Source organism: Marmota flaviventris, chromosome 1 (assembly GCF_047511675.1).
Source record: "Marmota flaviventris isolate mMarFla1 chromosome 1, mMarFla1.hap1, whole genome shotgun sequence".
NCBI lineage: Eukaryota > Metazoa > Chordata > Mammalia > Rodentia > Sciuridae > Marmota > Marmota flaviventris.
Window position 1 is genome coordinate 50644036 of NC_092498.1, and position 72089 is coordinate 50716124.

Sequence of the window (72089 nt, forward strand, 5' to 3'; positions counted from 1 at the left end):
CATCAACTTAGCGAGGCCCTAAGCAACTATTGTAAAGATTTCTTCAAGGTGAATATGAACCTTCAATCATTTAACATTATATCAAATCCTTTAGAGACTCACAGTGGATCAACAATTGCCATATTCTATCCAAATAAATTGGGATATTATCCTTTAAAAAAATTAAAAATAAAAGGTACTGGGGATATGGCTTAGTAGTAAAGACCCTCTGGGTTCAATCTCTAGTAACTAACTAATTAAATAAAATAAAAAGTCAACATACAGAGAGCCTTGAATTTCTTTACAAACTTGGGGTGCTAGGTTTTGTGATTTTGGCTGGTGTCTTTTCCTACATTTAATACATTAAATAATGACAGTAGGAACTACATACACGGGAAGTAATATTTGACTCTTTCGCTAGAGACACTGATTTTAATTATTTCAGAAAAAAATCTGGGTTCCTGTATTTAAAAACTGTATAGTACATTATAAAATAACTTGGAAACATAACCTCAACCATATGCTTTTCAGGTGAGATCCTACTGACAGGAATGTGTCAACTCTGAGATAGTCCTTGTATTCTGGGAAGGTTCTTTGGCAGTTTTTGTCCCAACTGACTTGTTAGAGGGGACTACAGAGCCAAGTTTCATTTGGAATTTAACTGCTGAAAATAGTCCAGTTTCTTCATGGAAAAACAATGGAGTTAAAGAACTGACAGGTTTTTAGACTTATTTGTGTGTTCCAGAGAAGATGCTCGCACCAAAATCCATAATCAACAACAAATAATTAGCATCACTGTTTTCTGTTTTGCCTACGCTGGTTCTAAGGATAATTGCTCTCTGTTTTAAAAACAATTAAAAAAAACCCTTTGAGGCCAGTTCATTTCAAATTGCATAAAAGATATTCTTTACTTACTGCTTAGAACAGTTTGTTATTTCTTTCTCTTTCATTTAAAATCTGCTAAAATGCAATAGTTGTTAATTTTCAACTGGGCATGTCTCTGGAGTTACTTTTCCAGTAATTCATAAGAAAGTTATGTCAAACCATCCAACTTCCTTAGTTGAGGGTTTGTAGGAAGTTTTTATTCACTGGATCTTTCCCCTTCACATTTCAAGGAAAAAAAAATGTTTCCTTTTTCTTCCGTTATTCAGATGAAAGTATAAATGCAGCCTACATATCACTGAACCTCATCTTTTAAAATATTCAATTTATTGTGTACCATTTGACTCCATCCTGTATAATTTTCTTCTTCTCATTTTTAAGGGACTGCTGTAATGCTGAGAAGTACGAGCCATGTGTAACCTGGGGGTGACCCGCTCAGGGGTGCTGCTGCTTTTCATCACAGTCACTCAATCAGCCCTCAAACCAGCAATGCCTCCCGTGATCAAAGACCAGCCTTTCAACATTTTCTGGGCAGCTTCGACAGTTTATTGTAAGGATTTCTTCAAGGTGAATATGAACCTTCAATCATTTAACATTATATCAAATCCTTTAGAGACTCACAGTGGATCAACAATTGCCATATTCTATCCAAATGAATTGGGATATTATCCTTTTTTCTCCCAAGATGGAAAATCCTTTAATGGAGGAATACCGCAGAATATGAGCCTTTCTAAACACGTTAAGAAAACGGCTGAAGATATTGCCAAAGCTGTCTCTTGGTGGCAGTCGGAAGGACTTGTTATTATTGACTGGGAAGGTTGGAAGCCCCAGTGGGAGAGGAACTGGGGCAGCAGAATAATATATAAAAAGCACTCCTTAGCCTTCACGAGACAGCATCACCCTGAGTGGCCAGAAGCCAAAGTGAAAACAGTCGCCCAACAGGAATTCGAAAAGGCTGGAAGGAGTTTTATGAATGTCACTCTCACATTGGCTTTAGAAATGAGACCAAAACATTTATGGGGCTTTTATCTCTATCCAGATTGCTACAATTATGATTACAGGATAAACCCAGAGTTCTATACAGGTAATTGCCCAAATGATGAGATTTTCCGCAATGACCAGCTCCTTTGGCTGTGGAACAAAAGCACGGCACTTTTTCCTTCAATATATTTGGATAAAATACTAAAGTCAAGTTTAAATGCATTGAAATTTGTTCATTATCGAATTAGAGAAGCTATGAGAATTGCTGAAATGGCTAGACAAGATTATGCTTTGCCAGTTTTTATTTTTTCCAGACCATTTTATTTGAAAAGTATTGAAGTTCTGTCAGAGGTAAGAAAAGGTACATTTATACATTTATTCACATTTAAAAAAATATAAATTTAGTAGAATGTTTTAAAGTCTAGAAAGAAACATTGTGGGATATTTTCCCCTTGATAATGGAATGCAGTTCTATTATTAGAGGCATGTATTTCTTCAAATGTCAACCCACTGAAACAGAATGATGGCAACTAAAAGCGTGCTTAGAGATTTTGGATAATGATTCTTATCAGCTTAGGATTCACAATGGTTTCTTGCAGAACAATTTTAAATTTAAAGTTAAATAATGTAACAGATTAATATTAACCAGGGATACATTTCAAAATCAGCTTCTTAATATGAGAGCATACACAGCAGTTCTCCAAGTCAGATTCATACTAAATGGAGCTCTGGGTAAATTCTGAACCAGTTATATTTTTCATTGTATTACATTTTTCTGTTTTAATTTATTAGGTTAACTGAAAACTTAGCAAGGATCATGTTGATTATTTCTTTAAGAGTCTACAATGTGAGCTAGTAGTATCATGGGATTAAAAGTGATTTATACAAATAGATATTGTCTTTAGGCTTAAGCCAAAGCAGGATGCAGAGATGAGGGGATGAACTTGTTTGGAAGATAATGAGTTTGTGGACACTGCAAGTGTTCATCACTTTAGGACATTAATGTAAGGATGCAGTCATTAGATAGGTGGCTACGTAACAAAAACTATTAAATATCCATTCATACCTGAGAACCAACCATTCTATAATTTTAGTACTCTATATAGAACTGTTGAAAATAACACACAGCTCACTTTCTTAGACCATTTATGTTTGAAACAGTAGTAATTCTTCCTAAAAATATCAAACTTAAACTATTGACTGAAATATTATTGACTAGGTGTTTTATCATTGTAGGATTTCTAAGTGTTATGCAAATGGAGAGTTGATTTAATAAATTTAGGAGAGAAAGAATTCTAGCATCACGGTGGCATTGTATCTAATCTACTTCCTACTTACACACAGAATCCTTTTTTTTTTTGGCCTGGCTTCTGCCTTTGCACTTTTTGGTGGGGTGGTTGCTGTATCAGAAGGAGAACTGCTGTTTGGGGACAATATTAATGCCTAGAAATTTCTTGAGTATGTTGAATTTACTTTGCCTCTGTCTAAGTTCAGATCACTAGTTCCCATTTCACCTTCTGGTACAGCATAGAATAAATTAAATCTTTCTTTCAAAGGCCACTCTAAATATTTTAAGACACTTATTAGGCTTACCAAAGTGTTTTCACTAAGGTATTACTCAAGTGACAGATTTCTCAAATCATGCCACTTTTACAAATCCTTTTGGGAAAAAAAAGAGTAGGTTTGTATTTATTCATTTAAAATAATTTATTGAGTGTCTATAATCTGTTGGGAATAATGTTACAAACAAGAACAGTAGAATATAACAGTAATCCATGAAGTCTAATTTGCATTTGGATTCTGCTTATCTACAAGGATTCATATGCTTTCACTTCTCCCCAAACACGTGTGGTTGACCACAAGGAGTTCCTGGCAGTTCTCTTTGTAGACAATGCTCTTCTTTGCATATGAGCCTCTGTATCTTCCTTCTGGGCACAAGACTCTTTCTCTCTTTTTTGCCTTGTGAATTCATTCTCATTCTCAAAGACCTACCTGAAATTTCACCTGTTCAAGGAAGCCCTCTCAGACTCTTCTATGCAGAATCAAGAATTTATTCTCATTTATATATGCTTTCTGGGTGCTATTAATATAGCTATTAATTTATTACATTTGCAACTTCTTGTGTACATGTCTGTCTCAAACATCACTCTAAAGAATTTACTCAAGTATGGGAACTGAAATCTGGTTTACTGCCTAGAATATTGCCTGGAACATCATAACTATTTGTGGAATAAACTAAGAATACAAGGCAGAATCCTTCTTTCTAGTTCTGCTGTAGTCTTTTTAGAAACAGAGATGACATTATTAATGTGTTCTTTACCACAGTTGATGGGTTTAGCCTTATATTATTAAATTATCAATGACTAAATGTGATTTGGCAGAAAATGCTTCTGATACTTCTCTTTTCTAGGAGGACTTAGTGCACACCATTGGTGAAAGTGCTGCATTGGGGGCAGCAGGAATAATATTGTGGGGAGGAAATGAATATTCTGGTTCAAAGGTAAGCAATTATTTCTGTCAGCCTCTTGAATACACTCTAGAGAGTGGCTTGAAAATATTTCACATCAGGTCCATTGGTGACTGACTGTCTGCTCACCTGACTTAAATGAAGTTCAAAGAGTATAGGGATTGACATTGTTTGAGCACCTACTTTATACCAACCACCATAGTTAGCATAGGTGTAGAAAGAGCACCCTCCTCATCAGGCTGCCCAAAGTGAGAGACTGATTATTTCATTCTGCAGGTCTAATTTGGGGCACATTAATTAACCTCTTGGAGTCTCAGCTTCTGCATATAAAAATAGAACTAGAATTAAGCTGAATATGCAGGAATTTTAGTAAACGAAGTGGCATTATATATTATAATACACTATATATTATATATGATGCCATTATATATGACATGACAAAGAAAATATTTGTACATAGGACAAAGAAAATGATCTAATATTTAAAAAATAATTATTTCATCTACACTGAAGGTGGATGCTCCATAAATTATTCTTTATTTTTCTGATTACTGTGACAGAAATATGCATGGGAAGTAAACTATTTTTATGTAAAGGTTTATGAAAAATTTTCTTTTCCCATTTCACAGTAAAAACACTTAACATGAGATCTATCTTAAAAAATTTTAGCAAAGTTCTAACACAATACTGTTAACTATAGATATTGTGTCATACAGTACATCTCTAGCACTTGTAACTAAGATGAATGAATCTTTGAATAACAACTCTCCATTTTCTGTCCTCTAACCCTTGACCCCTACTATTGTATTCTCTTCTTCCATAAGTTTGACTTTTTAGAACACTTGTATAAATCATGCAGTATTTGTCCTCCTCTGATTGCCTTATTTAAGTTAGCATAATGTTTTCTGGATTCACTCTTGTGTTGTCACAAATGGCAAGATTTCCTTCTTATTTATTTATTTTTTTTGGTACCAGGGATTGAACCTAGAGGCATTTAACCACTGAGCCACATCCCCAGGCCTTTTAAATATTTTATTTAGAGACAGGGTCTCACTAAATTGCTTAGGGCCTCACTAAGTTGTTGAGGCTGGCTTTGAACTTTGAACTTTTGATAGTCCTCCTGAGATTCTGGGATTACAGGCCTGTGCCACCACACCTGGCAAGATTTCCTTCTTTTTAAGGGTAAATAACATCCCATTGTACATATGTATCACAGTATCTTTCTCCATTCATCTGTTGATACTTGGATTGTTTTCATACTTGTTCATCATGAGTTCTGCAGTGAATATGGTTGTGTAGATCTCTTCAAAATCATGACTTCAAGTGTTTTGGATCTGTACCCATAACTATGTGCAGATATATATCCACATGAATGTATGTATGTATGTATGTATGTATGAATCATATGGTGATTCTATTTTTAATCTTTTGAGGAACGCCATAACTCTTCCCATGGCTCCTATACCATTTTACATTCATACCAACAGGGTGAAAGTGTTCGAATTTCTCTACAACCTCAATAACTTTTGTTGTTGTTGTTGTTATTATTATTACTAAATTTTAGCTACTCAAACAGGTATGAGCTGTTATCTCATTGTAATTTTGATTTACATTTTCCTGATAATTAACAATGCCAAGCATGTTTTTATGTCTGTTGGATATTTGTATGTCTTTTATTTGGGGAAATGTTTGTTAAAGTCCTTTGCCTATTTTTAAAAATTGGGTTATTTGAATATGTGTATGTTTTTGTTTTTCTTTTGCTATTGAGTCATGGTAGGAGTTCCTTCCATGTTTTGAAAATTAGCCTCTCATCAGAGATAAGAGTTGGCTTATATTTTCTATCATTGCATGGGCTCTTTTCATTCTGCTAAGTGCTTTGCTCTCCCTATGCTGTGCAGAAGCATTTTAGTTCAATGCTGTCCCACTTGTACATTGCTGCTTTTGTTGCCTGTGCTTGTGCTGTTCTACCCAAGAAATAATTGCCAAAATCTATACCAAAGAGTTTTTACCCTATATTTGCTTTTGGGAGTTTTAAATGTCCAATTTTTAATCCATTTTGAACTGATTTGTTTGTATGGTGTAATGCAGAAGTCCAGCTTCATTTAGACCAGTTTTCCCAACTCTATTTGTTGACAGGGTTGTCTATTCCCTATAGTGTTTTTTTGGCACCCTTTTCAAAGATCAGTTGGCCATGTATATGTGGGCTTATTTCTGGACACTATTCTGTTCCTTTGATCTATATATTCTTTTAAAATTCCAGTACCATAGTGTTTTAGTTACAGTGGCTTTTTAACATACTTTGCATGGGAAGTGTGTGGCTTCCAGCTTTGTTCTTTCTGAAGAACACTTTGGCTTTTCTGGGTCTTTTGTGGTTCTATAAGGATTTTAGAAAAAAAATTTCGAATTCTATAAAAAAATACCATTGATATTTTTATGGGAATAGCATTGAATCTGTAAGTCACTTTGAGTAGTATGTGAATTTTAATGATATTATGTCTTCCAATCCATGAACATGGGATGTCTATTTATTTTTGTGTCCTTTAATTTCTTTAATTAATGTATTTGTGTTTTTTCAGTGTAAAAATCTTTAACTTCCCTGGTTTATTCCTATTTTATTATTTTTTTAAAATATTTATTTTTTAGTTGTAGTTGGACACAATACCTTTATTTGTTTTTATGTGGTGCTGAGGATTGAACCCAGGGCCTCGCGCTTGCTAGGCAAGCACGCTACCACTGAGCCACAATGCCAGCCCCCCTATTTTATTCTTTTTGAAGCTATTTCATTTTTAATTGGTTCTTCTTAGTTATACATGTCAGTAGATTCCATTCTGATGAAGTTATACAAGCATGGAATATGTCTTATTCTAATTATAATCCCAATCTTATGAGTGTGCATGATGATGGGATTCACTTAGGTATTTTCATATGTGTATATAGGAAATTATATTAGATTTATTCTACTGTCTTTCCTATTCCTATTTCCTCTAAAATGGATTGATTTCTAAATTTCCTCTTTAGACGATTCACTATGAGTATATAGAAATTGAACTGATTTTTGTATGTTGATTTTGTATGCTGCAACTTTACTGACTTTGTTTATTTCTATCATTACATTTATGTGTGTGTGTGTGTGTGTGTGTGTGTGTGTGTGTGGTCTTTTGGGTTTTATACATATAGGATCTTATTATCTACAAACAGGATAATTTTACTTATTATCTTCCAATTTGGACTCATTTTATTTTATTTTTCTTGCCTAATTATTCTATGACTTCTAGTACTATATTGTCAGAGTAAACATCATTGTCCTTTTCCTTATCTTAGAAGAAAAGTCTCCAACCTCCCACAGTTGACTATAATGTTAGTTAAGTTCATTTTTTCCCTATAGTTTTCTATTGTTTTTCCCCCTAGTTTATTGAGAGTTTGTAAATCATAAAAGAGAGTTGAATTAATGGAAACAAATGAATAAGTCGGGTATATTTATTTGGATAAAGATTTAAATTAGAAGTTAAGAACAGATACCCTGAAGTTCAGCAGTGTTTGACATAATGGTGAAATGCCATTTGTCGAGTCCTAGGAAACTGGTGACCAGCTACTGGTAATGAGATGGAGACAGGAAATCCACTCATCTGATGAAACAAGTAGCAACTACAATGGAGCTTCCAAGAATAGAAAGGTGACTGAGGATGTAGAGAACTGGAGTAACAGGAAGCATGGAGGAAAGCATAGGTAGGAAGAGCACCTCTTAGTGCCCTATCAGCTAGCACTTAACAGGGCTGCACAGCTGAATGGTCTAAGTGAAAGGCAGTGCCACAGAGCCTTGTTTCTGAATTAATGACTGAATTGCCTGTTGGCAAAAACATTTATGGTTAGGCTTATAATGCAGAAAATTGCTGTGGCTGTATTAGTAAATCTTAAGACATAGTGTTCTAATTGCTATTTTATAATTTGTTTGGAAATATATTTAAAATTTTTTTCTTTGACCAAGTTATTACTTGGGAGAGCATTTTTAATCTGTGCAAAACTAGGAAATTTTGGCTTACCTCATTTATTATTAACTTATATATACTGTGTTTTGAATGGATTGGGAGTGACTAGTTAGGAAGCTATTGCAATAGGTGAGATTTGGTAGTGACCTGAACCAGGTTGGTAGCAATAGTTGAATTCTGGATATGTTTTGAAGGTATACTGAAAAGGATTTGCTGATGGACTAAATGTGAATAGAAAAGCAGTTAAGAATGACTCCAAGGTTTTGTTCCTGAGGCATTGAAAAGAGGAAGTTGGCACGTGCAAAGATGAATAAGGCTGCCAGAGTTGTAGGGTGGAAAGTGGGTCAGTGGATTAGATTGAAGTACATTAAGTTTGAAATGCTTGTCAGACATCCAGATAGAGATATAAAATAATTAGGTGAGTAAGCAATCAGTTCAGGGATAAGGTCAGGGAGATTATACGTTTGGGAATTATACTTAAAGCAATGAGTTGGGATGAGTTTATCCAGAGAAAGTGTATAGCTATAGAAGACAAAATGTCCAAGACTTGAGCCTAAGACACTTCACAATCAAAACATAGAAAAGATGAGCAGAAGCTGCTAAAGAAAGCTAAGAAGAAGCTTTAGTGGGTTGGCTAAAGAAAAACAGGGCAATGTAATATTCTGGAAGTTAAGTGAACAAGGTGTTTCCTGGTGTGGGATTGAGAAAGACCAGGTGACACCCAAGTTATATTTGATTGTACTTGCTTGGGTTTATGCTCTCTTAATTATAGCTCCCCAAAATCCTTTCCATCTTTCCCCTCCCCTTCTTTCTTTACTCTTTCCCTATTTCGCCTCCTCCTCCTTCTTTAGTCCAATTGTTTTCTTGTTTTATTTTATTCCATCATTCTTAGAAACCTCTTCAGATGGCTCAGACAGGGAGCCTTGTCCTAATTAAAAATAACATTTTTTCCTAAATGAAGTATGAGACTGGCTCAGATCAATTGTGTTTGAAACAAATAATATTACTCACATGATTTTCAGAACCTGCTATTTTCCCAAATGTTACCTTGTTTAACTACCTGTCATTAAGAGCTTTATTCTGTTTTATAATTCTTCATTTGAATCTTCCGTTTACCTCAGGGAATTGTCTCCAGATGATCTTCATGTTCATCTCCCCCTAGAAATGATACAAAACTTGTTTGGATAAGACTCTTCCCAATCAAAGGCATGGCTCATCGTTTCTGTGAACATATTAAGCTTATCCTTACTTAAATGATTAATCAATGAAAATACTCTTCTTCTTTCACTTTACCAACTGCAAAACTTCAGGCATTAATTCCACCTGGATTATAGAACCACATTGTGAGAGTGCTTTAAGCAGATTTCTATTTTTTCCTGTAGGAGACCTGCTTATCTGTGCAACAATCTATTCAAGGGCCACTGGGACACTATGCTGTTAATGTAACATCTGCAGCCAAGCTCTGCAGTCAAAGTCTATGCAACAGTCATGGAAGATGTGTTCGAAAAACACCTGAATCCTCCTCTTATCTGCATATGCCTGAAAGCAGCAGAAAGAAATATGTTCCACAAAAGAGCTTCAGATTTGTCATTTCTGAAAAGAGCAAACTGCAGACAATAATGGACATGAAGAATAGATTTGTGTGTCACTGCTATTATAGCTGGGGTGGAGAGTCTTGCCATCTTCCCTCCTCAGATTTCTTGAGTTGGAAGAACAAGGCTCCTGATGCTAACTTTAACTTCCCAGTTTTTCTTGGCATGAATTTATCTGTGCTTCTGATGAAATTTCTTTCCTCCCTACTACAATGTCAAACTCTTTTCTTTCAATAGTAAAGAGTAGAAAATGTTGACTGACTTTCTTCAACATCAGACCTCTTCTACAATATTTATTGGATTTAAAATAAAAAAATATATATAAAAGGAATCATTGACTGCATTTATTGATATAGCAAGGACTTCCTGGATGCTTTCTTGATTCATGATAGTGACAGGGCTAAGGAAATGACTATGCCTGTTCTTTGGGGAGCTTAAATTATTGTGAGAAAATGAATAATAATAAGTAAACAATGAATACACTAACACACATAGTTCTGGTGGTAATAAGTGCTGTGGAGAAAGTAAAGGAAGGTCAAGGAATCAGGAAAATGAGAAAGCACTGGGAATTTATACACAGTAGTCAAAAAAAGACTCTCTAAGATGATGCTCAGAAGGTTGGAGGAGCAGGTCAAGAGTATATTTGGGGAACGCTTTCTTAGAATAGTGAACAGCAAATCAAAAGAAAACAGCGGCTTGCACTCCAGCAATTAGGAATTCTTAAGTAATAGAAGTGACCCCAGGATACCAATTATAAGTGTGAGGGACTCTATGAGTGAATGCTGTAGGATCTAACTTTATCTAAAGTGTCTTAGATATTCATCAGGCAATCATCAATATCAGAAGATAAGGCCTATCAGACTCCCATATAGTGGAATTGATGTGGAAAATTCTTTTGTTTGATACTTTGTCTATTAAAGTCTATTGTTCATTACCAATTTATCAATTCTCAATGGATGGTAATTTAATTCACTTGAAAAATTTACCTGGTCTCTTGATTTGATGAAATTGTTATCTAAATAATTTTCTCTCACCAAGAGTCCAAAGAGATTATAATAGTCCAAATGTTATTTCCCTCCTCAGGTTAGGAAAGCTATTTTCCTGTCTGGCATTTTCTAAATATCACACTTGCAAAACTGACATAGAGTTTTGTCAGGCAAATCACATTTGAATTCCTATTTTATTAGTTCATCCACTCATTAGTTATTCTTTCATTCATTGTGGGGAGAAGTAAAAGTTAAAAGAGGCAGTGAAATATACTAAGCCAAATTTGGAACTATTTGATAAGTTCCCATATCTTGTTGATATCCTATTGCAACAAGGCTGCAATTCTAAGAATTAGATTCCTATACTCAAGCATGACATATTTAAGTTGGTACTAAGCCATTATAAGTGAAAAAGAATTGGCTTTTCTATCCTTCCAATGACAATTCTTTGACAACTGTTAGATAAGGGTTTGGATAGTAAACATTCCAATGAAGCAGGATAAGGCAAATATTATTAAATATTATCACTATTTTGAAGATGAAACAAATACTATTTTCCAATCACATGGAACATGTGACATAGTCAATTCTGTCCAACCATCAGTGAATACATCAAAGGTAGAATACACATCAGTCCATTGTTTTATATTACAGTGCAGCCACAATAATCAGGGTATTAGAAGGTTCGAGGTAGGGAATGAAAAGGGGAAATAATAAATACATAAAAGAAAATAGGAAATATCCCAGTTCTACCACCTATATATAATCATTTAACTTTTTTCTAAGAAAATATTATTAGATATTATTTTACTCAGATTAATAGGCAGCAAAAGAAAACTAAAATGGAAGGAACTGCCACATTTTTAATAATGGATTCTTCAAATTTTGTTGTGTATAAAACAATCTGCTCAAGTTAAAAATAGGTTAGGATAATGAAAAACATTCAGTTTTGTCATGATTTATTTTGACTTGCATAAGTTTAGTAAATGAAGCATCTCTTCTAAGATGTTAAGTAAAATCTGTTAGAAACTTGAAGAGGGCTTGTCTCAGTTCTGAATTACCTAAAGACAATTTGCCTGTATCCAGGGCAGCATTGTTTTTTTACCTTTCTATTAATTGTTAAAACATCATAGTACCTTTTGTTCAAACACAAAACTTTTTGATCAGATACCCAGTTTTCCCAATTGTGAAAATGTAATTGCTTCACATGAGTCATTGCTTTAATCAAAAGGAATGTATATCTTCATCTCACAAGCAGAATGTGATAATCATACACTTTGGTCCTTTTTACAATTTGTGTCATGTTGATTTTTATATTGAAGACATTCTTTACAAAGCTTTTTGGTGTTGTAATTTAAATTCTCATCCTTAACTGAGGATAATTTTCTTTCAGTATTTTTCAGAGGATTTTATTTCTTCAATTTTTCTATTCATTTATGAAATTACTTGGTCCTTCTACATGAGTACTCTGTGTTCCTTTCCTCTCAACTATTCTGCCTTTGTCTGTTTCTGTTTTTTTATTATGAATTTGTTAATTTTATTTTTAGAATACTATATTTTGATACTCATTATTAATTATAAGGAACTCTTTTTCCAAGGACTACTGTAATTACTCTTTTCTCACAGTAACCTTGTTTTGGCTTGTAGATTCAACAGCTTATTAAATTTCTTTGAAAATACAAATTAGATTTTTTTAAAAAAATATTTTTGCTATTATACATTTTAGCCTGTTTCATTTTCTTTGGAATAGCTGTTCTTTTGTTAATTTATTTTCTTTCACATTGTTGGTCAGTGTTAAATGTCTGGAAATCTTTCATCATCATTTTATTGAAAGACTAGAGAGACTGACAAAATCTACCATGGGGATTCCTCCCTTCCCACATGTGTTTGAGAATAGTTTCTTATCAGATTTCTTGTGTGGCATGGAGGATGCCCTCTGAGAAAGGGGTTTGGGCACATTGATGAGTAAGATCCCATCTGGGGCATGTGAGTGGAAAATAGGCAGGTTGCTAGGAACCCCCATAATTATCAAAGCAAAGAGAAAATTATCATGGGAGAGGAGTATAATTCCCTTATGAGTTGAACTGCCTTTTTCACTTTTATCTCATATGATCAGCAGAGAGACTCAGCTATATCCATTTTAGCTCTGCTTTTGGATTTGGTCCAATATACAAACTGAACTCTGTATAGGAAGGGACATTTAAAATATCCTGTGGTCAAATGTCTTTGCTACTTGCCATTGTGTGTACTCCTGGGAGGTTGCATGCTCTGACTTGTTCTGCCATATTAGAAACAATATTTTGAACCGACCAGGGGATCAGGCCCAGCGGCCTGCCGGCGTGGTACACACGTCACCCCAATTGGAGTAGGGGTAGAGCAGAGCCTTCACACGTGCCCGGAACAGGCCCAGCGGCCCGCCGGCGCGGTAGTCACGTCACCCCAATTGGAGTAGGGGCAGAGCAGAGCCACCACCCACGCCCGCAAGGTAGGCAGACCTGCGACCGACCGGCGGAACAGGCCCAGCGGCCTGCTGGCATGGTAGACGCGTCACCCCAATTGGAGTAGGGGCAGAGCAGAGCCGCCTCCCGAGCCCGGAATAAGCCCAGCGACCCGCCGGCGTGGTAGAACGTCACCCCAATTGGAGTAAGGGCAGAGCAGAGCCGCCACCCGCGCCTGCAAGGTAGGCAGACCTGCGACCGACCGGCAGGACAGGCGCAGCGGCCTGTCAGCGTGGTAGACAGACCACTCCAATTGGAGGAGGAGCACAGCCGCCGCCCGACCCTGTAAGGGAGACTTTTCAACTATACAAGAGCAATATAAATACATAAGGGGAAAATTTCAAAAGCACAACAGTTTCACCAAGCAGAAAGAAACGCAAGCAGTATGAAAAGACAAGGAAAGAAAGGACCACAAGCAATGCAGGTCAACTCAACTTTAGAAGAGGTAATAGCTGCAGCAGATGGAATGTCAGATAAAGAATTCAGGATATACATGCTTCAGATGATCTGGAGTATCAAGGAAGACATTAGACAGCAAAATCAGACAATGAAAGATCACTTCGACAATGAATTACACAAACAAATCCAGTAAGCAAAAGATCAACTATACAGGGAGATAGAGGTTATAAAAAACAAACAAACAGAAATCCTAGAAATGCAGGAAGCAATAAACCAACTTAAAAACTCAATTGAGAATACTACCAGCAGAGTAGAACACTTAGAAGATAGAACATCAGACAATGAAGACAAAGTATTTCAACTTGAAAAGAACATAGACAGCTCAGCAAGACTGTTAAGAAACCATGAGCAGAACATCCAAGATATATGGGATAACATAAAGAGACCAAACTTAAGAGTCATTGGGATACAGGAAGGTATAGAGGTCCAAACCAAAGGAATGAGCAATCTATTCAATGAAATAATCCGAGAAAACTTCCCAGACTTGAAGAATGAGACAGAATCCCAAATCCTAGAAGCCTACAGGACGCCGAATGTGCAAAATCATAAGAGATCCACACCTAGACACATTATAATGAAGATGCCCAACATACAGAATAAGGAGAGAATTTTAAAAGCTACAAGAGAAAGGAAGCAGATTACATTTAGTGGTAAACCAATCAGGATAACAGCTGATCTTTCAACACAGACTCTGAAAGCTAGAAGATCCTGGAATAACATATTTCAAACACTGAAAGAAAATGGGTTCCAATCAAGAATTGTGTATCCAGCGAAATTAAGCTTCAGGATGGAAGATGAAATTAAAACCTTCCACGATAAACAAAAGTTAAAAGAATTTGCAGCTAGAAAACCATCTCTTCAAAACATCCTCGGCAAAACATTACAGGAAGAGGAAATGGAAAATAACAATGAAAACCTACAGTGGGAGGTAGGACAGTAAAGGGGGAGGGAATAATCAAAGAGGAAAACAAACCATGTTTAGTAACATAAATAAACAAATATGGCTGGAAGAACAACCCATATCTCAATAATAACCCTAAATGTTAATGGCTTAAACTCACCCATTAAGAGACACAGGCTAGTAGAATGGATCACAAAACAAGACCCAACAATATACTGCCTACAGGAGACGCATTTGATAGGAAAAGACATCCATAGGCTGAAGGTGAAAGGTTGGGAAAAATCATATCACTCATATGGACTTCGGAAACAAGCAGGAGTGTCCATACTCATATCAAATAAAATAGATTTCAAGCCCAAGTTAATCAAAAGGGATAAAGAGGGACACTACATACTGCTCTAGGGAACCATACACCAACAAGACATAACAATCATAAATATGTATGCCCCAAACAATGGTGCAGCTATGTTCATCAAACAAACTCTTCTCGAGTTCAAGAGTCTAATAGACCACCATACAATAATCATGGGAGACTTCAACACACCTCTGTCACCACTGCACAGATCTTCCAAACAAAAGTTGAATAAGGAAACTATAGAACTCAATAACACAATTAATAACCTAGACTTAATTGACATATATAGAATATACCACCCAACATCAAGCAGTTACACTTTTTTCTCAGCAGCACATGGATCCTTCTAAAAAATAGATCATATATTATGTCACAGGGAAACTCTTAGACAATATAAAGGAGTAGAGATAATACCATGTATCTTATCTGATCATAATGGAATGAAACTGAAAATCAATGATAAAAGAAGGAAGGAAAAATCAAGCATCACTTGGAGAATGAACGATAGGTTACTGAATGATCAATGGGTTATAGAAGACATCAAGGAGGAAATTAAAAAATTCTTAGAGATAAATGAAAACACAGACACAACATATCGGAATCTATGGGACACATTGAAAGCAGTTCTAAGAGGAAAATTCATTGCTTGGAGTTCATTCCTTAAAAAAAGAAAAAACCAACAAATAAATGATCTCATACTTCATCTCAAAATCCTAGAAAAAGAAGAGCAAAATAACAGCAAAAGAAGTAGAAGGCATGAAATAATTAAAATCAGAGCTGAAATTAATGAAATCGAAACAAAAGAAACAATTGAAAAAATTGACAAAACTAAAAGTTGGTTCTTTGAAAAAATAAATAAAATCGACAGACCCTTAGCCATGCTAATGAAGAGAAGAAGAGAGAGAACTCAAATTACTAGCATATGGGATGAAAAAGGCAATATCACAACAGACACTTCAGAAATACAGAAGACAATCAGAAATTATTTTGAATCCTTATACTCCAAAAAAATAGAAGAGAGTGAAGGCATCGATAAATTTCTTAAGTCATATGATCTGCCCAGATTGAGTCAGGAGGATATAGACAACCTAAACAGACCAATATCAATTGAGGAAATAGAAGAAACCATCAAAAGACTACCAACTAAGAAAAGCCAGGACCAGATGGGTATACAGCAGAGTTTTACAAAACCTTTAAAGAGGAACTAATACCAATACTTTTCAAGCTATTTCAGGAAATAGAAAAAGAGGGAGAACTTCCAATTTCATTCTATGAGGCCAACATCACCCTGATTCCTAAACCAGACAAAGACACTTCAAAGAAAGAAAACTACAGACCAATATCTCTAATGAACCTAGATGCAAAAATCCTCAATAAAATTCTGGCGAATCGGATACAAAAACATATCAAAAAATTGTGCACCATGATCAAGTAGGATTCATCCCCGGGATGCAAGGCTGGTTCAATATACGGAAATCAATAAATGTTATTCACCACATCAATAGACTTAAAAATAAGAACCATATGATCATCTCAATAGATGCGGAAAAAGCATTCGACATAGTACAGCATCCCTTTATGTTCAAAACTCTAGAAAAACTAGGGATAACAGGAACATATCTCAATATTTTAAAAGCAATCTATGCTAAGCCTCAGGCTAGCATCATTCTGAATGGAGAAAAATTGAAGGCATTCCCTCTAAAATCTGGAACAAGACAGGGATGCCCTCTCTCACCACTTCTGTTCAACACAGTTCTTGAAACACTGGCCAGAGCAATTAGACAGACGAAAGAAATTAAAGGCATAAAAATAGGAAAAGAAGAACTTAAGTTATCACTATTTGCAGTTGACATCATGATTCTATACCTAGCAGACCCAAAAGGGTCTACAAAGGAACTATTAGAGCTAATAAATGAATTCAGCAAAGTGGCAGGTTATAAAATCAACACGCATAAATCAAAGGCATTCCTGTATATCAGCGACAAATCCTCTGAAATGGAAATGAGGACAACCACTCCATTTACAATATCCTCAAAAAAAATAAAATACTTGGGAATCAACCTAACAAAAGAGGTGAAAGACTTATACAATGAAAACTACAGAACCCTAAAGAGAGAAATAGAAGAAGATCTTAGAAGATGGAAAAATATACCCTGTTCATGGATAGGCAGAACTAACATCAGCAAAATGGTGATATTACCCAAAGTTCTCTATAGGTTTAATGCAATGCCAATCAAAATCCCAACGGCATTTCTTGTAGAAATAGAGAAAGCAATCATGAAATTCATATGGAAAAATAAAAGACCCAGAATAGTAAAAACAATGCTAAGCAGGAAGTGTGAATCAGGCGGTATAGCGATACCAGACTTCAAACTATACTACAGAGCAATAGTAACAAAAACAGCATGGTACTGGTACCAAAACAGGCGGGTGGACCAATGGTACAGAATAGAGGACACAGAAACCAATCCACAAAACTACAACTACCTTATATTTGATAAAGGGGCTAAAAGCATGCAATGGAGGAAGGATAGCATCTTCAACAAATGGTGCTGGGAAAACTGGAAATCCATATGCAACAAAATGAAACTGAATCCCTTTCTCTTGCCATGCACAAAAGTGAATTCAAAATGGATCAAGGAGCTTGATATCAAATCAGAGACACGGCGTCTGATACAAGAAAAAGTTGGCTATGATCTACATACTGTGGGGTCAGGCTCCAAGTTCCTCAATAGGACACCCATAGCACAAGAGTTAATAACTAGAATCAACAAATGGGAGTTACTCAAACTAAAAAGTTTTTTTCTCAGCATAAGAAACAATAAGAGAGGTAAGTAGGGAGCCTACATCCTGGGAACAAATCTTTACTCCTCACACTTCAGATAGAGCCCTAATATCCAGAGTATACAAAGAACTCAAAAATTAGACAATAAGAGAACAAATAACCCAATCAACAAATGGGCCAAGGACCTGAACAGACACTTCTCAGAGGAGGACATACAATCAATCAACAAGTACATGAAAAAATGCTCACCTTCTCTAGCAGTCAGAGAAATGCAAATCAAAACCACCCTAAGATACCATCTCACTCCAGTAAGATTGGCAGCCATTATGAAGTCAAACAACAACAAGTGCTGGCGAGGATGTGGGGAAAAGTGCTGGTAGCAGGCCCGCCCTGGCCCCTGGGGACTCAACCCCCAGTTCTATGCCAATAAATCGGGCATAGTTCGCACTAAAATCAAGGAGCTTCAAGAAGACCTAGAGAAAAGGAGAAAAGAATTATTCAAGAACCCTCTTTGGACTGGGATGAATGGGTTCCTGCCCTACCTTCTTCCCTTCCTGGGGCCCTTACTGGGTCTTCTTTTGATTGCAACCTTGGGACCTTGTGTTGCAAATAGGATAACTCAATTTATTAAAGACCAGATTAACATTTTAACCTCCAAGCCAATACAGGTTCACTACCAACGCCTGGAGATGGACGACTCCGCCCACGAGGTGTACTCACGACCCATCTGGAGATGAGATGTAACTGGACAGGAGCCAATACCCGAGCCCTCCTATGTATGCCTGCTTTTGCCCAGGTCCCTAGTTACCCTGCCGACTTGGTGCCGTCATCCCAGACCCTTACGTTCAGAAAGCTCCCTGGTCATAGCTATCCCACTGGCAAAGATGATGACTGGAATCTGCAGTTGTGTCCTGCTGGCCATGACATCCTAACTGAAAAGTGTCCGTTTATGTAGGACAAGAGCTGATCTTGTAGTACCCAGTGACGGGCAACTTCCACGCTTGCACTGCAACCTAAGCCAGGGGAATGGGGCCTCCCCAGAGACGGGTAAGCAGTGCAGGGGCGGTGGACGACCTAAGACAGGGGCTACTTGATTCCCATTGACATGCAAAAAACAAAAAAGGGGGACTTGCTGGTAGCAGGCCCGCCCTGGCCCCTGGGGACTCAACACCCAGTTCTTTGTTCTGCATGTCAATGTGGCCAGCTCACAAGGCCGTGACGTGGACTTGCGGTTTCCCCGTTTATCTGCCTCGAGCATATGTGTCTCTTGGGAACATCTTGACCTGTTCGAGCCTCCTGATAGGGGACGGTGACGTGACGGTAACCCAGGGACGCAGTTATTACTCTTCCCTCCTCACTTTTGAGTGTCTTCCCACAGCTGTTAAAAGATATATAAGGGGAACAAATTGGGCAATAAAGCACAATCACGCTTCCTCCTGGATGAAGAACCTTGGTGTCCTGTGTATTTTTAACCCCGCCGTCCCTCGCTGGACTCCGCTCTGTTAGCCGGACGCGGCAGAAAAGGGTACACTTGTACATTGCTGGTGGGACTGCAAATTGGTGCACCCAATTTGGAAAGAAGTATGGAGATTTCTTGGAAAGCTGGGAATGGAACCACCATTTGACCCAGCTATTCCTCTTCTCGGTCTATTCCCTAAAGACCTAAAAAGAGCATGCTACAGGGACACTGCTACATCGATGTTCATAGCAGCACAATTCACAATAGCAAGACTGTGGAACCAACCTAGATGCCCTTCAATAGACGAATGGATAAAAAAAATGTGGCATTTATACACAATGGAGTATTACTCTGCATTAAAAAATGACAAAATCATAGAATTTGCAGGGAAATGGATGGCATTAGAACAGATTATGCTAAGTGAAGCTAGCCAATCCCTAAAAAACAAATGCCAAATGTCTTCTTTGATATAAGGAGAGTAACTAAGAACAGAGTAGGGACGAAGAGCATGAGAAGAAGATCAACATTAAACAGGGATGAGAGGTGGGAGGGAAAGGGAGAGAGAAGGGAAATTGCATGGAAATGGAAGGAGACCCTCAGCGTTATACAAAATTACATACAAGAGGAAGTGAGGGGAAAGGGAAAAATAATACAAGGGGGAGAAATGAATGACAGTAGACGGGGTAGAGAGAGAAGAGGGGAGGGGAGGGGAGGGGGGATAGTAGAGGATAGGAAAGGCAGCAGAATACAATAGACACCAGTATGGCAATATGTAAATCAATGGATGTGTAACTGATGTGATTCTGCAATCTGTATACGGGGTAAAAATGGGAGTTCATAACCCACTTGAATCAAAGTGTGAAATATGATATATCAAGAACTATGTAATGTTTTGAACAACCAACAATAAAAATTAAAAAAAGAAACAATATTTTAATTGATTGCTCCAATAAATTGTCTCTCCATCCACTTTCATTATTGGTGTCTAAAGATTTCTCTTTCAGTGGAACATCTCATACCTCTAAAATAACTTTCTACTATGGTCTTTCTCCCCCTCAATTAAAAAAAATTAGCTTTTCCAATTTCATCTGTTTTATTGTTTGAATCACGTCACCCCCTTCTTGTTTTCAGCTTTTTATTGTATTTTGTCTAATGACATGTGCTGAAAACGACTCAGTAAAGAAACACATGTGGTTGGCTCACCATCTTGAGCCATTAGTTCTAGTAAATTCACATTGTATTTTCTCAGGATGACAACGCCCCACTAAGTCAATATTCTGTTCCCATTAAGACTAGTACATTAGGATCTATTCTTAATACATATTGTAATACATAAAGCACTTGACTCCTTTTTTTCTCTTAAATCTGCAAATCTTAAATATATGGTTCTCTTTGCTTTCCTATCATCCAACTAAAGTTTCAATCAGTGTTTAGTTTTTCTTCTTATGCCAGTGAATTTAAATTGGGTATTTTCAGAAAGCAATGGTCACTTATACCAAGACACTTCTAAGAGAGTCTGACTTCAGTTATAAAGAGATTTAATGCAGGCCTACAGTTTAACTTGGAGGACTGAGTCACCCCTGTAATGACATGTTTCTCTGAACCGGCTGGGCATCCTTTGCCACTCAACCTCTACTGTGCCCCAGGTGACTAGAGGAACAGCAGCAAACAAAAGCAAAGGTAAAAACATACTTTTTTTTTTCTGTTCAAAAACCTTTAAAGATTGTTTCAGAAATATTTTGTCCTAAAGCAGTTAGAAAAAAAATCATTTTCTTGGGCTGTTTCTATTTCTCTTTAAGTCTAACTTTCTTTACTATGTAAATGTATCATCTTTCAAAATGAGAGTTTGATTTTATGAACCCAGAACCCTAAAACACACACACATTTGTTTAAATTAAATTTTAGTTAATTTAAAAATCTATTATAAATTTATATTTATAAATGTTCTCACTTTAATGATCATTCTAGGCTTGTTTTCCCTCCTACATGTACAGTCTACCTGAAATATATATTTCTGTAGTATGTTGGGTTATTCTAGCCTAATACTTAACTGGTGATAGTGTCACAATGTATTAAGCAAAGCAGCTTAATAAACTAACTGCAAATAAGTCACAGGGACACAGGGCTTTATGATACAGCCAAACCTTAATGTTTTTATTATGACTGTTATCTGTGAAGAATTCCTTAAGCTAACATTATAGACACAATTGTGTTCTATTAGACTAGAATGCATTTATCTGATAAAGATTGTATGTTTTTGTACAATTTTTAATGAAGTACGTTTTTCCCAATTCATTCCATAATTCTTATACTCACCTTGATGGTGAGTACTAGAGGACTCTTATTTAAAACAAATATTGCAGTTTTAAGGAAATATGCAATATTCAAAAGGGTTTAAAAATGGATATATTTTGGTCAGAAAAATGTTTTAAATTTTCTTTCCAAATATTAATAAGGTGACTCAATATTTAGAGATGATAGTCAATATGCACTTTTGAGAAGAAAAATCACTTTGTAATTGGTAGGAGGATAAATACATATACTTACATATAAATAGATAGGTTTTTCCTGAAAAGAAAAACTGAACAGTTTTTTTCTCATACTGAAACAGTATGAGAAAGATAAATCTTAAATTCATTTAATCCACTGGAGAGAGAAAAATCTTAATAAGAAACTAATGATGGGGGAAAAGCTGTTTATTTCAATGACTACATATATCAAAAATAACAATTTGAAAAAATATTAACTGAACAAGATAGTTTAACAATAAAACTTGTTATCTCTAACTCCTTCATTCATTCCCACATCGTTAGTAACTATTCTGCAGACTTTCCTTTCCCTAGACACCTCACATTAAAACAAAACAAAGCAGAAACCTCCTAAGACAAAACCTTTGTGTCTGTATAGGCTTATACTGACTCGAATTACTTTATGATCATTTTATTCTTGATTTCTGCCTTACATAAAACCTTCCTTTCTATATCTCTCCTGGGTTTTCTCTTTCTGAGAAGCCTGCAACTAACTCTCTTACATATATCAATCAGGTAGCAGAGTGACATTGGGTTGATCTCTTTGTCTCAAGGCTTTGGAATTCTTCCATTAGATGTGACAGGTGTTAGAGTCATTGTTACTTAAGAAAGTTGTTGATGAATATGGTGCTCCTAAAAATCTTAGCCACATGATTTATTTCAGTCTTACTTGTAAATTAGAATTCAGCTGGAGGATGGCAAGAGGATTTCTCATTGATATATATTCATATAATTTTTTAAATTTGTTCTTTCTAGATATACATGGCAGTAGAATGTATTTTGACATATAATACATACCCTGAATAAGTATAACTTGTTCCAGTTAGAATCCCATTACTGTGGTTGTATATTATATGGAGTTACATTGGTCGTGTATTCATATAGAAGAATAGGAAAGATATTTCCAATTAATTCTATTGTCTTTTCTATTTCCATCTCCCTTCTCTTCCCTTTATTCCCCTTGGTCTAGATCAATAAACTTCTAATCTTCCCCTCCCTTGTTGTGGGTTAGCATCTGCAACTCAGAGAGAACATTCTACCTTTGGTTTTTGGGACTGGCTTATTTTACATAGCATGATAGTCTCCAGTTCCATCTATTTACCTGCAAATGCCATAATTTCATTTTTCTTTGTGGCTGAGTAATATTCCATTGTGTACATATACCACATTTTCTTTATCTAGTCATCTGTTGTAGGGCACTTAGATTAGTTCCAAGGCTTGGCTATTGTGAGTTGAGCTGCTATAAATATTGAAGTGGCTTTGTCACTGTAATATGCTAATTTTAAGTCCTTTGGGTATAAACGGAGGAGTGGGATAACTGGCCCTATGGTGGTTCCATTCCAAGTTTTTTAAGGAATCTCCATACAGCTTTTCATAGTGGTCACACCACTTTGTAGTCCCACCAGCAATACATAAGTGAACCTTTTCCTTCACATCCTTGCCAACAGTTATTTTTACTTATATTCTTGATAATTGCCATTCTTACTGGGGTGAGATGGAATCTCTGTAGTTTTTTGTGTTTGCATTTCTCTAATTGCTAAATATGTTGAATAATTTTTTCATATTTTTTTTGACCATTCATATTTCTTTTTCTGTGAAGTGCCTGTTCAGTCCTTAGTCCAATTTATTTATTTATTTGTTGTTGTTTGTTTCTGTGTTAAGTTTTTTGAGTTCTTAGTATATCTTGGATATTAATGCTCTATTTGAGATGCTGGTGGTAAAGATTTTCTCCCATTCGGTAGGCTTTCTGTTCACATTCTTGATTGTTTCCTTTGCAATTAAGAAGCTTTTTGGTTGATACTGTCCCATTTGTTGACTCTTGATTTTACTTCTTGAACTTTAGGAGTCTTATTGAGGAAGTCGGTTCCTAAGCCGACATGGTAGAGATTTGGGCCTACTTTTTCTTCTAGTAGGCACAGAGTTTCTCCTACTCAGATTCTTAATGGCAAGTAGTCATGAGAAAAGAGTTAAGAAGTTGAGACATGGAGAAAGTTAAGAAAACTTAAAAAATAAGTTATAAAAATTATGTGTAGGGATTCAGGGATCATTCTTTCTGTCCTTTTTTTTTTTTTTTAAATCAATACCTAGCATTTTCTTAAACAATAAACTGAGTCTGTATTTTCTTAGGAAATCCTTTAACATATCCAGTAAAGTTATATTTATACTTATATCATTATTTATGGTTACTCTGTTGAAGTCTTAGTCTCCTTAGTTTACCACATTCTTTGAATTTTTCTACATTTATTTGAATTGCAGATGCTGTGAATTTCTTACAGAAATCACCTCTAGTTTGTCTTTTTCAGAGAATAAAACCTCTTACTTAAGCACTAAGCACAGGTCTAATGTTCATCATAGATCCAAATGAATGAATCCCATGTTTCCTCTTACCACATATATTTGAAAAACAATAATAAAAACGCATCCCATTCTTCAGCAAGCAGTATTTCTTTAACATGATTTATTGGGTGTTCATGAACTGGCTATTATTCTAAGCTGAAACTGCTTCCTCCTTTGACAGAGCCATCTCAAAGAGCAAACTTATTCCATCTGTAATCCAACCCAGAATTTGAGTTTTGAACATCTTTTGAATTTCTTAACTGTATTAGGAGGCTCTATCAATATTATAGTTAGAAATTAAAATCTATTTATAAGTGTTTTCAAGTGTTTCATAGAGATTTTGTAATTAGACTGCATACAATTAGCAGTCATGGACAAATAAAAGTATTTTAAAAAATTAGATATCATTTTTATGAAAAAAGTATTTTTGCTTTACATTTTTGGTTAATACATGTTTCTATAACTAAAGCAGAAGTCCAACTCTATTTACTAATATCTAAGGGCAGACCTCAAATGCTGTGAGTGGGCAACCAAAGTGGAGACCAATTTCTCTAAAAATGCATACAAATCAATGGTTGGTTAACTACTATTTATGACATTTCAACAAAGTTTATTTTTTTATAGAAACAAAGCAAAATTCACTTGATTATAATATAAACTACTTGTTCCCGAAACTTGGTGATAACCAGGCTGACCAGCACCTTCAATGGCAACATTAAGAACTTCACATTCCACACAGAGGGCACACCTGAAGTGAAAGCCCAGGGCCATAGGTAGAGCTATGAAGTATCTGTGCAGTAATCATACAAGATCTAACCTAAAAAGTGAATAAATATACATTATTTCATCATCTCTTTTCTAATGTGCTGAAATCTTTTTCAGATTGCTGAATTTGAAAGGGTTCAGCAGCTTATAGACAAGTTTACTGAAGGCTGACAGGGATATCTCAAGAAGGAAACATTAATTACAATGTCAAAGGGCATTGCAGACTCAGGCCTAAATTAAATACAAGAGGTCACAGAATGGTGGTAAAATGTCCATAGAGCAATCTAATTCAGGGGATTGCCATCTATTCTGTGTGAGAATGTCAACCAAAGATTGCGGAGTTTCAGGAGCACAGAGGGAAGAGTGGTAGAAAGACCATCCCATATCCACAAGTTTAGAAGTTAATACTTAAGTTCCAGTTCATAAGTATCATTTTTAAAAGTTGAGATTTCATTTGATAAGCAGGGAATAGATGTCAGTATATGTTCAGATATATAGAAGGCTATCAATTTTTATAATTGTAACTCACCCTTCTCTGCAAAACCCAGTATTGTGATATGCTGAAAAGGTGAATTAAAACAATAGAAAAACTTGAATGGATAGATAATGAAACTTCTTCTAGTGTGTTGATAGTGGCATCTGGATCCAGAGTAAAAAATTTTAATCTCTATTCTCTGCTGGCTTTCTGTATACTGCAGAGATTTTTCTCATTTTGTTTGGTAAATATACCAGCATAGTTGGACAGAATTCAAAACCTGCAATCAGAGTTGAGACAGGATTTATAAGAGGAAAGTGTGAAAAAGAATAAAAATTTTAAAATAATGTCATGCACATGGAAAAATAAAAAATGAGATCAGAAGTTAAACTTCATCAAAAAATATAATTAGATGATATAATGGAATTGAGGTACTTTAGGAAATCTAAGAAAAATGATCTGAAATTGAAAAGAAGTTAATATTGCTTCTCAAGACATTTAAATTTTTTTTAAATAAATCACAAAAGTTTTATACAATCCAAGAAATGAGAAGAAAATGGGAAAGCTATTTTTCCATATTTAATTTATCCAAATACTTTTGTTTGTAAGTCAGAATTTTGCCATGTTTACAGCATATTTTTCTATTGCAATGAATAATATACTGGTGTTGTGTACCACATTTTCACATGCCCATCATAAATATTTCTAGTGAATATCCACAAATCCATTAACTACTGCTACTTTCCTGTACCACAGATGTCATCAAAAGCCAGTGGTGTCCTTCTACTTGAACAAATTTTTAGAACTATTATGCTATCTTTTTTCCATATTTTTACTGGTGCATTATACTTATACATAATAATGGGATTAATTGTTAAATACTCATGCATGCATAGGTTATAACAACATAATTTGATCAACATTGTTTTTAGTATTTCCACTTTCCTTTCCCTCCACTCCCTTTCTCCCTCTACTTTCCTCTACTATACAGGTCTCCTTTTTATTTTCATGAGATCCCTCCTCCATATTTTGTTCCCCCTTTTTCCTCTCTAGCTTCCACATAGGGAAGAAAACATATGACCCTTGAGTTTGGCTTATTTCACTGAACATAATGCTCCTACTTCCTTATAGTTTCCTGCAAATGACATAATTTCATTATTCTTTATGTCTGAATTAAACTTCATTGTGCAAGTATGCCACATTTTTCTTATACAATCAGATGTTGATGGACACCTAGGCTGGTTCCATCATTTGGCTATTGTGAATTGTGTTGCTACATACATGGGTCTGCAAGAATCACTATAATATGCTGACTTTAACTCTTTAGGATAGATATCTAGGAGTGATAATAACTGGGTCATATGGTGGTTCCATTCCTAGTATTTTGAAGAAACTGCATACTAATTTCCATGGTGGCTGTATGAATTTATAGTCCCACCAACTGTGTAAACATGTTCTTTTTTTCTAAATTCTTTCCAACATTTATTATTGCTCATATTCTTGATGGTTGTCATTTTAGCTGAATAGATGAAATCTCAATGCAGTTTTCATTTGCATTTCCCTAATTGCTAAAGATATTGAACATTTTTTCATGTTTATTGGCATTTTGTATTTATTCTCTTGAGAAGTGTCTGTTTAGTTTATTTGGATTATATGTGGGTTTTTTTTTTTTTGGTGGTAAGTTTTTTGAGTTTGTTTTATATTCTAGATATTAATCCTCTGTCAGAAGAGTAGCTGCAAAGATTTTCTTCCATTCTGTAGGTTTTTTTCTTCACATTTCCTTTGGGGTGCAGAAGCTTTTTAGTTGATGCCATCCAAATTATTAATCTTTGGTGTTATTTTCTGAGCTTTAGGTGTCCTATTCGGGAAGTTGTTGTCTGTACCTGTATGCTGGAGTGTTGACCCTATATTTTCTTCTAGCAGTTGCCAAGTTTATGGCCTAACACTTAGGTCTTTGATCCATTTTGAGTTGATTTTTGTGCAGGTTGAGAGATAGGGATCTAGTTTCATTTTCGGCACATGGATAACCAGTTTTCCCAGCACTATTTATTTAAAAAGCTGTTTATTCTCCCATGTGTGTTTTTGGCACCTTTGTCAAGAATCAGATAGCTGTAAACGTGTGGACTTGTCTCTATATCTTCTATTGTATTGATGTATGTGCCTGTTTTTACATGCAGGTTTTTTTTTGTTGTTGTTGTTTAGTATGAGAATTGAATTCAGCAGCATTGGACCATTGAGCCACATCTCTAGCCATATTTTGTATTTTATTTAGAGATAGGGTCTCGATGAGTTGCTTAGAGCTTTGATAAGTTGCTGAGGCTGGCTTTGAACTCTCAATCCTTCTGCCTCAGCCTCCTGAGCTGCTGGGATTACAGATGTGCACCACCATATCTGGCAACATGCAGTTTTTGTTTCTACAATTCTGTTATATAGTTAGAAATTGGGTATTATGGTGTCTCTGGCACTTTGGGTTTTTTTTTTTGCTTAGAATTGCTTTTGGTATTATGAATCTTTTATTATTTTGTATGAATTTTAAGACACTTTTTATTTCTAGTTCTGTGAAAAATGTCATTGGTATTTTGATGGGGATTACATTGAATCTGTATATTGTTTTTGGTAATATGGTAATTTGAACAATAATAATTCTGCCTTTCCTGCCTTTCCATGAACATGATTGGTCTCTCTATCTTGTAGCATCTTCTTCAATTTCTTTCTTAAGTATTCTATAACTTTCATCTTGTTGGTTAGATATATTCCTAGATTTTCCTTTCCTTTTCTTTTCTTTTAAACACTCACTTTTTAAATTTTTTTTAGTTGTAGATGAACACAATATCTTTATTTTTATTCATTTATTATTTTTTATGTGGTGCTGAGGATCGAACCCAGGGTTTCATGCATGGAAGGCAAGCACTCTACCACTGAGCTACAACCCCAGCCCTCTTTTCTTTTCTTTCTTTCTTTTTTTTTCTTTCTTTCTTTTTTTTTTTTTTTTTTTTGAAGCTATTGTGAACAGGATTGTTTCCTGTTTTTTTTTTTTTCCCAGCAAATTCATTATTGGTGTATATAAAAGTTATGGTATCATTATGCTATTTTTAACTGTACAAAATTGCTTCCTTTCCTGTTTTCTTAAAAATAAGCTTAAGTTTTAAAAATATACAAAAGTGACTATTTAAATGACATTTGTGTAAATAGTAAATTTACACTTAAATTTAATACGAAAGGCCAAATCCAGAAGATTTTACATTTTAAAGAAATAAAATCTGAAAGAGAATATAATTGTCTTTGTATAAAATTATATACTTAGTCATTGTCAAAAAGTATTTTTTTTACTTTAGGACTTGAAATTTCTTGCAGCCAAGATCAACAGCTTTCTTGGAAAAGCACACATAGTCTTAGGACCACATTTTGAATAAAATGTTCCCTCTGTCAACCTGTTTTTAACTAAGCTCCTTAAAATAACATTAAGTTGATTTGAATCTTCAGCTTTCTAATTAAAGCTTTTGAACTCAAAAACAATCTAGTGGTCTGTGAAATGTTACTCAAGTACATTCTTTGATAATGACATGAAATAGAGGTATAATAAAATTCAGTGCCTAATAGGAATTATTGGCCTTCAAGAGATACCATCACAAAGTAGATTATATCAGAAACTGATAGGTACTGTTTTTTTAGAGGAAAAAATATGGAAAAATTTAATTAAGATATCTCTACCATTGACATATTTAGTTTCTTCTGGAATATTTAGAGTCGGCTGGTAGAATACTGACATTGTAAAAGGAAAGAAAATCCATCAGAGGATAAAAATGGATATCTATTTTGGCTGTTGTTTTAATGAGTTTTTATTAGAAAACAGGTTAACAATTAGTTCTGCAGGATTGAGGATACTGCTTTTACCTCAGTGACTCTGGTCTGCCTTCCATTCTGATAAATATTTATGAGCATATTTTGTATTATTGACAGTAAAATATCATTTGGGTCAGTACTTTCTCGGAAGGGTTGGAAATAAAAGATTGCATTTATTGAATTCCTTAGGGACCATGACTTTCAGTATACCTCTTTAAACCCTTATGGATTTAGGTGCCTTCAACTTGACATCTTACAGTTTTTAAAAACAGAATCCCAATATGATGAAAAAGAAATGGAGGAATAGTAAATTTGGAAAATCAATTCTTTCTGATAATATGTTGGCATTAGGGATGTGGGGCTGTGTGCTTTTCAAAGCTTTTCCAGAGTTTTGCTTTAAAGATCGATGCCTATGCTTCAAGAATGCAAAACATTACACAGTGTGCATGAAAAGAGAGTTTTAGGGTTGTGGTCAAAACTGAAACATAATTAGCAGGAGATGTACTGATTTATGATATAATTTTTCCGTGTAGTGATTTTTAAAAACATATGAAGATGCCCTAAATAACTCATTTGAGCTGTTCTTGTTCTGTCCTAGGTTATTCCTTAACAGTCTTCCTGTGGCTTCTCTCTTGTGCCTTTTCCTTTCAGCCTGGCCTAACATAGCCACCCCAGGAATCCAGTTAAGCCTAAGAGAGATCGCCTCACTCCTTTCAGACTCCTCCAAAATTTTCCCATCTCACTTAAAGCCAGAGTTCCTCCAAGTCCCAACAGGATTTTTTTTTTCGTTTTTTCTTACCTCTCTGGCTTCCTTTAGTAACCAATCTCTTTTAAGCTCCCTAAACCATGATAGGGATGTTCCTTCCTCAGGGCCTCATGTTTCCTCAGATATCCTCCAGGCTCACACCTCTTAAACCTTTGTTTTCCTCATCCCATGTACTGTATATTTTATTTATTTATCTTGTTTATTATCCCTCTTCCCCACGAGAATTTAAGCTCTGTGAGGCTCTTGTCTGTTTTGTTCACTATTGTATTTCCAGTGCTTAGAATGTGATCCCGGTCCACTGAACCAGGCTCATTTTAACTCATTAAAAATTCTCTCACTAGATGCAGTAGCACATGCCAGCAAGTCCAGCTACTCAGGAGGCTGAGGCAGGAAGACTGCAAGTTCGAGGACAGCCTTGGCAATTTAGCAAGACTCTGTCTCAAAATAAAAATTTTTAAATGGATTGTGGATTTAGCTCAGTGATATATTGTTTGCTCAGCATGTCTAAGGCCCTGAATTTAATCCCCAGTACTGGAAAAAAAAATCCGAACTCATGTATGAATGAATAGGAAGAGCCTCTGCCTCCACTCAGGTTTGTCAGTGCCCCAGAGAGCAGCAGGAGTACTCCTGCACTAAATGAGTGGGCTCATCACTTGTTGCATCAAGGGAGAATGCACTGGTACCTCTAGGAACCTTGGGATTTGCAGTGAGAGGGTGTTGGAAAGAACCTATTGTAGGATTTAGGTTTTGGTTGGGTGATAAGAGGGAGGGTGTGAGGAGAACAGAATGCTGTCAGAAGGCAGAAGCATTTGGATGTTTGAGTAAAGAACAGCCATCATTCATTTGTCATTCATTCTAGGTTTAGAATTAAAAGGTGGCCTTTTTTGTTGTTTTATTTTATTGTGGTGTGACAATGAATCTGCCTCAGTTTGTCTTCTGTGAGGTTGTCTATGTCTGATAGGGAGCCACTAAGCAAGTGTAGGAAAGGGGTGAGAGAAGAAATAGGAATAAGTATGAGAGGAAGGCTTCTTTGTAGACTCTTAAATTTGGACATGGAAGGCTTGTCTCCTGCCAGGGGTCCCCTTGCCCACCCTCTTCTCTTTCCTTAACTGTCAGTAATGAGGTGAGGTCCCATCTTCCTGTTCCCGTGTCCCATTTCCCCCTCAGTGGGGCAAGATCTGAGCTGGGAAGCAGAGGATGGTGTGCCAGCAGCTATGTGTCCCCATCTCGGCTGGCTCTTCTCTCAGGGGAGGGTCTGGAGAAAGCTCCTTCCCTTCCCTTCACCCTGTGGCTTTCATCCAGGTTGGTTTCACTGGCAATCATTTATCCAGGGGACTTCAAAGGGTCCCCACAGAAGATTCCCTATGGAAGGAAGGGAACTAGTTCTTCATGTATGTTCCCTAACAAAACTTCCTCCTAAGAAGAGAAATGCGAGTGATGAAATTTAGGGGACAAGTGAGGATTAGACATCCCACTCATCCCTGCTCTCAGTGTCTTGCCAGCCCCTCCTTGGTTCTACCAATTAGAGATTTGCTTAAAGGAGCAAACCTTCCTGGGATGATTTGAGGAGGCCGTGAGAAAGCAAAGGTAGTGTGGGCAATGAGGCAGGCTACACCATGCTATAGGCTATACCATGCTACAGGCTATACCATGCTACACCAACCAGACCAGATACACTCGGGCCATCACTGGGGCTGTGATGGCATGGTGGGGTGTGGGGAAGGGTCTTGAGGAATTCTGAAGCAAAGGGTGTGGCGTGGGGAGGTTCCCTGGTAAAGGAAGGGGAGGTAGAGAAGCAGAGAGTTTGACTGCTGGTGGAGAAAGGGGGATGAAGCAAGTGTCTAGGAGGTACCAACAGGAGGGACCATGTCCCAGCAAGCTATGCTTCGTTTGGATGGTAACAGGGTGCACCAGAAATCTGAGACATCATAAACAGAAGAGCTTACTTATTTAAATTTGCCTGTATTCATTTTATCAGGAGCTATGCCTGCCATTGTTCATGTAGTTTGCACCCCTGTTGAAAAGGATTAAGAAGAAGAAGAATATTCCAGGATATACAAAGAGACTCTTGTAATTTTGTAATAAGAGCTTATAGATGTTCTGTGGCAAAGATGAGGGGGAAAAATAATCAGTGGCAAGCTTTGTTTTGACTAAATATGAAAGCAGAAGGCAGTAAAAAAACAAAAGCAGTTTGGGGAGAATAGAATATATATGTCTACAACATCTTTGTTGTATGCATATATAGTCTTCTCAAACAGACCCAAATATGAAGTTTAAAGAAAAGTACCTCACCCATTAATGAACCTATATGCGGATCCATATTTTTTTTTTTACCCTAAAGTAGAATAAAAAAAAAATCAAAGAGAGTAGACAGCTTTGAATTCCACAGTGATTTTTAGAGTCATAAAATTATATTCCTTTCAAAACAGGTTTCCTTCAAACCATAATTTGGACCTTCAAAATAGTATATTTCACATTAGTAAATTGGGTAATCTTACTGATCTTTGCATTATAGAGGAATAAAGACATCTATTCAATGAATAAAAATTTCTGTTTCTAAAGTCTTTAAAATGGCATTTTGTATATGTCAGTTCACTTATAACTTCTTAAATGTCTTATAATAGTTTCATAAATTACAATTTTGGTTCACTTCATCAGTGTCCTAGGCCTGAGAAATACTGTGAAGTTTGGCTGCTGACCCCTTGTGGTTAGAAATGATAGTTACATACAACACAGGCACAGGGTTTTTGTTGGAGGAAACAGAAACCAAAGCTTCCAGGGTTCAAGCAGAGTTCCTGGTTGTAAGCAATCAAAACAAAGCCCAGCTGCTTTAACAGTAAATTGCTGTCCCGTGAGGACAATGATGTCACTTAACAGTAACCATGGACATCAGGTTCTGAGTGTCCCTGAGGCTAGCTGATTCTGGACACTGGAATTTCTTTCACCACTAAGCAACAACACCTCTTTGAATCCCAACATTCCAATCTAAAATCTAGAATAGGATACATCTAATTGGCCAGGCTGATGTCCACCTCATCCCTTCAGCTGAAAGGAAGGCTAGCAAAACATTTGGACATCTTGACTTACTTAGTGAAATCCGGCCTCTGCCACCCACTGACACAGGCTCAATGCAGAATTCATTACAGAGGAAGAGACTCCATGTCCTTAGCATTTAGTCAAAGGACACGTGGTGTCTACTATCAATATCTCTGTGCTAGGCATAACCACAATGCATTCTCATCCTTTTTTTTTTTGTAGAAGAATGTAAAGTTTTTGTTGTTCAACACTTTGATGAGTTCTTTAAAAAAATAATCCTTATGTAGTTGTTTTATAAACAGATAACTAAGAAGGAAACTTGAGAAGACAGTTGCTCTTCTTCCCCTCTCTTACCATCCAAGGTGCTGACTCTCATGTCCATTCACATTGAGTTTAACGTCTCTGGAGCATTTCTTGTCTTTCTTCCTATCTGCTCCCCTATCCCCAGGGTGAAGCACTTGCTTAACAAATTAACATTAATATGTACTACTTGTTCCATTGTTACAATTTTACATTGTCTTATCTTTCATGCGATGTGATTATTAGTCAAGCATTTTCAACTTCCCAGGCTTCAATTCCTCATTTGTAACATGCAAATGCAATTATAAACCTTACATAGTTGTTACAAGACTTAATGAGATACTATTTGTGTATCACTTAAGCCCAGTGCCTGAGATTCCGTGGGCTTTCCAAAATGATGTAAAATATTATTTTACATTTTTTTTTGGAAGGCAAGAGATACATCTCATTTATTTATTTTTTTTACAGTGTCTGCTGCTCCATGAATGTTAAATTGCATTGTTTGTTGCTGAACAGAAGCCTGGTCACTATATTAGCTTCTATATTTGAATTTATTTATGGGTATCTTCAAGATTTTTATTCTGGGAAATGAATATTTTGTTATATTGTATACATGTATGAATACGTAACAAAGAATCCCAACATTATATATAATGTATTAATACAAATATATAAAAGGCCTTAAATAAAAATGTACTTTAAAAAATATAAAAATATAATAATAATGTGAGTTCACTATTTGAGTCTTTTTTATCAAAATAATCACTACAGAAAATTAAATCTCTCCACAGGCCTTCTGGAGTACATTAAAGCAGAAGATAGCGTAAGTTTTTATCTTAACATGAAACTATTATTTGAAGGACAATTAAGGCTTTGTGTTGTTCAGCCAATACATCTTACAACATGGGTACTCATATTTTTTATTCTGAAGTCTATCTCTTCTCTAAAACCCGCCCGACTCCCAATTTATCAAAGGAAACCTTTTATAGCTGCTTGGAATGCTCCAACAGATCAGTGTTTGATAAAGTATAATTTAAGACTGAATTTGAAAATGTTTCAGGTGATCGGAAGCCCACTGGCCAAGGCCAGGGGGCAAAATGTCACCATATTTTATGTCAACAGATTGGGATATTATCCATGGTATACATCACAGGGAGTCCCCATTAACGGGGGTCTCCCCCAGAACATAAGCTTGCAAGTGCATCTGGAAAAAGCTGACCAAGACATTAATTATTACATCCCCGCTGAAGACTTCAGTGGACTTGCTGTTATAGACTGGGAATATTGGCGACCCCAGTGGGACCGAAACTGGAACACAAAAGATGTCTACAGACAGAAGTCAAGAAAGCTTGTTTCTGATACACAAGGGAATGTATCAGCTACTGATATTGAATATTTAGCCAAAGTGACCTTTGAAGAGAGTGCAAAAGCTTTCATGAAGGAAACCATCAAATTGGGAATTAAGAGTCGACCCAAGGGCCTTTGGGGTTATTATTTATATCCTGATTGCCACAATTATAATGTTTATGCCCCAAACTACACCGGGTCATGCCCAGAAGAGGAAGTCCTGAGGAACAATGAACTCTCCTGGCTTTGGAATAGCAGTGCTGCTTTATATCCTTCTATTGGTGTCAGGAAATCCTTTGGAGACAGTGGAAATATTTTGCGCTTCTCACAATTTCGAGTGCATGAATCCATGAGGGTCTCCACCATGACATCCCATGATTATGCTCTGCCTGTATTTGTCTACACAAGACTGGGGTACAGAGATGAACCTTTGTTTTTTCTTTCTAAGGTAAGAAATTCCTTGCCCAATGGTAGGATATTTTCTCCTCATCTCTAAAGGAAACATTTCTTTGATAATTATGAGAACACCTCACTAATGGGCTGTAAGAGCATCATTCTTCCTGGTCTATTGACTCACTTGGACTTTTCATTTATGCAAGCTGAATTTTGATGATCTTATCTATTATTATTCTTTTAGTGTATTTAGTATGGCAGGAAGCTGCTATGCTTCCTGAGAGCTGGTTTTGATTGTACTCCCTTGTGACTAGCCCTTATGGAAAATTGCTGAGATGGTTGGTGGAGAATAGTTCTGAAAATTGGAGAGGGTGTTTTAAAGTGGAGGAATTTGCTCATGCACATACAAGTGGAATGAAAGACATTCCTGCTTCTGTCCTCATCTTTGCAAATATCAAGAGAAGAAAAAAGCAGTTTCTTTTAAAGGCATAATACCAGCTTTAATAAAAGGTATAAGGGAGGGACAACAACGTCAATGTATTTAATGCTTCTAAACTGTACATTTTAAGTGACTAACAGTAAATTTCATGTTATGAATTTCTATCACAATTTAATTGCTTTTTTAATTTTAAAAAGGTATGAAGGAATTGAAGATCTGCTAAATGTAGGGGAGTCTACAGATTTAGCCATCTGGGTTACTGTTGCCTTTAAAACCACAACTAATAGAAAGTTGGTAGAGTGCATGGGTTTCTAAATTCAATATTTAAATCACTAGTAGATAGTTTTATAACCTCGGTTAAAAGTTCAGGACTGCCAATTTGTGATGCAGTGATGTTTTGATATATCTTACCAGAGGCACTTCTTTTTTTCTCCAGTATTAAAAATTCCAGCTTACTGGCCTGTGTTAAAATATAAACATCTCCTCGGTGTTAGGCATCCTAAGGAGGAGGCAGAGGAAACACCCTGTGTGGGCTTGACCCTGACCTGTGGTTATCTGTGGAGTATATATGAGTAAACTATATTCATCAGAAGGAGAAATGGTGCATATGTGTGAAATATGAAAAAAATGCTATGCCGCTGGCACTACTCATGAAATAAGGAAAGAAAATGTTTCCATTGTGAACTAAAATTCATGCTACCCATAAAAATCATCCATACATAATTGAATAAGGAATAATAAGAGGCCAGGGTGGTGGTGTACACCTGTAGTCCCAGAAGCTCAGGAAGCTGAGGCAGGAGGATTGAGAGTTCAAAGCCAGCCTCAGCAACTTATCGAGGGCCTAAGCAACTCAGTGAGACCCTGTCTCTAAATAAAATATAAAAAAGGGCTGGGGATGTGGCTCAGTGGTAAAGCTGTAAATCGCCCCTGGGATCAATTCCTGGTATCAAAAAAATAAAAATAAAAAAAAAATAGAAAGAATGATAAGAGTTCAGTCCTGTTTGAAAGGTTTAAAAAAGTTATCTCAATTTTTAGAAAGTAATCTTGATTCTAGCATTGAAAGCTCAATAGAACCTTCTGTGAAGCTTTTCAATGTTTAGTTCCAGCAAGTTCCTTTCTTTAGTGATAATAAATTTACTTTTGGAAGAAACAATAAACATTAAAGTACAAAGTGTTCCTTTCAAAAACATAGTTTAGACTACTTGTACATTCTGCACATTCTGCCAGCCTTAGGTAAACTTCTTTCTTTAGTAGCAATAACTTCAGAAATGCTGCTGCTTTCTTTCACAGGAAAGAAGAAATAGCAGTTTGGGTCTCATCTCATTCTGCACTCTCTTCTGTTCTGAAAGGCAGGCTATTTTCCAAGTATTTTAAACCATAAGCATACCCACCTTTGTACTCTAGCCACCATAAAAATCTGCCCACAAAATTTTAAAAATCTGAAATTCATTTGTATCAAACCCCAAATGACCATTAAGTGCTCCCATTTCTGACTTTCCTATAGATGTCGGCTTTTTAGAACACAGACACACACACACACACACACACAGACACACACACACACAGGTAAGGTTAGAAACAGGATTTACCAGTAAGTAGCAAATCTCTTCATCTTTCTGAACCTCAGTGCCTCAGTGTCTTAATGTCAAAAACAGGACAATATCTCCTACCCTATTTGCCTAGCATAAGTCCAATGGAAATCAAATGCAAAAGAGTATATGGAAAATTGAAGCACTACAGAAATACATATCACTTTTTAACAGGCATCAAAGCCTTAAACTTAACCATGGGATATCTGAGGGAACAGCTTAAGGGAATAACAGTATCACCTTGTTTCCTGCAGAAGTTTCCCTGTTCTACCTAAAAATAAATGCAACCTTTATATTAACTGATGGTGCGGTTTACAAAAATAGTGACAGGAATTTCTTTGGCTGTAGGTTTAAATATGATTATTCCTGAAATTAATTAGTGTTTCTTTGTTAATGGGAACTCATTAGTAAGGCTCCAGCTCCCCACAGTGGGCACTTACTTACATGCATTCTGGTAAGCTTCAGAGACTGAAACCCTCTGGAGTCCTCTGGGTGTCCCTACCTTACATTTCTGAAGCCTTGATTTGAGCCCAAGAATCAAGGGGAGAGGCAAGGCAGCCCTGTGCCACACTGGGACCCAGGAGGTTCATTTTGGCTACCTGGGTTTTGTTCTTTTACTTCTCTTTCATGTGACAACATAGTGTAGCTCATGCACTTAGGTGGTCCCTCCAAAGGCATTTTTTTTTTTCTGTGACTTTCCTAGCAGGGTAGTGCTCTTGCTTTACTGACTTCAAAGCACAGCTGCTCTGTGATTTATTTAGCATCCTGCTCTCTGTCAGTGACAGTGCAATAATTTGGTGAGAAATTCTCAGTAATATCTGCTGTCTTCTGCTTATCTTGGTCAATGTGTGCTTGAACACGTTGCCATTTGTAATCAGTCTCAATAAAGTGTTTCTGATAATGACCCTCCTGAAGGACACATTGAGAAGAAACCAACATCAACTCAGATGGCATGGCTGTCACCACACACAGCCATCATTTCCATATGGATCAATAACCTATAAATACAAAATGTTTGATGACAGTGCTTTTACCTAAAGGAAAGCTGTGGGGACATCTGCCCCTCTGATCACACCATGTGATTATCACCCTGCATGCTCAGGGATGTTTCTGTGTGAGTAGAGTAAGAAGTTCTGCTAACTCATGTCTGCTAGAGCCAGCAGATGACACAGGCCCTGCAAAGTCTGTGGTCTGGGTGCTGCATGGCTGGCTTCCCTCTGCTCCTCTTCACCGGATCACTGACAGTTTTCAAAATCCTTGCTTTTGCATGACTTCACTTGAGCGTTCCCACACCTCTTCCCTTTCCTTCCATGCTGGCTCTCACCTGTTCAGCGGACATGGTAGTCTGAGGAATAGAAATGGATGTGAACCTAAAAGGAAAATTAGTTTAAAGCAAAATTTCTTCCCTTTTGAAAATGATCAAAACACTTTCCAGAAAAACAAAGTTAAAAGACCAACAATGGAAAACTTTCCATCTGGTGGGTAGGCTGTGAAATGTCAGGGAAAATCATCTCTCAAGTATTGGTATCACAATAGACTGGTCAAAGCAAAATAAAATTTAAAGTTTTTGGTTTTTTTTCCACCAAATGACCATTTTCTATCATTTAATCAGTGGAAATTCATCTTTGGAGTAAAAGATCAGTTTGGTATTCTAAAGAATAGGAGAATGTATTATAATTTAATAAAGTAAGAAAACTACTTCATATATTCAATTATTATTATCCCACCTCCTCAAATGCTCTAGATCTACTTAAACAATAATCTTTCAAGATGACAAAAATCAACATTTTTCTTGCTAAAATTTTGTTTTTATCTCTCTTAAACATACTTGGAAAAATCCTAGTGACTTTGCCATTGCTACATGAGTCATAAATCAAGCCCAATAAGTCAAATACTTTGAAATTAAACATAGATAATTTCAGGGCCCAGATGCAAAGTATGGACAAAATCAAAATCCAGGAGACTTAACACTGTCCCTTTCTCTGTTTTTAGAATTGAGATTGAAACCCATCTGAGTCACTGTGGAGGTAAATTTCCACAGGGGCAAAATGGAGACCAGAACTTGCTAAGAGAATTATATTCAAAGAAGGAAAACTTTGGACTCTGTCTATGTATCATATACATATAGCTAGTTTGTGGGTATGTGTCCCTAATCAACTTCAAATAAACAACTCTTGATGACTATTTACAGTCTAAATGTAAATAATATCCTGCTACAAAAACGTTTTAAAAAATGTTTATATGCTGTTTCATATGATTATAGAGTATGATTTTGAGCACGTGTGATTATAGCTAATAACACTATGTTTATTCCTTGTAGTGATTTTGAATGTGGTTCATTCCACATTTGTGTTACTCAACAAATGTGAAGAATACTTTCTACAGAGTTTATGGGTTCAGTCCCAGCTCTGTTATATTGAACACAGACTCTAATCCTCATACCTGGTGGGTTGCTTTACATTCAAATTAATAATGAACTCTACTCTCTTCAATCTAGCAAGATCTAATTAGTACCATAGGAGAAAGTGCTGCCTTGGGAGCTGCAGGCATTGTGATTTGGGGAGACATGAATTTAACCTCATCTGAGGTAAGTAAGTACCTTGAGGGTATATATTAAGAATTTGTTCTGTTTTCCTATAGAGCTTGTTCTGACCAAAGCTCTTATGATCCCCAGGATAAACCTGTTTTAGAATAAAAGTCCAAATTAGTATCTGGTACATAATTAGGGCTCAGTAAATATTATTAGCTTTTGTAAAGATAGTAATCATGACACTGACATTTGTTGAATATTTGCTATATTCTAAGGGTATAACTAAGAGATTTGTGTTTTGTTTGCTTTTGGGTTTGCCCACTTACTGGTCACCTGAGGTACTGCATATCATCTTCTTTTATAGATGAGAAGGTGAGAGAAAACTGAACTAGTTAACAGCTAGTTAGACTAATTAGTGGTGGGGCTGACATTAACTGTAGTTGGTTTGATGCTGGAGGCCTTGCTTTTAGCCATGTGAAACACTATCTTATTTTGGGATATTGAAACAGATGGTAACTTTTTAATCTCCACATTGAAGTTATTTTTTCTCTATAGTGAAATCAGCTGAAAATTAATAGTACTTAAAATAAGATATAAATGTCTTCTCAAATTTCTCCCAGGTGAGATACTATTTACTCCAAGAAATCTTTCTAGGTTTCCCCAATCCCCATTAATTGCAATCTCTTCTGTATTTCCAGATGTCGTTTGTTTATATCTCTATAGAATAATACATGTTGCCTAGAATTATAATACTAATTGATTTTTTTGAAATTTCATGATGATCTGATATCATTCTTAGAATTTTACTGGCTAAATTTGTTGCTAGTGAGACATGGTACATGAAACTGTTTATAACTGTGTCCCTCCATGAGAATTAGATACAAACTGAATGCTCAATTCCTGACTTTTCTGGCTTGATATTTCCACTCCAGCCCCCATGTGGCTCCTGAGAAGGGCTTCATCAGGAAATTGTGTGCACCACTCAGGTGGCCTCTGTTTAGAACACATAATAGGAACCACAGGCACACGAATTACCTAGGCAGTCTCACAGGCTCTCCTGTGTTTGAGTTGTGCATAGAAACATAGAACCCAGAACAATCAATGTCGAAGCATAATTAAGAGGAAAATCCAGAATGTTCTACAATAATTCAGTGGAGCTCTAATGATGGAGTTTAGAATCTCAATCACATAGAAAGGAACCACATACCTGAAGACAGCAGCTGGGTATGATTTCTAATTTGGGGTTGTTCTTTCCTTTTGGCAGCCATTAACTTGGGAGCTAGAAGGAGAGAAAAAGGGTGTTAATTGGAGGAAGGCAAGGTCCCCTTGTACTCTGGGGCCCATTTTTCAAGTTCAGTTGTTTTGGTCAGCTAGAGCATCTTCTTCATCTTCTGTCCCTTAGACCTATCCCCTTTCTGATCTGAGCCCCCCAGTGCCCAGAAGCCTAGGAGTCCACCAGCTGGAACCATGCCACCAGGTCAAGTCCAGAGAGGTGCCTTGTGGGTCTTGAAGCTCTAATCCTATCGGAACTGAGAGACACACTAAAATCCATTTATTTCTACATTCCCAGGGCAACTGTACAAAGGTGAAGCAGTTTGTGAGTTCTGATTTAGGGAGCTACATAGTCAACGTGACCAGAGCGGCCGAAGTGTGCAGCCTTCACCTCTGCAGGAGTAACGGGAGGTGTATAAGGAAGACATGGAAAGATCCCGATTACCTCCACTTGAACCCTGAAAGTTATCACATAGAGGCCTCTGAGGATGGGGAATTTACTGTGAAGGGAAAAGCATCTGATACGGACCTGACAGTGCTGGCAGAGAAATTTTCCTGTCATTGTTATCAGGGATACAAAGGGGCTGATTGCCGAGAAATGAAGGAAGCTGATGGCTGCTCTGGGGTTTCCCCTTTTCCTGGCTGGCTAATAACACTATGTTTACTCATTTTAGCAGGTTATCAAAGCATTCAGCTGTGAAGTAATTGAGCTTAAGGGGAATTGTGTGGCCTCTAGAGTAAACCCTTAGGGAAGAAATGAAACCGATGACAATTTTTTTCTTTCATAATTTCCTTTAAGAGCTATTTTAAGCAGACATTATGTATGTCCCTTAAGAAAAATAGAAACATATTATTTTATTTGTGCCTGATTTAGTTGGAAACCAGATCTAAGAATACAAATTGGTGCCCTCCTCTCCTTAATACTTAAATCGTATTTAAATTAAAGCTAATATATTCTAGACTTTTCATGAATGTATGTACATGGAAGCATGCATATAAATATTAAATTATTGATTTCAAAGACTATTTTTCTAGCTAGCAATTTATTTAAGGATAGATCACTAAGTAATCATCTGATTCATCTCAGGGGTCACCACCTCAAGGCATGACCTAGTCAACTGATCCATCAAAGAAGATCAAATGCAGAATTTCCATTCCAGACTCCACTCCACCCTAGGCTTCTGCTTCCCACCTAGACTTATCGAGTTACAGAATCACTCTTGACATGGATTCTCCTGAGAAGGTGGGAACTGAGGCAAGGGGAGTTGCCCTCAGCTCATTGCAAAGGTTATCTATTCAATCTGGTGCCTCTCTCCCTCATGGGAGTCCTTCTCTCACAGATCAGAATACTGTGAAAGACTTTGGAAAAATATTCTTGCTTGCCTAGACTGGTGATGCTGTAGATTCAAAAGTTGAAGCTGTGTGAATAAAAATGCGTTTGGTAACTTTTGCAAGCAAAAATCATTATTAAAAAGAGATTTAATGAATGACATTTAAGGGAACCAGAAGTGCTGTTGAAATGAAGGTATGTGAAAATATTAAAATACTTTTTCTTGGCATGCTTTCATCTCCCAATATATATGAGTTCGGAGTAGGGGATTTAGAGTCTCTTTGAATCTAATTGGAATCATGGCTTCACTGCCTATCTGGTTATATGATTTCGGGAAAGTTATTTATGTTCCAATTTTTTTTTCATCTGAAATTTGGAAATATAATTCCTACCTTGGTAAGTTTTTCTGAAGAGTGAATGCAATAATACATCCCTTGCATGCTTGGACTTTTAGCTGTTAGTACATGTTGCTGATTCAAAAAGATCTCTTGATTGACAAAGTAATGGAAAAGCTCAGAATAAAACAGAGTCTTGAACAATTTCCTGTTTCTGATTCTGTGTTCTGTTTATAATCACTTGTGATTTGTGTTGTGCTTGTGGGAGACACCTTCAATGTCTTCAGGATTTCCTTTCCTGAAGACAATCTAATGGGAAGATAAACTTTTTGAGATTTCACTAGTCACCTCATGAGAAAGGACTTTCCAGGTCACTCCTACTTCATTTATTCATTCATTCACCAATTTCTTCACTAATCAATTTATTGAGCATAGCCATTTTCTAGGCTTTGGCATACATCCTTGGAAAAAAACAGACAAGGGTCCTTGCCTGCTTTTAACTTACATTCTAGCTGAGACAGACAGACATTAATTACACAGGTAAGTGATTTATATCATATGTTAGAAGGGGGTGAGATCTATGAGAAAGAAAATACAGCAGAGAGCAAAGTGGCAGTGGGTGGAATTCCCACGTGCTGGTCCTCATCAAGGAGAAAGTTAGCTCAGAGGATACTTGGGGGAAGGATGTTTCTGGGAGATGAGACAGCCTGTGCAAATTTGGTATGGGCCTGGTGTATTCAAGAAAGATCACTGAGGCCACCAGGACTGGAGTATTTTCCTTCACCATCAATTTCCCTTTGCTTGTTCTTTGGTCCATTGCACTATTGCCATCTGACACAGAATATATTACGTATGTGTTTATTTTCTGTTTTTGCTAGGCCTGGCGTGGTGGTGCATGCCTGTAATCCCAGTGGCTGGGGGGGCAGAGGCAGGAGGATTGCCAGTTCAAAGCCAGCCTCAGCAACTTAGTGAGGCCCTAAGCACCTCAGCAAGACCCTATCTCAAAATTTAAAAATGTGGCCTAGTGGTTGAGCACCCTGGGTTTAATCTCTGGTACCAAAACAAGACAAAACAAACTTATGAAATATTTTCTGTTTTTGCTCACTAGAATGTAAACTAGGAAAGTGAGCTTCATTGTGTTCACTGCTAGAACACTATTTGCTATTGCTTGGCTGCCTGGCACATATTCAGTGTTTAGGAAGCATTGATAAGTGGAGCAATCAATGCAGAAACCTGAATCAGTGGAACCTATAAATGTACAATGATTTTAAAAGAATTCCCTTTACTGCACATCAATAGTAAGTTATTGTCATTCTCAAGCATTACTGTTTTACTCCTATTCTAGCACATAAACCTACGAAATCAGTCTAACTAGCCTATGAAAAGTTCAGACTTAGAGAGAATAAGTCACAAGGCAAACTCAGGCAACCAGTACAGAGCCCAATCTGGAATTCCAGTTGCTAAGTTTTCCTTCCATTATAACTTTGTATTCCTTGTCATGTAATTAAATCCAAAACATTTGTTTGGTTTCAACTATGAATTTAATGCATTTTAATTTTTCTTAATTTAGGCCACTCCTACTAGTTATGTTCAATCCATTTCTGGATCTTTCAGCTGTAGGTTCTCTGTGGATTTAATGTGGTTCACTGCTTCTGGATAGGAAATCCACCTTTAAGGCTGCTTAATGACCTTAGCTTCTTAGGAGCATTCTAACTTCCCTTTATGGAAACAACAAGGTATTTACTCAGTCTCTCCACTCTTTGCTGTTTTTTTTAAATATATATATATATATATATATATATATATATATATATATATATATATATATGATAATAATGATATCTTTTGTCTTTTTATGCATGTTTAATGACATAAACTAGGAAACAGTATAAAAAACAACACATAAAAAACCCTATCTCAAATGTTAGGTATTATCAAGTGCTTTGAATGTTGGTCCTCATCAAAGCTGTGATGTTATCTTTATTTGGAAGTATAAAAAATTACATATGACTCAAGAGGAGTAGAATCACTTACAAAATGTCACAAAGGAGTACCCAGTTCTTGAATCTTTTCTTTTGAAACTTAAACTAGTTATCTTTCTATCATATCTCAGCATAAAATGTAAAGGATGTATTTGTACTCATTCAATCCTTTAACCAAATTACAGAGAAATATGAACCACAAATACATTGTATTATCAGGTATTCGGGATTTTTTTTCCCTTTGGAAGAAAAATTCTTAAATTAACCAATCTACTGGCAATGTATCCATTTGATATACTCTAAATATCATTTACTGATAATGTAAAGCAGGTATCTTAGAAAGATAACCAGATCCAGTCCTAGGACTTTAAATGTACATGATGAATTGAAATATCATTATAATATACGGTAAGACCACAACCAGTGAACAGAAGGGTTATATGAAAAGCACTCAGGAATCAACTTAAAGAGTCTCCCACTGCCAAAGGTGGGAAAACAGCTAAAGAAATTTGAAGACACCTAAAGAAGTAATTGCAATGGGACAATATAGTTCTATTCTTAGAAGATCCAAAATGCTCACCAGAAGACTTCTAGAGGTGATAACAAATTCAGTGAAGTGTAAGGGAATGAAATAAACATTAAAAAAACAATAGCTTTTCTATACCCAAAAATAAATCTAATAAAAAAGAAATCAGGATAACAATTCTGTTCACAATAACCTTTAAAAAATGAAAAATATAGCAACCTAGTAATAAATCTAACAAAAGAAGTGAAAGACCTTTAAAACAAAAATTACAGAATAATGAAAACAGAAATTAAAAAAGACACTAGAAGATGGAAAGACTATCCATGTTCATTAATAGTCAGAATTAATATCATTAAAATGACAATATTATCCAAAGTGAAAATTCTATTGGTATTTTGGTGATCTCAACCAAAATACCAATGGCATTTTTTATGGAGCTAGGAAAAAAACAGTCCTAAAATTCACACAGAAAAATAAAAAGACTCAGAATATCCAAAGCAATCCTAAACAAAAAAAGTAATAATGCTGGGTTTATCAGAGTACCCATTTCAATTTATGCTTCAGAGCTCTAGTAACAAAAACTGCACGGCACTGGCATAATAGACACAGACCAAAGAACCAGAATAGAAGACACAGAGACAAACCCACATAGATACAGTTTTCTGATATCTGACAAAGGCACCAAAAACACATGTTGAAGAAAAGACAGCCATCTTAACAAATGCTGCTGGGAAAACTGGATATTTTTATGTAGAAAATAAAAGTAGTTCCTTATCTCTTACCCTATAAAGTCAAGTCAAAATAGATCATAGATCTAGAAATCAGATCAGAAATTTTATAATTGTTACCTAGGGATAGCACTCCAACACACAGATGCAAGCACAAAGATCCAACACAGAAATCTCAACAGGATTCTTATGGCTTAAGAAATAGTACCAAGAATTAATAAATTAGATGGTATCAATGTTAACCCTTCTTTATAGGAAAGGACATGATTAATAACAAGAAGAGAGCCTTCAGACAGAGAGAAAATTTGCCAGCTACTCTTCTAACAGAGGATTAATACCTGGAATATATGAAGAACTAAAAACAAAACAAAACAAAACGAAACCCTTAACACCAGAAAACAAAAAATCACATCAGTAAATTGACCAAAGAGCTAAATAGACATTTGAGAAGGAAGGAAGAATTTCAAATGGCCAACATCTTTAGCAATCAGGGAAATGAAAGTCAAACCTAGACTGAGATGTTTTCTCACTTCAGTTAGGAGGACAATCATCAATAACACAAATAATAATAAATGTTGGCATGGATGTGGAGAAAAAGGAACACTTATACATTGTTGGTGGAATTGCAAATTAGTTCAACCACTATGAAAATCAGTATAGCGATTCCTCAAAAGACTAGGAATGGAATCACCATATGACCAAGCTATACCACTCCTCAGCCTTTATACAAAAGAATTAAAGTCAGCATACTACAGCTCTATACACATTCTTCTTTATGGCAGTGCAATTCATGATAGCCAAATTATGGAACCAGTTTAGGTGTCCATCAACAGATGAGTAGATAAAGAAAATGTGGTACGTAGACATCATTTTAGTCATCTTTGCATCACTGTGACCAAAAGACCTAACAAGAAGAATTTAAAGGAGGAAAAGTTTATTTTGGTTCATGATTTCAGTGGTTTGGTCAGTGACCATGGGGCCACTGACTCAATGGCTCTGGGCCTAAGATGAGGCAGAACAACACAGTGGAAAGGCATGACCAAGGAAAGCAGCTCAGGATGTGACAGGCAGAAAAGGGGGGAGGGAGGGAGGGAGGGAGGGAGGGAGGGAGAGAGAGAGAGAGAGAGAGAGAGAGAGAGAGAGAGAGAGAGAGATATCAGCTAACCAGGGACAAAATATAAACCTCAAAGTTATATCCCTAATAAACCTACCTCCTCAAGCCACATCTCACCTCCCTACAGTTACCATCCAGTTAATGTATATCATTGGATTAATCCACTGATAATGTCATAACATCTCTTAATCCAATCATTTCGCCTCTGAACATTCTTGCATTGTCTCACAGATGAGTTTTTTATGGATACCTCAAATCCAAACCATAGCATATCAACAGAGTTTTATTTGTTCTTGAATTAGAACAAAATTATGCGATTTGCAGGAAAACAGATGGAACGAGAAAGCACCATGTTAAATGAAATAAGCCAGACTTAGAAGGTCAAGGGTTGTATATTTTCCCTTACATGTGAAAACTAAAAAGGAAAAAGTAAAAATAGGGACCTCATAAAAATAGAAGGGAGGCCAGAAGAGTAGAGGAACAGGATCTAGATGAGGTAGGAGGAGAGAGAGAAAAAAAAGAGGTACTGGGGATGATATTGATAAAATTATGTTACATGTATGTAACAGTATGTCACAATGAATCACACCATTATGTATAATCATAATGCACCAACAAAAATGGGAAGAAAGAAAGAAAGATAGAAATACCTACAGAGTTGAAATATATCAGGTATATTTAAGATTATATTATTTAAAAAAACTTGAAAAAATTAAAAGTTATAGAAAATTCGTATGTGAACTGGACACACTGTTTCCTTCTGAGGGCCCAGGTGCCATCATTTATTTTCTTCTAGTATCACTTTGTGCAAACTTGAAATGGGGGTTTGTTCTCTGTGACTGGAAAGTAAAAGCTCTTTGGTTATCATTGGGGCTACTTATTGCCTTCTGCCCCACTAAAATACCTAGTATCGTGATTCCTTTGATGAATCAGTTTGACTGAGTCACAGGATGCATATAATTTGGTTAAACATTATTCTGGATGCATCTGCAAGGGTGTTTCTGGATGAGATTGACATTTGAATGGTAGGATAAGTAGAGAAGATTGTCCTTCCTAATATGGATAGTCCTCATCCAATCTGTTAAAGACCTGAGTATAAAAAAAGGGCAGAGTAAGGGAAAATTCAACTGTCTTTGTCCTGGGACATTGATTTTTTTTTCCTGCCTTCAGATTTGGACTCAGACTAGAACTATATCAATAGATCTCCTGGTTCTTAGACCTTTAGACGCAGACTGGAATGATTACCATCAGCTCTCTTGGGTCTCTACCTTGTTGCCTGCAGCTCTTAGGGCTTCTCCGTCTGAATAATTGTGAACACTTAATTATAATATGTCAATCTCAGTCATTCTTACAAATGTGTCCCCTATTGGTTCCATTTTTCTATAGAATGGAAACTAATATATTGAGAAAAGCTCTCAAATATATTGTTACTTCCAAAAGACAAGCATTAGCAAGGATGCAGAGAAATTGGAACCCTTACTCACTGTTGATGGAAATAAGAAATGGTGTAGCTACTATAGAAAACGGCATGGAAGTTTCTTAAAAATTAAAAATAGGATTATCTTACTACCCAGCAGTATTACTTTGGGGTATTCATTCAAAAGAGTTGAAATCAGAGGGCTGGGGCATAGCTCAGTAGTACAACAATTGCTCAGCATGTTCAAGGCCCTGGATTTGATCTCTAGCAACACACACACACACACACACACACACAAACACACACAGAGAATTGAAATAAAAATCTTAAAGAGATACTAGCCCTCCCATGTTTAGTGAAACACTATTTACAACAGACAATATGTTGAAATGCCAGAAAGATTTATCAACAGACAAATGGATAAAGTATATAGTGAATGTTGTATTTCTAATGTATTACTTGTTACATTGCACCTAAGAACAACAGGGTGCTAGGTCCCTCCACTAAAGAACAAAAAATTTTCTAATTTTAATTTGTGTGTATTCTTGCCATTTATACAGTTAAGAAATTTATCTTTACTTCCTTTTCTACTTAAGAAGGGAACAAGATAGGAAAAAATTATCTTTTTTTGCCACCACTGTATCCTGCACAAAGGGCACGTTCTCATATCTGTATTATCCCAGTCACTGAAACTTCCTCAAGGGTGGCGACTGTCTTGTTCACTCCTATCCTCCAAGGCCAAGCTCAGATTAGGTGCACAGAAGCTGTTTTAAAAATGTTTGTTGGATAAAACAGAATATAAAGATTCAGTTATTCCTGATCCATGATGAAAAAAAAAAAAACAAAACACTTGGAGAGTTGTCACAACATTGTCACAACATTCCTGGGCCTACGACCTGCATTCAAAAAGATCTCTAATTCACTATATTATGAATTTCTACAAAAACATGCACATTAAAATAAATAACAAGAAAAGAAGAAGTAATGGGAAGAGCAGTAATTGGAGTTCTGGTTCATATCTTGAATAGTAGCAGTAGAAACAACTAGATTGTCCTCAGGAGTCATGAGAATCATAACAAGATGTTAATCTTTCTTTCTTTCCTCTTTTCCCTCCTCTATCCACCCTACCTTCATTATTTCTCCACTCCTTCCAGTTAAATTGCATTTCTGTTCCATATTTTGGCCTCCCAAATTAAACATGATGACTGTATTTATTGTATGAAATTTATTTAGATTTAGAAGCATAAATCTTTTGCTTTTTCTTTCCTCATTCTACCTTTTTCCTTTTATATATCAAAATGTCTTTCTAGCTTATTTTTCCTTTTTAAAAAATATTTTTAGTTGTTAATGGACTTTTATTTTATTTATTTGTATGTGGTGCTGAAAATCGAACCCAGTACCTCATGCATGCTAGGCAAGCACTTTACCACTGAGCCACAACCCCAGTCCCCACCTTTTTTTTGTTTTTGTTTTTGTTACTGGGGATTGAACCCACAGTTCCTTTACCACTAAACTACACCTCCATTTCTTTTCATTTTTTATTTTGAAGTAGGGTCTTGCTAAATTGCTGAGGCTGGCCTGAAACTTGTGAAACCCAGCTTCAGCCTGCTGGGTTGCTGGGATTACAGGCATGCACCATTACACCTGACACTTTCCTTCTTACGGAAAGTCAATCTTTTAGAGTTCCATTACAACAATACATTTTTAGAGCATTTTCATCAACCCCTAAAAACCCTTGGGCCCATTAGTGGTTAGTATGCATTTTCTCACATACCTCAAAAATTTTATAGAAATACTAAGCTACTATGTCTCTGCAGATTTGCCTATTCTTGATATTTCACACAAATAAAGTCAGAAAAGATGTGACTTTCTTTAACTGGCTTCTTTCACTTAGCATAATGTCTTCGGATTTCACTCATTTTTGTACCATATATTTATACTTAATTTCTTTTTATTGGGTTATTTTTATTTTTTGGCCATGATTTTGTTTTCTTTTTGAGATGGCATCTCAGTATGTTTCTTAGGCTGGTCTCAACCACCTAGATTCAAATGATCCTTCTGGCTCAGCCTTTGTAGTAACTGAGACTACAGGTAGACAGACATACTAATGTACCTGGCTTATCTTTTATTAATAATGCTACAAGCATGTGTGTGTGTGTGTGTGCGTGTGTGTGTATGTGTGTATATTTGTGTCTGAATGTGTGTTATATTACATACCTAGAAATAGAATTGCTAGGTCATACGTAATTTTATGTTTAACTGTTTTTCAGAGTAGTTTCACCATATTGCATTCCTCTATGTATGAAAGTTTGGATTTCTCCTCATTCTCACCAACAGCAGTTATTATATTACTAGTTATTTCATTATAGATATCCTAGTGGGTACGAAATGGCACTTAATTTGGTTTTTATTTGCATTTCCTTAATCACTATTAATGTTGAGCATCTTTTCAAGTGTGTTATGGGTAGAATTGCCCACCTTCATTCATGTATTATGTCTAACCCTTAGTACCTCAAAATGCAGCTGTTTCTGGAGATGAGTTCTCTAAAAAGGTAGTTATAGTTAAATGATGTCATTAACTTGGCCCTAATTCAATATGACCAGTGTCCATATAAGGAGTGGAGATTAAGACGCAGACATTCACAGTGGGAAGGCCATGTGAATATAGAAGGAGAAGATGGGCATCTATAAGATAAGGACAGAGTCACTCAGGAGAAACCAATGCTGTCATCATCTTGGACTTCTAGCCCCCACAATGGTGAGGAAACAAACTTTTGTTGTTTGATTCACTTAATATGTAATAGTTTGTTATAGTAGCTCTAGAAAACTAATACAGTGAGGCTTTTTTTACCATTTGTATGTATATATATATATATATATATTTAAACCTATTTATATTCTTTACTTATTTTAAAAGTTTTTTTTAAAACTATTGTGTTGCAAGCATTATTTATGTATTCTAAATAAAAGTCCCTTATCAAATATATGATTTGGAAATTTTTTCTCCCATTCTCTGTGCTTTCTTTTTGCTTTCTTTATGATATGCTTTGGAGCACAAAAGTTTTAAATTCTCAACTTTCAATTTACCTAATCCTTTAATTTAATTCAGCATTTTTTTCTTTCCTTTTGCCTTTTTTTTCCCCTTGTGCTTTTACTGATGTCCTCCAGAGAGCATCTGCATTCATGCCATCTGTGAGATATAGATGCTGCTAGGGGGAGCTACTTTGGTTTCCTTTGAGAGCCCCAAGTTTTGTGAGAATTATGAGGATTGGATGAGAGATTGCTAAAGGTCTCAGTTCCACTGTAACAGCATCCAGATAGGCTAAGGTTTATCTTTTGAAGTCAGCAGTGATATTAATATGTGCCCTCAAGAAATCCTGACAAGAGTATTTTTTTGCTTTTTGAACTCACACTTCCTAGTTCAGTCTGAGTCAGTCTTCTGGGGCAAAGGATTGTAGATTTCCCCATCTTTCCTGTAAAATCAGCATTGCATTAAAGCATGTTTTATCTAAAATCTAATAGCTTTGTAGTACAAGGATATTTGAGAATATCTAGTTATTATCATATTACCATACATAGTTATCCTGAGCCAGTGTTTTCTGAATGCTAAATATTGTGCTCGTTCTGTACAATACTACACATAGTATTCTGTGAAGCACCACAGAGTCTTGCAAAACTACAAGTCGACTATGGAAATACTCAAATTTTAAATGTTAGCATTCTTGTTAATATGTCTATGATTTCAAGTTTTTAACTCTAATCAAAGGTGGTGTCAATAACTTTTTGTATGTTTACCAAGATAAAAGGATTTCTTAAGTTGTATAAGAGAACTTATCCCTCAATCAAGTTACTGTGGTAGGTCAAGCGCGCAAGCTTTTTTTGTTTCTGTTTTTTTTAATTTTTTTTTCCAACTAAAAAGAATAAGATCAAGAAAAGGATGGTTCTGAAACTTTTCTTTAGGCCCAGAATTTCACAAAATAATTCTGGTTGAATGTTAGTGTATATATAAATATTTCAATGTATATTTCTCTATTTCATTTTGGGTATATTTTACCCTTAACAACGAGTTAACTCTTAGTTATCTAGATCTTTACATAATATGTCAAGTAAGCACATGTACAAAATGTTAAACGTGTCCTGGTGAATGTTCATAAATTAAAGAACTCCTAAGAACTCCTGTCTTGTCTTCTGACTGTGACTAGTGTTCTAGTCTTTCAGCAGCCTACCTGAGTGTACTTCTAAAAGTGTCTACACTTAATGGCAATAGCATTAATATCTTATGAGTTTAATTTAAAGTGGATCTTTTAGTCATCTATGAAGAATGATCATGCATAAACACAAAATACTAAAAAATATAAAGTCAAGAACTTCCTTAGAAATATTCTTTTAAAAGAATGAAACCAAAAAGATTAAGGGATTTCTCAAGTTTACAAATACAGTTATTATTGGAACTAAGATGCTAGTTCTGGTCTCTTATTTACTAGTCCAGTGTTTCCCCGAATGTATCTAAGTCTGCAAAGAAAGCAGGTGATGTATAAATGCAAAAAAAAAAAAAAAAAAAAAAAAAAAAAAACCAACAACAACAAAAAAAAACAAAAACTAAATGAAATTAATTAAAATGAATTTAAGCTAGTAAAATTGGGGTGAAATAATCACATGCCAAAATGTGGAAAAGACTCATTATGACATTTAAAAATTAGTGTAAATTGAAAATGTATAATTATATATATTTATGGTATACAAAGTGATGTTATAGCTTACAAATACAACGAAGTCAAACTAATTAACATAGCCATCACTTAAAATACTTTTTGTGGTGAAACCATTTGAAATTTACATTCAATGATTTTGAAATTTAAAATAAACTATTATTCACTTTATTTATTAGCTGTTCAATAGAATTAGAAAAGCTTATTACTCCTGAATGAGACTTTATGTTCTTTGATCACCAGTTCCCCATATTTCTCACCCCTTTGGTCTCTGTAACCACCCCTCTACTCTCTGCTTCTATGAGTTTCTTAGATTCCCAGTATAAGTGAGAACATGAGTTATTAGTCTTTCTATTCCTGGCTTATTTCACTTGGCATAATGTTCTCCAATTCTACCCATGGTGTCACAAATATTAGCATTCTATTCTTTTTTAAGGCTGAATAGTTTGCCATCAGGTAAATGGATCACATTTTCTTTATCCACTTACCTGTTGGTGGACATTAGGTTAGTTCCATGATCTGATTATTGTTTACAGTGCTTCAATGAACATGAGAGTGCAGACATCTGTCCAACAAAATCATTTCAAATCATTTGGACAAGTAACCAGAAATGGGAATAATGGATCATATGGTAATTGTATTTTGAATTTTTTAAGGAATCGCCATACAGTTTTCCATAATGAATGCACTCATTTACACTCTTACCAAAAGTGTATAAACTTTTCTTTTCCTCCACATCTTTGTCAACACTTGTTGTCTTTGTCTTTAATAATACCCATTCTGATAAGTGAGAGGTGATATTTCATTTTGGTTTTAATTTGAATGTTCTCAAGAATTAACTTCATTGAGCAATTTTTATGCATTTGTTGGCAATTTTTTTGTCTTTTTTCAGATATGTCTGGGTACAGTGTTGCATACTTGTAATCACAGGGATTTGGGATTCTGAGGCAGGAGAATCACAAGTTTGAGGCAGCCTGGGCAACTTAGCAAGAGTCTGTCTTGAAATTTAAAAAAAAGAGTTTAGGGTGTAGCTTACTGGTAGAGTGAGTGCCCCAGGGTTCAATTCCCCATACCAAGAAAGAAAAGGGGAAAAAATAAAGATAGATAGAAATGTCTATAGAGGTTCCCTATAAATTTGTTAGTGGGTTGTTTTCTTGCTATCATGCTGTTTGAGTTTTCCTTATGTATTTTGGTATTAACCCTTTTTAAATGTGTAATTTGTAAATATTTTCTTCCAGTCTTCAAGTTGTCTCTTTAAAGTCTTAATTATTTCCTCTGTAGCACAGAAGCTTTTTAATTTGTTTTTATAGTATTTGTCTATTTTCTATTTGTTGCCCATGCTTTGGGAGTCATATTAAAACAGTCATTGCCCAGAATGATATTGTATAGCTTTCCTGTTTTCTCCTAGCAGTTTTACAGTTTCACGTCTTAAGTTTAAGTCTTTAATCTACTTTGAGTTGAATAGTGTACATTGTATGAGATCAGGGTGTAATTTCACTCTTCTGCATGTGGATATCCTGTTTTCCCAACACCATTTATTAAATAATTTTTTCCCATTGTGTATTCTTTGTACTTTTGCCAAAGCTCAACTGACCACACATGAGTGGGCTCATTTCTAGACTGTTTTAAATGAATTAATCCATTAGTTAATATGTTCATTTTTCATGCCAGTGGCTTTTTAATAACTATAGCTGTGTAGGATACTTTGAAATCTGTATGATGCCTCCAGTTTTGTTCCTTTTGCTCACAATCATCTTGGGTATTTGGGATGTTTTGTGTTCCCCTATGAATTAACTATTTCTATAAAAGACAATATTGCAATTTTGATAGAGATTGTATTGAATAGGTAGAAAACTTTGGGTAGTATGGAATATTTAATAATATTAATTCTTCTAGCCCACAAACGTGGAATGTCGTTCCACCTATTTGTGTCTTTCTCAATTTATTTCATCAGAATTTTATTTATTTTTTAGTGTACAGTTCTTTCACTTCCTTGGCTATATTTATCCCTAAGTATTTTTTGTAGTTATTATAAATGGGATTGTTGACGTGATTTCTTTTTCAGTTATTTCATTATTAGTGTTTAGAAACTCTATTGATTGCCTGTTAACTTCATATTCTACAAATTTGCATTATTTATTTATTCTTACAGCTCTTCAATGGAGTCTTGAGAGTGCTCTATACATAAGGTTATGTTGACAATATACTTAATCTTTTCCTATACGGATGCCTTTTATTTCTTTGACTAATTGCTTTGGCAAAGACTTCTAATATTTATTGAATAGAAATGATTACAGTAGGCCTTGTCTTATTCCAGATCTTAGGAAAGTCTTTCCACTTTCCCCATTAAATATAATGTTAGTTGAGGGCTTATCATATGACTTATACTATGGTGGCATACATTTCTACTATTCCTAATTTGGTGAAAATTTTTATCATGAAAGGATGCTGAATTTGGTCAACTGCTTTTTTTTTTTTTTTCATCTGAATGAGACAATCTATTGTGTTTACATCAAACATCACATAATTGGACTTGGACATATTAAACCATACTTGCATACCCAGGGTGAATCCCAATTAATTATGATGAATTATATTTTTAATGTATTGTAGAATTCAGTTTGCTTGTATTTTCTTAAGAATTTTTGCATACATGTTTATCAAGAATACTGGACTGTAATTTCTTTTTTTTTTTTATAAAGTATTTGTCTGGTTTGGGTGTCATGATAATTCTGGCATCATAGAATGTATTTGGAAGTATTCCTCCTTCTTTGATTTTTTTTTGGAAGAGTTTAGGAAAGATTGATGTTAATTCTTCATTAAATGTCTGCTGGAAGTTGTCAGTGTAGCTATTTAGGTTCTGAAGGATTTCTTTGATGGGGTACTTTTTACTATTTATCAAACGTCCTTATGCATTAGTCTCTTCGGATTTTCTATTTTTTTTTTTTTTTTCATAACTCAGTCTTGGTAGGTTGCATGTCTGAGAAGTTTCCTATTTCTCCTAGGTTATCCAACTTGTTAGTTCCAAGTAGAATGACTGAAGAAATGCAATATAGTCTCATAAAATAGAACCCTTTTTAAGATAAAATAGTTCCTGCTGCTGCTGCTGTAGATAACTGTACAGGAGACTCCTATAGATCTCCCAGAAACCTTACAAAATTTGAAGAGTTGTCTAGAGGTCATTACCACAGAGTAGGAGCCCAAATTGGTATTATCTGTACCTGCTCCCTGCCCTATTGACTTGTGTTGTCCTAAGGTGCTTCAGGTCAGCAAAATCTTGAAACCAGACCCACTGGTAAAGTAGGTCCCAACCTGGAGCTAGCAGTCACTACATATTTCTATTCTGTCTTCATTTCACCATACTCACATGGGTGACTATAACACCATAGCCCTGGCTGCTCAGAACATAGACATGAGATAAAAGCTGAGTCTCCTGCTTCCAAAACCTACACAGCTTCAAGGAAGAGCTTGACTCACACAGAGGGGATTTGACACATAGGTGATTGCCTGCATTTGCCAGGGCTTGACACTAGAGCCAGACAAGTATTGACTCTGTTGCCCCAGAGAGTCTACCACACAGCTGGCCAATCATCAATGTCCATGTACACTTGATTGTGGCCTGATATCCAGCCAGAAAGCAGCCCACAGTGAATCTATCAGAAGGTTGGATGACCCATAATACCTGTGTATGTGTGAATCTAACTTGGAAGGCTTTCAGGTAGGGGCCTCAACCCCCAATGAGTTCACCACACAGTTGACTGACCCATCATGCAACTAGGTACCTGTGATCAGCCCGATAGTCTGTGAGAGGGTGGTGCCAGCAACCTAGGCCCCCAGTGGAATTTCAGGATAACAGCCAAAGAAACTGAGTCTACCTATAATCAAAACTAGCACATCAAACCCAACTGATTCCTTCACACTCATTTGCAGGAAGAAAACCACTTCCTATGGGGAAAACCTCCATAAAACTGGAAAAGGTAACTGTTGTACTAGATACATGGATATATCAACATAGAAACACAAGAAACATGAAAATAAAAACAGAGTTTGAGATGAAACTGGATTCTTCACTTCTCTTGGTAGGTGGAGACTATGTAAACTGCAGGCCTCTGCAGCAAAGAAAATCTGTTTTAGGAGATGCCTACCTGAGTCACTTCTGAGGATCAGAGTTGGCAAAGCCTGATTCTTCTCCACTACCATTGAGTAGTGTGTTGCAACTGTCAGGTTCTAGCTCTAAATGGTGGACTATGCCCTTCAGTGTTTCAATAGATCCCCATCAGTTCACTGCCAACTTTTTCTGGGTTCTTGTCTCAAAAATCTGAAGAATGAAATTCACTGGACAATGGAAGGCAAGGATGAAAGGAGTATGATTTATTCAAGTCTGAAGAACAGAAACGGAACTCTTGTAAGGCAAGAGGGGATCCAATAGGGGTTGCTGCCTGAGTGTGCTAATCTAGGGTTTTATATAGCATTTGAATCAGTGCTATTGGTCTAAATATATGCTAATCAGGGCTTGGAAAAGTATGTTTTTGGGTATAAATTGCTGGAGTCTGAACTTCATTCAGGTCTGCCCTGTTTCCATTTTCTTGCAATTGATTGGGAAGTGGGAGGTTGAAGTCTTCTACTCATGAGTGCTCCAGTGTTCTGGCTCTGGTGCTGTGTGCAGCAGGCTTTCTCACTGGGCCCAAGCTAGGATGCCACGGTATGGTATGACAGGTTGGCATGCCCTGCCTTCCCTCAGACCTGGCTTGCTGTGCCTGAGGCCCACACTGGTGTAGTAACAGCCCACAATGCTGGGGCCTATGCTCACTGCCCATGCTTCAGCCTGCCTAGGCTACCACTCCAGGAAAAGAGCTTGGCTTCAAAAAGGTTACAGCAACTAGAGGTGAAGAGGTGTGGGTGAGAACTTGACAGCAGAGAAAATAACACCCAGTGAAATCTAGCGATTCAGCAGAATAACAAAGCAAGTGGAATACCCCAGAACTTTGAATCTGCTACATGATGCATGGGAAGAGAATTCCACCTTCAGAGAGAGAGTAAAAGTGAAAGAGAATCACAGTATATTGTGGAATACTGCACCCTGTAGGTGAATAAGTCACAAGTTAACTTTAGAGAAAATAATCACTGCATCTCTCAGCAAACTTTGAGTGTTAAAGCCAAGAGCCAGCTTGAGATGGGTCCTATTTTCTGAGTCTACCCTACACAGGGAGACAAGAACCCAGCATAATAGTTCAGTATTCCTGTGGATACCACACTGAATTGTCTGGGCAGCAGCCACCATGAGACAGGTTTGGCTTGGGGGAGTGTCTCAAACACAAATCTACAGTTTCATGCTATGGGGAGCATGGGCTGTGTCAGGGAAGGGAATGGAGGAAAATATACTGTAGAATTAACGGTTCAGTGAAGCTGACTTCAATGACTTAAAGTGTAACCAATCTCATTAGGTTTGCTATAGGTTCAGGGGTGAAGGTTCTGTGATCCAGGGTAGGAGATCACTTGGATTCTGCAACCCCACTTTCAGAACTTGGTGGTTCACTTGCTACCTTAGCCCTCCAAGGCATCTGGCCCTGAGGTACACAGACTAAAATTCTTGAGAACAAATATACATATGTGGCAGCTTACATTCTATACAAATTTGGTCAGGGAAAATTCTTGCTGGGCTTTAACATTTGCCACCCTTATCCCCAAGGTGAATGAACTAAACTGAACTCCAGAACTAAAAACCTATGGAAAGAATATACACATGGCATGGCCAGCATTCTACCTTAACTCAATCAGTCAGAAATGCCTGACACAGTATGCATTCACTCCTAACTCATTTGGCAGAACCTGAAGGGAGTTTCAACAAGCAGCACCTGGACTATTGCCTCCCTTCCCTACCATATCCGGAAGATTTTAACCTTAGAATATCTGGAGAGAAGATTAGGTTGGCATAGCCTGCTATCATCCACCCCTGCTTATATTTCTTGGCTTGGATGGATATTTGACTCTTTTTTTCCCTCGGTCTATTCTACCTGCCTTCTGCTTTTTAATTTTTTTAATTCAAAAATTTCCTCTTATTTTTTCTATTTCTAGTTTTACTGTTTTCATCACTCTTTTCTCTTCCTCCCTCCCTCTCTCCTTCTCTCCCTCCCTTTTCCCAGTGTTGGAGTTGAGCCCAGGGCCTTGAATACATTGGGAAGATGCTTTGTCTCTGAGCTACAGCCCCAATTCAGCTGAGAGGAATTCAGACCAGCTCTGGACACACCTTCGTCTTTTTCAGATGCTGATGAACACTTCTACTTCAATAAAAGTGGAGACATAAGCTCCCAAATGTCAGGAGTGCACAACTAGCAGGAGGTTGAGGTTCTTCTCTTGTGCAGATACCCCATAGTAACTGCAGAAAGTAAATAACACAAAGGTTGCTGATTGCACATCTTGGGTCCTCTACAGTGATCACAGCTATACTTGGTAAGATTGTGTAGGGCTGGTAAGAATGAAGGTGAGTGTCACAGTGAGAAAACTGGGATTCAAGCTCCACTCCTCCCCACATACCACCTAAATCTTCAGTTTCCAAAGGACAAGAGCTTCACACAACTCAGGCAACCAGCATGACAATCACTTGGCTACCACACTTACAGTAGGAGTAACCACAGAGAGCACATTCCACATACTCTGATGCCTAGGTCACGTCTACATGAAGTACGGGTGTTCCCACTCTTACAAGACTTGCAAAAATATTAGGTATCTCCAATTCTGTTACAATGCACTCTGTGCCCCAAACCATGAATCACAACCAGAGAAGTTACAAGGAGGTACTTTGGAGTCCAGTTGGAATGAACTTAACATTACACAACAAATTGATACCCAAGCAGAAGAAAGCTGCGTACTGAGAAGGCCATCACATAAAAGTATAAGAGATATGCACCCCATTAAATGTATAAACCTTAATATAGAATCTCAAGAAATATGAAAAAATCTTAATATGTGACCTCCTACAGTTCATAATTTTGTGACTGCAGTTTCCAAAAATATAAAAGTAGATGAAATGCTAGCCACAAAATTCAAAAGAATGATTGTTGAAAAGCTCAGTGAGGTCCAAGAAATACAAACAAACAGTTGGATAAATTAAGAACTTCATCTGACTCAGAATATGTATTTTATAAAATGATTTGTAAATCTGACATTCATTACTGAATTATGCTTAAAGTTTAGAAAAACTGGATAATTGAGTCGGGTACATGATCACGCATTTACTTCGTCTATTTTTGTAACAGACAGTTCTGGTCCTCGTGATATGTCATTTTTTTTAAAGTACAAAACTTTATCTAATGGCATAACATCACCAGAGGCCTATTTTTTCCTAAATAAATTCATATATGCTAACCTGCACTCCCATCTAATAAGATATTAATGTATCACTGATACAAACAGAAAAACCAGACTCATATATTATTAAAAATTTTGAAATATATGGTCCAAAAGATCTGACTTTATTGCTTTTCATATTCAAGATCAAAGTGTTAGTTTATTTTGGGGTTTTCTTTGTGGTATGGAAAGGATTATTCATCTTTTATAATGGTTTCAGTTTCAAAGAATGTTGCATGTTTGAGTGAAAATAAGATTTTACTGCCTCTACATTAAGTAAGAAAAAATGACAAATGACACATTTAGAACAAGATAGAGGTCACTGAGAACACTTTGGATTTTTAAACATTTTTACAGTGTTAACAACATGTACCTGTATGTTAAAGAGATGATTTTGAGGAGCTACTACAGGTTAGGTCCCTGGTTCTCAGTAACCTGTTTTGTGAATGCTTTCTCAATAGTAATGGTCCTTTACTTTGGATGCATATTGTAGTTAACTTGAAGAATTTGTAAAATCCAATGCCTAGGTTTTACTATTGGCATGGCAGTGTAAGGAGCTCCATAGGCTATTCTCATGAATATTACAAAGAAAAATATATAAATTTTAACTCCCTGGTAATGGCACTAAAAGTATACGGCACCAGAAGAACCATTTATTCAAGAAAATCTACCAAGGCACAGTAAGAAAATCTGCTAACAGTTGGTTATAGCTTAGGAAGTGTCATTCAGTAAGACAGAAACTCCATTCCTGATTGGGATAACACAGGACCCCTCTTCTTGCAGCTTGCAGTTGGAGGGATTTATTCTTAGGAGGAACACAATGCCAGTATTTATCATCCTAATCCCAGCTGTTGCTGAAGTTAAGTTCTAAGCAATAATATTCAATAAATGGGGAATACCATCTTCTTCCCAGCCCTCACTCTTGACTTGAAAATGCAATCTTGGGAGCAGCACCAGTGAAACTCCTGGGGCCCCATCGCTCTTGCCCTGGCTCATCAGGTGGACTTGAAAGACATAAGCCCTGAAAAGCTGAGGCTACTCTCATCTCCACTGAGTGCTCAGGTCCTAAAGCAGGAGCTGTCTATCATTCAGGAATAAGAAATCGTTGTCCCACTTAAGTTCCAGAGTTTAGGCCCAGGGAGGATCTGCAGGCAAAAAGTTGTCTACAGAAAAGTCAGCCCCAAATGCTTTCCCAAAGACACTGACTTAATTTGTAATGGAGTATGGAGAGGTCCAAGCCCCTAAGGATGCTCTAAACACAGTAGAGGTTATGATGAAAGTCACTTAGGAGAAGGTTGATTAATTGATTAGAGATATGGATTTAATTGTAGATTGGCAAGTTTTCTGGAGAGAATCTGAGACAAATAGAATTTGAAGGCCTAAGAAAAAAACTTAAAACACTAGCATTAGGAACTCCTTCTTCAAAGGAGATGGAATTTGTCTGTATAAATCTATTCCTCAGGGAATTCCTCTGTTGTTAAAAACAATAGAGCAATCAGTACTCTACTGATAGAGCTAAACAACTGGGTGTAGTAGGGAAAGAAGTAAAGAAAGCCCCGATAGCACCATGGTAAACTAAGGCATATAAAAGGCTACCATTCTAAGAAACAGCATCAGGGACTTTACATTGCTGGAGAGATAAATATCACTACTAGAATAATCCAGCCAGTTGCTAAACTAGTAAACTAACAAATAACAACAAGCCCTGGGGTAGTACATGGGACAAGGACCCAAAGTTGCTACAATGTATTATCTAAAATATCCCAACAAAAATTTATGGGATGTGCAAAGCAATAGAAAAAATCTGTACATACATTGGGAAGAAAAAGAAGGAACAAACAAGCAAAAAGTCTTTCTGTGCTATCTGGTCCTATAAGTGATCAATTGTCATAATTCAAAGTAGCCATTACAAATATTCAAAGAACAAAAGTCATGCTTAAAGAAGTAAAGAAGTAAAGATGACCTTATGTCCCGACAAATAGAAAATATCAGTAGACATAGAAATTACTTTAAAAAGAAATAAATGGAGATTCTAGAATTGAAAATGTAATAACTGAAATAAAAAAAATTCATTAGAAAGATTCAATAGTAGAGGGAACACAGCAGGAGAAATATAAGCACATTTAATAATTAATAATCAACAGAGTTTAAGCAATACTAAGACAACAAAGAAAAAAGAACGATGGAAAATTAAAGAGCCTCAGAGAAATGTTGGACCATTATGTGAAACAACATGTAACTGCAAAAACAAGAGGCCCAGAATAACCAAAGCAATTCTTAGCTTGAAAATGGTGCAAGAGGCATCACAATACCAGACTCCCCAAAAAACAACAGCATGACATTAGCACCAAAATAGACCTGAAGTCCAATGGAACAGAATAGAAGATACACACCTACATAAATACAGTTATCTTAGCCTAGACAAAGGCACCATAAACGTACATTGGGGAAAAGATAACCTCTTCAACAAATGGTGCTGGGAAAACTGGAAATCTATAGGTAATAAGATGAAATTGAACCCCTATATCTTACCCTGCACAAAACTCAACTCTAAGTGGATCAAAGACCTAGGCATTAGACCAGAGACCCTGCACTTACTAAAAGAAAAAGTAGGCCCAACTCTCAGCTTGGGAACCGAGTTCCTCAACAAGAAACCTAAAGCATAAGAAGCAAAATCAAGAATCAGTAAATGGGACAGTATCAAACTGAAAAACTTCTTTACAGCAAAGGAAACAATCAAGAATGTGAACAGAGAGCCTATAGATTGGGAGAAAATCTTTGCCACCAGTCCCTCAAATAAGGCTTTAATTTCCAAGATATGCAAAGAACTCAAAAAACTTAACACCAAAAAAAATAAACAACCCAGCCATTAAATGCTCAAAGGAACTGAACAAATACTTCACAGAAAAAGAAATATGAATGGTCAAAAATATATGAAAAAGTGTTCAACATCTCCAGCAATTAGAGAAATGAAAATCAAAACTACACTGAGATTTCATCCACTCCTGTCAGAATGGCAGTTATAAAGAATACAAGTAACAATAAATGTTAGCCAGGATATGGGGAGAAAGTTATTCTCATACATTGCTAGTGGGACTGTAAATTGGTACAACTACTATGGAAAGCAGTATGGAGAGTCCTTAGAAAATTTGGAATGGAATTACCATATGACCCAATTATCCCATTCCTCGGTCTATACCCAAAAGACTTAAACATACTAGAGTGATGCAGCCACATCCATGTTTATAGCAGCTCAACTCACAGTAGCCAAGCTATGGAAACAACCTAGTTTGGATGAATGGATAAAGAGAATGTTCTATATATACACAATAGAATATTATTCAGCCCACAAAGAAGAATGAAATTATGGCATTTGCCCACAATGGATGTAACTGGAGAAAATCATGCCAAATGAAATAAGCCTAACTTCCCCCCAAAACAAAGGCTGAATGTTCTCTCTTATTTGTGGATGCTAACCCAAAACAAGGGAGGTTGGGGAGGAATAATAGTTACAGACAAAGGATAAGGAAGGAAAAGGATGTAGGTGGAGAATAGGAAAGACAGTAGAATTAATTGGTTGTAAGTCTCCTAGCCTTGTATTCCTATATATGACCACAAGAGTGGGAACCTAATAGAATAAGTTATACTTTATATAGGCATATTCTGCCAAAATATATTCTACTGTCATGCATAACTAAAAAAATATGTAACAGCAATCATAACTTTATTTTGTTTTATGCAACCTATTTTAAATTAGCTTACTTTTCCAAGTTATCCTTCATAAAATTAAGTTTTGTTTTTTTCATTCCCCAACATTTTAATTTCTAAAAGAAAAAACCCTTTAAAAGGTTGAAATAATAACTACCAGAGTAAGCTCCCTCCAGCTGGCTGGGCTGACGAGATGAGTTGAGTTCAAAGTTGCTGGCTGCAACAACAAACTAAGAAAATGGCAAAGAAACCATGGAACACATGGTCATGAGTTTCAAGGATAGGACTGCTCTTTGACCCCAAGGGTCAGCTCTGTGCTGGACAGAGCGGAAAAGAGCAAAAGAGAGAGCACACCCAGAACCCCCCTATTTATTGGGGAGAAGACATTCAATAGAATATTCCACCCAAAGAAAGCAAGGGACAAGGTTTTGAAAGGTGGAGTCTTGCTTGGTGATGTCTTGTGGTCAGTAGATTGATTGACATCTTGGCAATCACACCCATCTCAGGTGCTGTGTGGGATCACAGGCAGAATGAGAGGAAAGGCACACTTGCATGGCACAGCCCAGTCAGCATGCAGAGCCAGACCAGTCCCCTCATGTACTCAGAAGTGATAGCTCACACACACAGCCCATGGATGGCTTGTGACAGTAAATTCTTCAAGGAAAGGGGGCGAGGAGGATAAACACTGGTCACCAATCTTAGGGGATCACCATTTCAATGCGACTGTACTATCTGAGAAAACATCCTTGTCACTTACTGAGTCGTTTCTGAAACCTTCTCCATAAGGAAGATTGCTAAAGACCACATGAACATATATAAGCTTCAATTTAGAAAAAGCAAGAACCCAAAAGTGATTGGCAGGCTACCTTTAGGTCTCATGACGTCAAAAGCTAGTGAATATGATCCCAGCACTTTCATTTTCTTGATCAAAACTGAGCAAACCAAGTCAAAGCATAAAACATAACATCATTGCTATGCTAAAATTTCTAGTCACTTGGGGGTAAATGAACAACAAAAATTGCTGGGTAAAAATTAAAAGATGAGGCAGTTACTTTGTAACTACTTTTTTAAAGTAGTTATCTAAATTGAAAACAGGTAAATGATTTAAAGGAAAGTGTTCTGTATTGGGGTCTAATTAATGTATACCTTTGAAGATATTTAGACTGAACTTTAATTCCTTTTTGTTTTTCAAGTGACGTTGATTCTAATAGCTAAGTGTAATGGTTAACTATGCAGCAGAAAGATTTCTATCACATATTGTATGGGACAATTAAAATATTCAGTCTTTCTTCTCTTGGTAATATTCTGTTTGCTCATATTTTTATCTCTGTAATAATGACAGTGACTCAGTTACTAAGAGTAGCTAGAATTGGGTTTTCTAGCTATGAACTGGGGGAAGATTACTGAATTTTTTCTAATGTTTATTTCCTCATTTGGAAAATGAAGATAATTTTTTATCCCAGAGTTTTAGTGCAATATTTAAATGTAATAATTAAATGTTTACTGTACTGGAGCTTAGATGGCTTCATAATCAAATGTGGACTGTCAGATTTTAAAGATTTGGTAGAAATTGCTTTGTAGTTAACAATGTCCCAATGGAAATTCAATGAAAGAATTGCTGTATTTATTTTAACATTCAAAATTATATCAGATAACACATAATTAAAATAGTTTAGAGCATTGGTTAATGTTACATATAGATTACATTTTTAAAACTACAGCTATTTCATGTTAAGAATTAAAAGCAAAAAAACAAGCCACACACTACTGAATTACAAGAATATATATTTTTTTGTCAACCATAAACATCTATTAAGTAGCTAAAGTACTAATTAGATGCAACTACAGGATAATCACTGCCCTGTAATTATATTTACAATTGAGCATGTGCCTTTTGAAGTTTCTTCTTAACCTTTGAAGTTATCTTGCTACCTATCCATTCTGGGGCTTTTATTTCTATTTTTGTTTTTAAACAAAGGAGTAGGTTTTCCAAAGATCTTGTCTCCATTTTCCAACCTCATACTTGGTCCAAACTCTTCAAAAATTCCAAAGCAGAAGAGTTCCCAAACCTAATAATATTCTCCTGCATATTTTCACAGCTGATTTCCCAGATCCTCTCAGAGTTCCTTCCTTTTCTGTGCCTTCTCCCAATTGGTGAGTCTCAGGGACACTCCCATCCTGACATTAACTAGGCAGATTCTTAGCTGCCTGTTGCTCTAGCAGGATATCCTGTTTCTCTTGTCTCAGGTGAGAATCATAGGGAGCTCCTGTCATCCTCTGTTCTTGGGAGGAGACAAACACAACTGTCTGCTCTTCTCATTCCTATGGGTAAATGTCCGCACTTACTTATGGAGTAGTGAAAAGGGGCATAGAGAACTATGAATATTAATGCATCTTTAGAATGGCCTAAAACGTTGAGTTGCAGATAATTTTTTGTCATACATTTCTCCTGAATGCTATATTCTAAATGTATTGATTCTTTTAATAAACGAAAACAATAATGATTATTGATGATTACTCATAGATGTAAAAAAACATGCTAATAGCCAGAGTAAGTTGGTTTGAGTTTAATATTGGGAAACAATACTAACTTTTGCTTCTTTGATTTTTTGATAGCTTCTCTGCCTCCTCTTGTGAAATATAAGCACAAACGGCCTGGTTGGCCATACTATATTATACAACCACCAAACACTGTAAAAATATCTGAATTCTATATCAATAATATGTTTTGCCTCTATTTGCTTTAAATGCCACCTTACTTCAATGTTGTTTATTCCACAAAAACAATTTAAAAGACTAAAAACTTTCCAGATAAGTTGCAGTTTAAATGTCAGAAAAATAATTGAATTGGGCTGAGGAAAGGCAGTTTGAAGTTCGAACTTAAAGAGGGTGTTTTCTTAGTAGACTCCTCTCAAAGATGCAAAGAGACAGTCAAATTAATGCAATTCACACAGAGGCGCAAGTCAGTCTATCTGCTGATAGATTCATGATCCGTGAAGACCTCCTCCTGCAGGTTGCCTCTCAGAAACACACTGTGTGCTAAAGCTCACATAGGGTCATGGTCAGATGTGGCTCCACGGCAGTATGAATTTGCTGAGTATTTCATTTCTACAAGAGCAATTTGTTAATGGCTCACATATTGAGGTTAAGTTTTTTTTAAAAAAAAAATTCCTAGGGAAGTCTTTATGCTATCAGGTCTATATGAATCATTAAATCGTCTTGGGCTTTGTGTAATTTTTGCAAGTATGGTACTACTTTACATATAGAAGAAGGTGGGGCAAGGGATAACAATATTAATAAAGATAACAACAGGAATGACTTGGATTTTTTGGGGTGCTTTCTGTTTGCCAGTTGTAAGGAAGAAAAAACAATTTTCCTCTACTCTTAAAATCTATGGTGAGGGTCTGTGAATCCAACTGACAGAAGTCAGATTAGCAAGAGAAAAGCATGTGAATTTATTTAACATTTTTATATACCATGAAATCCTTCATAGGAATAATGAAGACCCAAGGAAGCATTTAATGTTAAGAGTTTGTATAAATTTTTAACAACAAAATAATAAATTACATAGAAGTAACAGAGGAGAAGTGATGTAAGCTTCTAGGGCAATTATCTTTTGGAAGTGCTTAGGAGATATTTGGGAGAAACAATGAAAGATAAAAGTTATATTTGTATTGATCCCTTTCAGCATCCACTGTCTTCAATGATACGAAGATTCTCTTTTTCTTAGTACAGAGGTGGTACCCTGTACATGAGAAAATTTATGGCTAGTCAAGGTCAAAGAGACCTTCCTGCATCTGCTGTTTCTGTCATCTTTAGTTCAAAGGCTAACCAAAATGCCAAAGTGGCATATTTTAGGATGGCATGTTGTGATGGCTTGTGTAATTTTCCCTGCCTGAAACGGTCATGTAATTTTTCTCACAATAAATGCTGAATTAGTGGCTGTAGCTGAGTGTTAAGAGATCTGAAAAGGCAGAGAAGAATGTATACTAGAAGGAAAATAGTTCACAGAAAAGAACAATTCAAAGCACATTTCCCATATCCTGTTTCCCCCTATTGTCTCCCAAATCTGGGAATGGGTCAGCTCAATAAAATGGCTGAGTCTCACTTGTTTGATGGATGGTGTTAATCTTCTCTGTTCAAAGGTAAAAATTAGTCACATTGTCTTATATGATTCACATACAAGCAGCATTTCCCACCAGTGATTACATAAACTTCTTGTTGGGCAGTCATGTATCTAGGATGCAAAAATTTTGGAGTTCAACAGAGGCTAAACTATTAAATTCTGATTGGTGTGCTTCCTGCCTTTTCATAGTGGTACTGAACTGTCAGATTCCAAAACTTGGAAATATGATCTTCAACACTGAAAATAACTTGGAGAAGCAACATACAAGTAAGTCTCAATGCAGTCTCATCTGCTTATGTTCCACGACTTTCTGAATGAAAGTGCCTTAGTTGGAATATCTGGCGTCAGAAGGAAGTAGGTATCTGAGTCCCCATTGCCCCGACCACTTAGGTAGGAATACTTCATATAGCTTATTGCCACTTGGCAAAAATGTCAGAGTTATTCCCGGGCATGGCGAGGGAGGAGCCTGCAGTTCCCTGGGTCCAGTCTCATGAACTTTGTCATCAGTTGTGTTGGCATCTTCACACCTCCATGTGCCTGGTATGTCTGTTTAAGAAATATTGTGAAATATTTGACACCAGAGGCCTGAAGTCTGGTCTTGACTACTATAAAACTTTGTTTTTTTCACCTGGCCAAGTTAGTCCAGATTTGTGTTCTACCAATGTAAAAACTTTAAATTCTGGAGCATAATCAGGGGAGCAGCAGAGCTAGCCCATGTCATGTTAAGAGTGGCCTGTGAACCAGGCAAAACATTTGGAGAATTGGTAAAAGTTTTTACCATCCAATGAGGTGCTGGAAGCACTTGTGACCTCCGTGAATGGTTTGAGGTGCAGTCATAGCATTTGATTGCAATATTGTCTTGGTTTATTAATTAGGAAGAATCCAGTATCATATTTGTGTTCAATACAAAGGGAAGAATTCCCTTCCAATGTTTTCATCTGACTAAGGGGCAACCTTGAATGTTCATAAAGGCCTTTCTTGGCCTGATGACCTCTCCAGAAGCACAAGCAGAGTGATGTTTTTCTGGCCATGTATAACCTACATGTGTCCATCTTCTCAGTGGTTCCACCACATGCTGTCCCTGGCAGAAATCAGAATATGTTTCTAATCTAATAATATGTTGACATCTCCAGTTGTCAGACTGAGTAGGTAACAAGGCTACAGTTTAGAAAACTGGTGTAAGGGGCAGTGTCAGGTTTGTGCTTGACTTGCTAAGAAAACGGCAAGGCTGATAGGAGGCAGACAAGTTTGAGAACCTACAGTGGAGGATCACAGGGAGAGCAGTTTAGATTGAGACAAGCAAACTCCAGTCAACTTTTCAATAAGGGTGGGGGGAAATGAAAGGTTTTGTTTAAAAAGGCCCCCCCTTTTTTCAGGAAATAAAAGAGACTTAAAAGGGGAAAAAAGATAGAAGCAAAATTTCTTGATCTGTGATCTTGAGGAAGCTGTCTACTTTGTGATGTCATCTGATTCCAGAGCCTTGGAATTGGCTTGGAAATCTATACTATGAAGTCGCTGTAGGGATGGTGTTCTAGTTATCCTGTAAGGGATGATAATCTGAGTCTAGCTTGGTGTGGATCACATGAGTCCAGAGGATTTTTCTTTTATTTTGATGGCAGTATAGGTGGTTAACGGTACTTCATAAGGTTCTTCCTAGCAAGGTAACAGTATATACTTTCCTCTAAAAATCTTGGTGGATACTTGACCTCTTGGTTGAAAGTACTGGCAAGGTTTGCTAGTCAGTGGAGGCCATTGCTTTTTTATTTAATGATAGACCACAAGTATAAAAGTTAGTTCTCATGTATAGCAAATCATCACATCACATCAACTCAAGTCTCCCTAACATTCACTCTATACAGAAATGAGAGGGTTAGAGATGCTGATTGATACAAGATCACACAAATCTATTTCAAAAGGGGTTAATTCATGTCTCCTAATTGGAGAAATCTGGATTTTTATAAGGTCCAAACCATTTAATGCTCTGAACCATTTAAGTCTTATTTCTTGACAGATATTTTTCCCTCAAATCCTTTTTGTTCAGAATTTTACATTCTCCTTGCCCTGATGATAAGGATGACATAAGGTATGAAATTTTAAAGAGTGCCATAGAATTTTTGTGAGCAAGTGGTTTAGTTTTGCTGAAAAAATGAGTTCCTTAGTCTACTTCCATTTGTAAAAGAATGCTAAACTGAGAAATAATCTCAGTTGTTAATTTCTTTGCCATTGTCATGATGTCAACATCTAGTTGGATAGCATTCAGTTCATCTACCAGACATGAGGACATCTTCCATTATTGGGAACAGCCTAAGCCTTGAGGTAAAGCTAGAAAATCAACACAGAGTATCATAAGGGAAGTATGGGCCATGGAGGATTCCTATGGCTATGTTAATCACTTCTAGAAGTTTGGCAAAATTTATAAAGAGTGCATCGGGGAAATAATTTGGCCAAAAATTCTGTGAAAAATAGGGCAGAACCATTTGTCTTTAGTTCCTAATTCTCCCTGAACCACATGTATGTCTCACCTGATGACAGATAAGAGCAAGCTCAAAGATCACAAGAAAGTAGATTACAGGAAGTCTGTTTGGCCACCATATAAACATTCTGGTAATTATTTGAGAGTCTAATGTGTTCAGTTTTTTTCAGACTGCCAGCTGATCAATAATATCAGTCAGGAATAAAAGAAATCTATAAACTGAGTGGAGAAAGAAAGGAAAGGTGCCCATTTTCCACCACATATTTCTAGCTTGTCAGCCCTTTTGTTCTCAAGAGACATATTATCAGTGTCCTTGGTATGAGCCAGACAGTGAACAAATAGCAATTTTAGCTGGGAGATGAACAGTTTGTAAAAGGGTAGCCATTATATGCCCAAAGGCAATTGGAGTATCAGAAGAGACTAAGAATCCAGAGGATTTCCAGATGACGTCATTGGCATGACAAAATCCAAAAGCATATCTAGAGTAGTATCAGTAGGGAAAGTTTTCCTTCTGGTCAGTATGTACACTATAGTAAGAGAATAGGTTCACTAGAATAGTAAGGTTCACAATAGGTTCACTTCAGGCTGAGATTCTGGAGGCTGATGTAAGAATTTCACTATTTGAAGGCTCTTGTCAGATGTCCCCCATATCTCAGCTGCAGCCTGTGCAGTAAGCAGGGTATCCTAGGCAGTAATGCCTTATTCTTACTTTCAAAACTGAAGGAACAAAAGATTAATCTTCTTCTGCTGTCCACAGTTCTGTAGCTGGAGCCTATGAATTGAACTGACAAAAGATAGATTAGCAGGAAGAAACCAAACAAATTTTATTTAGTATTTTTACATGTACCAGGAGCCTTCATAGGGAAACAACAAAGAAGACCCAGAAAAGCTTTTAGGACCAATAGCTTATATACTTATTTAAAAAACAAAACAAAACAAAAAACAAAGAAAAAAGAGGTTTAATCTTTTAGAGGGAACAATTTGTGGGAAAGTGACTAGGAGATATGTGGGGAAAACGAGAGGAAAATAAGGGCTATTTTAGTAGGTTTGTTTGTATCAATTCATTTAAGCATCCATTCCCAATGTCCAGTGGTAAGAATGTTCTTTTTGTAGTACAGGGAGGGTACTCTGTACATGAGAAATGTCTTGGAGAAGGTCAAAGACCTATTCCTGCAACTACTGTTGCTACATCATCTTTAGTTCAAAAGAAACAATACGCCACGGTAGCATGTTTTAGGGTGGCATTTTCTGAACCCCTTCACATGTATTGTGCTGTTTCATGAACTTTTAAAATAATTTTATAATTGATTTATATAGTTGCTTTATTTTCCACAATTTACAGTT

At 36.3% G+C, this 72089-nt stretch overlaps 2 protein-coding genes across 2 annotated transcripts; both read left to right on the plus strand.

Annotated features, from left to right (window-relative positions):
- Positions 1-1272: 1272 nt before the first annotated feature.
- On the plus strand, positions 1273-18826 carry LOC114085189 (hyaluronidase-1-like). Its single transcript, XM_027926288.2, is given in 6 exon segments — positions 1273-2193; positions 4253-4342; positions 9678-10076; positions 10078-10101; positions 16262-16282; positions 18668-18826. Coding segments are annotated over 6 exon segments (1614 nt in total).
- A 15395-nt stretch (positions 18827-34221) lies between these two features.
- On the plus strand, positions 34222-41650 carry Hyal4 (hyaluronidase 4). The gene is made up of 3 exons (XM_027926529.3): positions 34222-35175; positions 39646-39735; positions 41249-41650. The coding sequence occupies exons 1-3, from the start codon at positions 34222-34224 to the stop codon at positions 41648-41650; spliced, it is 1446 nt and encodes a 481-aa protein (XP_027782330.1).
- Positions 41651-72089: the final 30439 nt, after the last annotated feature.

Coding starts and splice junctions, on each gene's coding strand:
- Hyal4 (XM_027926529.3), top strand. CDS start 34,222: ATGAAACTATTATTTGAAGGACAATTAAGGCTTTGTGTTGTTCAGCCA. Junction 35,176..39,645: donor CTTTGTTTTTTCTTTCTAAG/GTAAGAAATTCC, acceptor TCTTCAATCTAG/CAAGATCTAATTAGTACCAT. Junction 39,736..41,248: donor TGAATTTAACCTCATCTGAG/GTAAGTAAGTAC, acceptor CTACATTCCCAG/GGCAACTGTACAAAGGTGAA.